Source organism: Thalia democratica, chromosome 7, assembly GCF_965202585.1.
Source record: "Thalia democratica chromosome 7, ktThaDemo2.hap1.1, whole genome shotgun sequence".
Classification (NCBI taxonomy): domain Eukaryota; kingdom Metazoa; phylum Chordata; class Thaliacea; order Salpida; family Salpidae; genus Thalia; species Thalia democratica.
In genome coordinates, this window is record NC_139171.1 from 36,058,180 (window position 1) to 36,110,808 (window position 52,629).

The 52,629-nt window shown below is 25.6% G+C and overlaps 2 protein-coding genes across 2 annotated transcripts; both read left to right on the forward strand.

Moving 5' to 3' along the window:
* Positions 1–27,689: 27,689 nt before the first annotated feature.
* Positions 27,690–28,040, forward strand: LOC145841330 (histone H4-like). Its single transcript, XM_082948691.1, has one exon. It carries the CDS (start codon positions 27,690–27,692, stop codon positions 28,038–28,040), a length of 351 nt encoding a protein of 116 aa, XP_082804817.1.
* A 1,704-nt stretch (positions 28,041–29,744) lies between these two features.
* On the forward strand, positions 29,745–31,414 carry LOC145841074 (uncharacterized). Its single transcript, XM_082948442.1, has 7 exons — positions 29,745–29,795; positions 30,024–30,086; positions 30,144–30,185; positions 30,335–30,479; positions 30,592–30,776; positions 30,874–31,024; positions 31,207–31,414. Exons 1-7 carry the CDS (start codon positions 29,783–29,785, stop codon positions 31,328–31,330), a joined length of 723 nt encoding a protein of 240 aa, XP_082804568.1. The 5' UTR covers positions 29,745–29,782; the 3' UTR covers positions 31,331–31,414.
* The last annotated feature ends 21,215 nt before the right edge of the window (positions 31,415–52,629 follow it).

Here is a 52,629-nt window from a genome sequence, read left to right on the forward strand (position 1 = left end):
CTCATTATCAGGTAGACGACGGCGGAGGAGTCGAAGGCGCCGCACAGGACCGCCACCGCCGTCGACTTGATCTTGTCGTACAAGTTGGGCAGGCCCAGGTTGGTGTTGGCAACGCTGTACCCTCCCACGTAGATCAGCGGGAAGGAGACGTACAGGAGGTATGAGGTTTGCGGGCTGCTGACCGCGTTCAGCAGGTTTCCCAGCATGACCACCAGAACCATGGCGGTCCGGGTCACCCAGCCGCCCTTCTTGTCGTACAAGCGCCCGGACAGCAGGCAGAGAATGGGCGCCGTGGACGAGGTTATGGTGAAGACCAGGTTCAGCTTCTCGGTCTGGTCCGTGCACTCCAGGTCGGTTGAGGCGGTGGTAGTCGAGTTGCAATCTGGGAGAAGTAGCCTTCCTTCACCAGCACCGTGTAGATTTCCGCCCAGCCCATGAACACGCCGCAGAAGGTCAGAGTTTCGAAGACCATCATGAAGAGTGTCAGGGCGTGTTGGGTCTTCATTTTGAAGTGTGCTGCTTTTAAAGCTAGTAAATTGTAAAAAAATATTGTAAAATTTATGTTTAGCTCAATTATTAGTTATGTTTGTTAAATTTAAGAAATTGGTTTAATCAATAATCTTTAAGACAAATTTTAGCTTTGTATATAAATTTTTAACTGTAAAGTAAAAGCTTTAAAGTAATTTGAAACTCTTGTTGAAGACTAGTAGTTTAAAAACTAAAACCATAAGTTGTTTTTTCTAACAATGTTAATTTGAATTAAGTCACAAAGAATTAAGTGTTATAGCTCAAATGTATGCTTAAAAATGTAAGTTAAACAAAAAATAAAAAAATTTGTAAAAGTAACCATTTTAAACCGATATTTTTTTCCTTAATAAGCAGAACTAAATAATTACATTTTTTATTAAGATAAAATTATATAGTTTAAAAAATTTAAAGTTTTATATATTTTTGTTTTTAAATATAGTTATATATTTTTAGTTCATAAACTTAACATATTCTACAAAAACATTTTAATTATAGCAATAGTTAATTATCGTACAAATAAAAAAAATAAATTGATAGAATTTTTTTTTTAATATAGCTTTGTACTAAACACCTTTTTTAGCTGTAAACGATTATTTAGAAAAATAAAACAAAAACTTAAACTTAATGTAAACTATAAAAAATTCAACTTCATACTAAATATAAACAATGAGGTATTTCTTTAGTTTTAAACTCATAATAACTAATTAACTTCAAAATTTTTCGTATTGAAATTATTTTTAAACTAAAATTAAGGTGCAGTTTCACGTTCAACTACCTGAATCACTTGTCTATAATAAAGTAGCTAATAGCTAAAAAATCTGAATCTTTTAATACTAAATTATTTTATTAGCATTAAGTTCTGTATTCTTTTACGTGTTAGTTGCTTTGTTTTACCTTAACAGATACAAAGTACTTGTGTACAGTAACCTCTCGCATCTTTACGCACTCGTGACGTTACGCACTCTCATTTAGTTACGCATTTTAGAATTCTAAAAAAGTCTTCTTTTTTTTTTTTAATTTCAAAAATTAGGTTTATTGTATATTTTTGCATTTTTAGTTTATCCCTTCCATAATGAGCCTATTGTACTTTATGGCTTTGACCTTTATAGTTTAGATGTCTTAACACCCCTCCTTTTATACCTTTAAATAAATGAAAATTTTCAATTCCTTAAATTCTTATAGCATGCAATTTCATTCCTACTCAAAAAATCCATTAACATATCTTTAATACAATGCAAGACAAGTTTATCCTTATGTGGGCAAAGGTCAAATTAGAAAAAGTTGTAGTAACATAAACAATTTTAATTAAACATTTTTCTTATATTTCATATATTTTTGTTCAAAAGAACAAATACATTACAGCACCGAATGCATATTTTTGTATAAGGCTATAGAAACAAATTTTAATATAGACACCACACCATTTTTTAATTGTAAACAAATGCTTAATTATTAATTTAATTTGCTAAGTAGAACAGAATATAAATCTTAAGTATCAATTAAGTCACACATAAATAAAGATAAAAATAAAATCTACTTTTTATTAAAAATAGTAAAGTTTTTCTATAAGTATTAATGTTTTATATAAATTTAAATCCTTTTTTTTAATATATGTATAGTTTTATCTTTAGTTTTCATAATCATAAATAAAGTAAACAAATTTGTAAAATTGGAAAAGTCCCCAGTCTGCTTTAAACTAGAAGCAATCTAAAAAAACAGCCATTATAGTAAGTATACTTGGTGTACCTCTCGTATCTTTACGATCTCTCATATCTTTACGCACTTTATCTGTGGACACAATGTGCGTAAATAAGCGAGAGGTTACTGTATTTTAAAATATTTTTTTTAGTTGCAAACGTGTTTTTGTTTACATTCTTTAGAAAAAATAAACTGTCACAATTTTTGTAAATACTTTTATGCTAAAATTTATTAACGTCTTTATGTATCATTTTAAAACCTGTGATTTGTTTCTTTTGTTACACTTAAAACTACACAAAATTAAACTTGAACTTGAAATGAAAATCACTTTAACAAATTAATACAAAAATAAACAAAGATGTTGTTTAATACAAAATTAAAGTAGCTCTAAAGTGTTTTTCTTTTTTAAATTTTTATAGGTGTATAACTGAAAGTTCACATATCACAATTCTTAACTTAGTGAACAAAATTTTAAAATAATGGTTCAAAATAAACTAATATTTACTTTTTTTATAACTTGCATTATATAATATTTGCTTTAGCATTGATTAAGTTTGCTGCATCATTTTTCAAACAAAAAAGTCTGAATAAAACACTGCTAAGTAAACATAATTTATTTGTTTATATATTGATGCAACAAAAGTAAATTGATATAAAGTCTTCAAATTCAAACAAGTTAAAGTTTTATTAGTCATAGAATAGTTCTAAGCATGTTATTTTTAAATTATGTGTAAATTAAAAAGGGTAAACATTAATCTAATCAACTTGAGTATTTAAAGAATTTTTAGTATATAATTGTTACCAAGTCTAAGTTAGCTGCAGTATTTGTTATTTGAAATGCACAAGTAAAGTTCATAAAAACTAAAAATGTTCAATAAACAATTATATTATTAACTTAATAATATACTGTAAACAAAATATCTAAAAACTCATTTCTAATACTTATAAATAGTGAATACTGTAATACTTTTTTTTAACTTTGGATTAATGATGTATCGAAACTTTTTTTTTAAATAAATAGTGGATAAGAATCTGCTTTTACTTGTTTAGTCCGGAAAGTTCTTATGTTTAAGAACATAAGTATGCTTAATGAATTTTCAATTTTTGTAACACTTATTTAAGATTTACAACCTTTACATTCAAATAATTTTATTATTAATGAACTTTTTATTCGCTTTTAGAATATTTCCATCTAAGGTCTACATTTTGATTTATACTATGTTTAAATTGACTAAATGTACGTAAAAACTGAGTTGTTTAAAGAAAATTACGAATGATTGCATAAGCTTCGTAGTTTACTGTATATTTGTTTAAGAAAAAAAAGTTTAACCTAATCTTTTTTAAAGTTTATGAAAACATTTTGCATTTTTGCGGATTATAATTATGCTATATAACTTATTAAAGTATCAAGTTGAGAAAAACATTCGGCAGATTTTAAGTTTACTAAATAAAAAGTATATTGCTTATTGAACGATAAAAGAAACGCTCAAAAAGTTTGGTCTAAGGACTTGAAGTACAACGGAAACTTTTAGTTATCGAGTCGTACACCACATGCTTATAAAATTTCTTAAGAGCTGTTACACAAAATTTTTTATCATCTAGTATTTAAATCTTTAGTATAAAACGATCAATTAAACGAAATGAAAAATAAAATACTTATACGAAAATTAACCGAATTTGTGTTGAAAATGTACTTAAAAACTTTTTATACAACATAAGAACTAAAAAAGTGTGTATAACTTAAAATTAACTTATAAAAGGAGATTAACAATACTAGTAGCAAACATGTGAATACTTTGTTAGTAGGTCACAACTTATTTAAAGAAAGTAAAAGTGTGATACGGTGAAATGTTTTTACTTTTAATTTTATCAGTATTTTGTGCTGTTATTTTTATTTTAATTAATAATTTTAATAGTAGTAGTAAAAGTAGTTTTACATTCGAATACATAAAAAAACTATTGTGTAATTTTTTGATAATTTTAAAGAAGTGAATTCTACCATAATTGATCTTAACTTTTATAAATGAAAATATAAAGATAATAACATTTGCAAACACCAAAAAAAAGGAAAAAAAGTTTTTAAGTATTCAGAACTTTATTTAAAATAGTAATCGTAAAAATAATCTAAATATTAACCAAATAGAAAATGCTGCAATCTAGACTAAACCACTGTTATTGTGTACCAAACAAATCAACCTTTGAACAAAAAATATGGGTATTAGATGAAAAATGCTATCAACTTCTTAAACAAAAGTAAATAGACGAGTAGAATCATCAGACTAGATCTTTTTTTAGAAAAAAATTAGGTCAATAAAAACTACAAACATTATGAAATTTTAAGGTCACTTATTAAAAAATAATTTTTACTGGACAAAACCAAAGCATGGCTTACTTTAACAATAACACAGTTACTACAAATTTTTTTAAAAACAGTCTATAATTTTTAGTATTCTTTTAAATCAGGGCCATGACAGATATTCAGTGGGCCATGAGCAGCAAAGGGGTCAAAGGGGGCATAAGCAGTAAAGGAGACACAGGGGGCCATGAGGTCATAACATGAAACTTATACTAGATTAGTTGAGGTTGAACAGCAAAAAATAAACTTCTGGAGTTGCTCATGAAAAGCAAAATAAAAGGTTTTAGGTGTTTTCAATGGGATTTTTTGAGTAATCTTGTTGGAAGGGGTCACAGCTTTTTAATTTCTTTAAAGGGGCCTTTTCAAAAAATAATTGGTCAGCCCTGTTTTAAATAGTTTTAGTTCAAGAAAAGTTTGTTTTAAACAGTCAATTGTTATTAATAAAAATCGATAAAACTTAAACACATATAAACATAAAAACATTTTAAAAGTATACCGTAAATTTACTTACGTTAAGAAAACATTTTTAGATAAAACTTGAAAATACATTGTTTATATTTTTAGATATTTTCTACTAAAATATAACAAGGATATTGTTTTACACAATTAGCTGCTTTTAAAACAAAAGAACAAAGAAACGGCTGGTACAATTTTATACATTATATATAAACTACAAAAACATTAAATACATATGCTGTTAGAAATCTTAAAAAAATTAGTACCAAACGGGTAGTTAATGTTTTACAATACAAAATTCTTGAGATAAACCAAGTGGCTTAAATATTGAAATTTTTGGTGAAACATATACCACCTAAGTTTTAAGAATAACTTTAACACTCGAGTTACTTTACTTTACTTTAAAGCTAACATTGTAAAAGTAAAAATAATTAACAAAGAAGTTTTAAGTATTTTATATATTAAGTTTTAAATTACTGTGTTCAAATTAAAAGTTTTTTTGGCATCGAAATTAATTAGAAACTGTTAATTTTTTTTTTTGGTCTATGAGTAGCATAGATTCAACAACTCCAAATAGAGTTGTCCTATAGTATTAGTCTACTCTACTACAAGAGTCAAATCATTTTGTGACAGTTAATATGGATATAAAGTTAAACTTACGGTCAAATTTTTTACCATTAACAAAGCTGGTTTTTGCTTTATAATTTTTGAACACTGGGCTTCAAGTAAAAATTGGTGAACACAAACAGAAAAACCTAAAACTAATCTAGTAGATTTCTCTATAGAAGTCAAAATTCTTATAATCTTTTATCACGTCACTTATGTTAAAATTTATACACATGTTAAAAAAACTGATCACGTTTATGTAATTTCTAAGAAATCTTGCAAAAAATATTCTGGTCATAATCTATTAAACAAGTCAGTGGTAAACTCGTTTATGATAAAAGACAAAACTTAATGAAAAAAGGGATCAGTTAAAAAAAAATTAAGCAAAGAATTTAAGTTTTTAGAAATTAACGTTAATGGTTAATTAATTTAGGACCACAGTTTACCTTATACTATGGTATGAGCTGGTATAAATTATTATTAATTTAGCTAACTATGTACGTATCAAAAGTTATGGCTACTCGTTTTTAGAATCAAGAAATCGGTAGTATTTTTTTATTTTTAAGATGCAGTTCTTTTGAATTTAAATAGGTTATAATGTATTTACAACCTTTAAAAAGTTGACTTTAAGAATTTAAACTTAGAAATATATTTTTTTTTAAACACCAAATAGTTTGAATCTAAAATTTTTTAGTTGCAATGCATATTTTAGACATAAAAAAATAAGATAAATCTAATAATGAATATTTCAAAGTGTTTTTTTTTTTCATATTTGAAAATGTAGATTTAAAAAAGATAAGTCAAAAGTTTTAGTAAACTACAAAAAAATTGAGATAAATAGCTTTTATTTACTGACATACTTATTTTTTCAGTTTTTTAAAATAGTCTAAAAACAGTATTAACAAGACTTTTTGAAACATTGTAACAATAATTAAACGAACTTTAATTTTAAATGTAGCTGTATTAGTATAATATTTAATGATTAAATTAAAGTTTCTATGAACTAAGTGACCTACATAGCGGCAATTTAGGTTAAAGTTTATATATTAGCTGCTGCAAACAACATTGCTGCTTCCTTCCCTTAGCACGTGATGTCTGGATGATCCCTTGTTCAAATAAGTTAACAGTAAACTTCAAAATAAGAAACACAATACTTTCCTTGATAAATGAAACTGTGTTACAAAAATGTGTGTTAGGTTTCAGCGTTTCTATTTTTCAATTAGTATTCAGCTTATAAGTAGCGAAAATTTTGTTCGAGTTTTGTTTTAATCATACTTATATTGTTAACCTCTTATCAACTTAATTGTGTTTAGTTTTAAGTTTCAAATTGTTTTGTTAGTATTTTAGAATACAGGTCAGTGTTTCAAAAACTAGTTAATCTTGAGAAAAAAAATAGAAGCCTTAGTGTTTTTTATAAAAGTTTTGAATCTTTTATATTACGATATAAAGTAGGATATCCCGAATTAATTTTTATCAGCGCCCCTTTGGCAGAGATATTGGAAAAATTATTGCCTTTCTACTAGTTAATTACTCATTTATTTTGTTCGTGTTCGTATTTTTGGTTTTCGATCACAATCAAGTGCTAATTAATTAAAAAACGAAAAATGTTATGAGTACATAGCAGGGAGTGGTTTTAGAAAATTACTAAAGTTTGTTTTACAAACATAAAAAAATTTTCTAGTTAATTTTGTTCCAAAGCAATTAATTAAGAGTTTTAGCTTAGTATTTAATAAAATGTTTAGCAACGGTTTAAGGGTATTTGAATAAGTGTGTAAAAAAGTTTAAGACTCTACAGAAAAATTCAAATCTAAAACTAGAAGACATGTCTATAAAAAGAGTTTTATAAAAACTTCAAGGTCCCAAAGGTTTGTGTTACTTTTTAATCAACTTGAAATAATTTCTATTGTACCACCCTCTTTTGGAACGTTTGTGATTTTTCGTATTATAAAACTAATTTCTCTAAATAAATTTTTAAAGTTATAAATATTAGCAGTGTAAAAAATCCAAGTTTTAGACAATATATTTATTAAAAGAAGTACAAAATGTTTAATATATCTTTATCGAACGAATAAATAAGAACTGTATATCTAAGAAGCACATTTAAAACTTTCACTATATTCTCCATTGTGTTTAGCAGAAGTAGATAGAATTCTGAGCCTGATTATTCCATTTGCTGAAGCCTTATCGCATTTTAATTCAAATTTATTGTGAGATTTTCTAACTACGTCTAATTGTGTTCGATCATCAACAGTAAATTGAGGCTTCTAAAAATAATATAAGGTGTGTTTAGGTTTTGATTTTTAGCTTTCTTTATTTGATATGTAGTTGTTGCTTTTCTCAAACTATTTAAAAAAACGTATCTACGTTGTACGATATAACAGCGAAAATAAGGTTTTACTTTTTCGTGAAGTGAAAAGTTGAACTCAATAACAATTTTAAAAGAAAAAAAAGAGTTTGTTTAAAACAAATACTATTTGTAAAGCATAAGAATATTCTTCTTATTTAAGTAACTTGTTTTTCTTTATTAATATTCAAAACTTTTCACTGACTATTTAAATTTAAAAAGTTGTATTAACATCATTTTAATAAAGCTAAGTGGTGATGAAATTTTTTAAAATGTTTCAAAAAACTTACAAAGTAGTGGTAAGTGTCAGAAACATCAATATTTGATGGAAATTGAACAGTGACTTTGCAAATGTTTTCACTTATATAAGTCGCCTTTTTAATGGAAGGTACCCCGGGTTTTAACGAGGAGGTCTGAACTTCAAGTACGTAATCCGTATACGTTGTATAACTTATAGAGGGTTGCCAGTAAGTTGGTTGAACTAACTTTATCTATACAATAAAATAAACAGTAATAATCAAAAAAAAAACTTTATTTACTAAAATACTTTAGATAAATGTTTGAATTATAAAAGTTGAACGATAAACCTTAAAAAAATAAGTTTAATGTGTTATCTTAATTTAGTTGTTTCAGACACCTTAAAGTTATTTGTAGATAGTTTTTTTTCAAAAAAAAAAAGGTGTAAATTTAATTATTTTCTTTTATCACAGGTTTTAATAAAATTTAGCAAATGTTTTTATAGTTTCAATAAAAGTATAACAACAAATAAAAAATAATTTTAAAAGCTTTAAATCTTTAAACAACATGACTATTCTTTATTGATAAGATTTTTTACTAATATACTTTTTAATTCAACAATTATTGAAAAAAACAATTTTACTTTTTTTTTTTAAACACTCGGATAAAGTAAATTAGTTGTTAAGCTTATTAAGTTTTAAACTCTGCTTATCAAAAAGCTTTCGCATATGCATCGTTCATAACCAAGTCCACATAAAAATTTACCATTGCTTTGTACTTAGTATCTGGCTCTAAAACAGTGTGCATGTAATAAGGATCTTGTTGAGTGTTATCCACCGCAAAACTTGATTTTTTTATGTTTGTTACATGCAGAGAAGCATCATTAGTGTCACCATCGCGAGTTGTAATGTGTGCTTCGTATACACTTTCTTCTGGCAGTGTCAAGTTGTTTAACATTTTTATTCCAACAAATGGTGTTGGTTTAATAGGGTAAGATTTTGTTATATCAATTGCTTTCAGACCTGTATAGTTTAAAATAGATTTAATTTATAAAGACAAAAACCTAGCCTAAGTTTTTATCTAAAAACTTGCTGTATCAATATTGTTTCAGTTACAAACATTTGCACAAAGAAAACAGGATACCATAAAGTTTTAACTACAAATTTCAGCAAAAGTTTTAAGCTATAGTTTTCAAGCTAAAACGCTTGTTACGAACATACTTTGAAATAAAAAGAATTTAAGCTACAAAAACTTATAAAATATAAATAACACTAGATTATTTTAGAAAATATGTTACTTTTATTGTAATTGAACAAGTTACTGTTGAAATATTGAAACTTTTAAGGACACAAACTTACCATAAAATATGCATCCACATTCAAGATCTAAAAAAATTAAGTGTTAATTGTCACAGTTTTGTAAGTTATGATATGGTATTTGTGTTTGAAAAAAGTTAGGTTGCTAATAATAAAATAACATTTATATAGTATTTTTATTTTTTCTTGAGTAACGTTTCTTTAGAAATAAGACTAATGCGAACAAAGTTTAATAGAGTTAGATAAGAATAATACTTATAACACTTAACTTTTTAAAATTTACGTTGTATGTTTATTAAAACAGTACTTCGGAGTTTTAAAAAGTAAAGGAGTAGATTATAAACGAAAAGGTCGAGTATTAACATGTGCTTTATAACAATGAATAAAAACTAAAGTAAACTCTATATAAACAGTAATATGTAAAGAAGAATTGATTTTATCTAGTTGTTGAATATCTTTTTTTTTGTATTTCTATATGTTTGCTATGGTAGTTATAAAATAAATATTTAGTTATAACCTTTTCATTTACATTCTACTCATTCGAATACTTACACTTTTTCAGCCTCTGTAATACAGTTTTATTAAACTTTCACAGGAAAATGCGGTAGGTTTAATAAGTTAGGTATTTTGGTAACTCTACTTAATTAGATAACTAATTTAAATTAAAAATTACTATTTAAAATAGAACATTGCTATACTTATAGCTTGCGTTTTGAGAGAAATTCTAATACTATGTTTTTATTCTTAATGAAAACTTAAAAGATATCTAAGCAAACAGCTAAAACTAAAAATCTTGTAGAAAGATTTAGATATGTAGCAATCACAGGTTTGAGTTGATAGAAAATGATAGCCTGTCGTGAAAATAAATATTAGACATAACTTAACTTATTAAAAAAGGTTAGAGACCTATACTTTGTACAAAAAAGACTTCGATTATACTGTATATTTGTTTATAAAACTTTTTTTGAATTTGATTCTTTTTTTTTTCTTTTAAGGCTTTTATGCTCAGTGAACAGTTTCACTGCTCTAATGTAATAAAAAAATTTTGTACTATTAATTAATGTTAGCCTATGAAACGAAATGAGATTAATTTATTTTATGTTATATAACTACTAATGAAAACTACTAAATAGATCTAGTCTAGCCTTACTACAATATATAGTAAAAAGAATTTCACAAGTCTTAATATGATGTAATAATAGATTTAAAACAATTTTAATCTTGAAACTTAAGAAAATAGCTTATTTGTGGATAGCTTCTATGAAAAAGGTTAGTTATTTCTGTATTGTTATCTTATTTGTTTTATATTTTAAGCAAAGAAGATGCGTTTATAAATATTATAATTAACTGAAGTAAGAATTATGAAAAAAGCTGTTTGACCGGAATTTAATCTAGTATTAATGAAAATAAATTTTAAAACTTTTGAAATTTATTATCATATCAAAAGTCAATCTATTTTATTATGTATAAATAACTGTTACACAAACTAAAAAAAGAATAATGTAGTTAAATTACTCAGCAAAGTAATTTAATAAAAATATATACCCCAATGTTTTTTAAACTTTTTTCTAAATAAAGTTAATTAGGATGCTATAGAAAGTATACACTGACAACTTTTATTTACTTCCTAATTATAATAATGACCTATATTGTAAACTATACCTAATAAAAGTTTAACTATTTTTTAGTAAAATTTGACAGTGCATAAATTTTTGAGTTTTCTAAGGTAAAGCTTAGTTTAATAATTGAAGCACAATAGTATTTCTGTTTAGTACGCACTTCCTGTTGAGTACGTACTTGTGTGCTGTGTTCAAAGTGCTTACTCAAAAACTAATTATTTTATTAGGCACTAACAGCCATTGACTGTAATCAATAGCCGAACAAAATTTACCATTTTTCTCGCATCCAAAGTAAGTGAGGTTCCAATTTTTACAAATCAATTTCACGTCCTCATATTTATGTGTACCTCTTCTGTACTTGGCGTAATGTATTTTGTATATACCTTTAGTATCTGATTCCATCATACCTAAAGTATTTACTTTTATATAAAATTGATTTTTTTTATGTACTATAAAACTTTCTTATCAAAAAAACAAGTATGTTTTATAGTCTATAATCGTTTACCAGTCAAGTTACACTCACCCATAAATCTGTGGAAGTCTTGAGACTTGCCATCCAAAATGCAATATAAAACGTTTCCTTCATATATTACTCTCGGATTGACAATTTCCATTGTACTTATAAGTAACTTTTTATTAGCTTTGTACTTATGAGTTATTTTAAATGCATCGTAGTTGGGGTCAACGTCCTTAAAATTTAAACTCCATGTGACGTTTTTTGCTTTATCAGTTCTAAACTTGCAAACGAATTTCAGCTGTTTCTGTGCATACACACGTCTCCCGACAATCTCAGTTTCACTGCTGACTGTGAAGTTTCATTAAAAATAGCAAATTTATTTAAGTCATTGTGAAGAGTTCACGGGAAAAATAATTATTACAAACTTAAAATAAAAACACTAAGTATTTCAATAAAAGCAAAAAAAATCTAACCTGCCATAAACAGTGAGCATAGAAAAAAAGATGTGTACAAAACCCACATAATACGTTTGCTTTGTACCGTTATATATAGTTCTGAAATAGAAAATTTATGTTTTGTTTAGTAAAATTACATAATTTTTAAGTTATTCTTTAGCCACTGAGCTGCTAAATTTCACATTTAACAAAAGTGATATCAATAGCATATAACTAACGCATCAATAAAGCATTCTAAAATATGATAAATGTTCACTCTATAATTTTTTTCTTAATTTTTTTAATTTTGTATCTTAAATTATCTTTTTGTTTTGTTCAAGCATATTTTTTTTAAGTATACTTATTCTAAGTTCAATGAAATTTTCAATAAGTTAGTTCAATAACTAGTTGTATTTGCCTGAAAAAGCCTCTTTTAAATTAGATACTGTGCTAAACAACTAAATAATATAATCTGTATGCAGTGTTTTTAATTCGTGTCTTTTGTTGTAAACAATCATTTTACTGAAACATTACAAACTTTGTCCATACAAACTACTGTTTAAATACAATAGCTTTGTTAAAGTTGATTAGTTGTATAATATGAAAAAATAACGTATAGTTAAGTGTAATCAGAAAAGATTAAAATAAGATTTAAGTAAATATAACTTACAATGCATAATAAAGTTTTATTAACTTGATAAATAATATTACAATAAATAGTATTATGGTTAGTTTTCAAACTGTTTCTAATTTTTCAGACTAAAATTTAAGTGAGTTAAAATATATAAAAAAAACAGATAAAAGTGTGTGGTCGTCCACTTATAAAGACTTCTAATTGATTTTATCCAATTACAAAAGGACGAAATTTCATAACACTATAACAAGAAACCAAACTAAATATTTTTAAAAGTACTTATCTTTTGCCAAATAACAAATCCCAACTTTTTTTGATATAACTTTTTTTAATTTTTTTCAGATGAAAATAAAAACAAAATCAGTTATTATTACTCTTATTGTAGCCCTAATCATTGAGGAAAGTAAGTTTTATTGAAATATATTTTAAGTACAAAAATAAAACATAATTATTAGTTAGTTTTCAATATTTGTATATCATTTTCAATATATTAAGATTTAGTTGTAAAACAATAATTTTAATATTTCATATAATATCATATTTTAATATGTTTAACCTTATACTTATTAACACTAGCCGTTTAAAATTAAAGTACTAAAATAGATTATTCAAATTAAATAAATTAATTTTACTTTAAGTAGTAAAAATTGAGTATTTTGTATATGTATTCCGAAGTCTTCTTTTACCTTTTTAATGATGTTAACGTTTTATACATCTCAAACTTTAAGAGAAATTTAATCATTGTTTAGGTATACTTTTTGTTAATTTGTAGATCTCCTCGACAAAAGTGTACTGTATATGCGTGGAAGCAAAGCTACTGTTATTCAAGAAATTATTTTAGATGATTTTAATAAATTTATGATTTTTAACTAAAAACTTAAATTAGGAATTAAATTTAGTCCGTTAAAAAAGTTGATAAAACTGTTTCAATACTTAAAGTTTTAGGTTATTTAGGATAAGCATAAACTAAGAAGTATGGAAAAAGTTGTTTTGAAAATAATTTATTTTGCAAGAAAATAGCTATTACTACATTTAATAGTATATATTATTTAAGTGTAAGGTAAATTCTTACGAAATACTAACATTAAACTACGAAAAAATTATATGCAAACTAAAAACTTTTTCAGAGTATTATTCAATATGTGCTCAATAATGCACACTAAAAAAGTTTTTTGCTTACTAATCTGGGCAAACTACCATTTTGAGAAACAATTTTTCAAATGTAAAACATAAAAATTTTCGTAGAAACAATTTTTACAAGCTTAAAAATTACCTACAAACTCTTCTATTACTTTTAGAATTGTCAGCAAATTATTCTAGTGTAGTTTTATAGTATTAATATCAGTCACATAATTAAAATTTTGTTTTGTAAAACAAACGAAATAAAATGTTTTATACTTTTTTTTATTCTAATGTAATTACAATTCCTTAGTGACTTACTTAAAGTATTTGTATTAAAATAAGTAAAAAATTAAAATGAAATCAAATCGAACACTTTTACTGACTTTAAATAAATGTTTTAATGGCTGATTACAATAACAATTTGTTTTTGTAAAATATATTAATATATAGTAGTATGCCGTGATGAATTTCATTAAAATTAACGTACTTAAGTTGCATTAATAAAATTTTGAGTTTACTTAAATTAACTATTGTATATTTTATATTATACGTGTAGTCCAAAATTGAGCAATAATAGTTCTTAACTTATGTAGACACGAAGATATAAGTTTTTAAAATTAATTTTAAATTCTAAAAAAAATAGTTTTATAAAATTAATAGTAGCGTTATACTTATGTATTATTTATATTTGGTAATTATAATTCAGTTTGATTAAATGTTATATACAAAGGAGTCATATTAAATTTCAAACAATCGTTTTTTAAACTGTTTAAATTTTATGATAAGTTAAACAAATACCTTTTTTTCAAGATTTAGGTAATGTGTTAGAAGAAATAAAAAGTCGTTTCCCTGAGATTACAAGTTAGTTTTGATTTAGTTTTTTCGTAGTATCAAGTTATTAATAATTTATTTTTAAACAGTTTTTTTTTAATTAAACGAAAAATTGACAACATAATAAAAAGCTACTTTAAAGAAAGTTTTATTTATTTTTAAACACCATTTAAAATTTAATGCAGTTAGTATACTTTTTATTTTTTGCTGTTAATTGAATAAAAAATCTTAATGGTGGTTAAATGTTTATTAAAGTATTTTAATTAATACTGTGTTATGTTTTGGGTAAAACTGTTGAGTACGTTGACGGTTAGTTTTTATTCTTTGAAATGTGTCTCTTTTCAGTACGGCCTTTCGTAAAGCCTGACAAGTATGGTATGAAAATTGTATATCCGATAAAAATAACTCAAGAACAATGTGACTACTACGAAGGAGTTTATCAGAATAAAACTCATATAAGTAAGCCTTTTACAGTTATTCGAACTTTAATGTAAATTTTTTTTTTAGTTCTTAAAATAGTAGAGGAAGCTATACGACAAACTTTTTTTTGTACATTTTTTTATACTTGAAAACCAAAATGTAAATCGAAAGGAAGTAAAAAAAAAGTATTCATTGCTATTTATAAACCAAAGTTTATTCAAAATTCTATAAAAAATTATAATTACTTTTTTATTTTTTATAGTAATATATATTTATTTTTAAACGAAAGCTAAAACTGTTTAAGTTGGTATTTATTGCTACTTTGTGTTTAAAAGATTGAATTAAAGTTTGTTTTTATCTTTAATTTTTAGCAATTGGAGATATTTTACTTCTTAGAAAAAAAAACTTTTTGATATCTTTTATTTAACAAAATTCTTAAATTTTTAAGCTAACGAAGTTTAAAATGCATTTATTTTTTATCTTTTTGTATAGTAATTGACTAAACCTATATATTCTAAATTTTTGATTGCCCAATTGATTAAAGTAATATTCGTGTAAATATAAACATGTTTTTTCAAATTGTACTATTTAAATAAAGATAAAAAATTTCAACATTACCTTTACTTATAGTTTTAAAATAAAAATCTGAAAAAACAACTTAATTTTTAAAACGCTCTTAAAGTTTAAATAATTTATAATAATCATTTACCTTTGCCTTTAGTTTGTACTTTAAAATGTTTTTAAGTTTACAAGTATTTGTCTATCTTTGTTAAATCTTCTAAGTAAAGTTTATTAATTATTATTTATAATTATTACATTTCATTTATTTAGATTTTTTATGCCTACTTAATACGCGTCATTTAAATTAAACATATTGATTGACTATTTTTACAGTTGCTTACATAAAAACTGTCACAAAATACTTTACTGTAATTGAAGTTTAAAGATATTATCATAGCTTATACTTTTATTTTTAAGTAGATCTCAACATATATGTAAACATCAAGACTATATAGCTTCACGTCAATACAAAAATTAGTTTTAATATTTTTCAAAGGTAATCAACCTGGAAAAGAATGCATTTACCCAAGTTAGTTTTATATTTTTATAATAAATTAAAAATTAATGTAATTTTAATTAACTACATTATAACTGTTTAGACTTTTTCAAACTTTACTGTATCATATAATTTTTAAAAATAACCTTTTTTAATATTTTCTTTATAGATAATTTCACAATGTTTTTGTAAACATCTGATTCTTTCGTGGTAATTCTTTAAAAAAACTTTAGCAATATACAAGTTTTAAAAAATGCTTTGCTGAGAACATAGATTTTGATATTAGTTAATTACTGGAATGCAAAACTTATCATTGTTATAGCTTTAGACCAGGGTTTCCCAAACTTTTTTGCAAATGGCCCCCTTTAAAGAGTTTGGAAAAGCAATGGCCCCCTTCAACATATAGGTTACTCATAAACTACAATAAAATACACATAAGACCTTTTTTTTTAGCTCTTCATCTGCAACTCAAGCATATCTAGTGTAAGTTTCAAGTTATGGCCTCATGGCCCCCCCTGTGGCTCCTTTACTGCTCATGGCCCCCTAGGGGGCCACTTGGTCACTTTGGGAAACCCTGCTTTAGATCAATTACTTGATCTTAGTTTTGTTTTCTTAAGATAGACAAAAGTTATTGATCTCAGTTTTAAATTTAGAAAGTTGTTTTGAAGTATAAAAGTAAGATATTTATCTTCATCTAATTTAAATAATTTACTTTTTACCAATCCGTTAACTATTTTTGTCATCCTATTATTACAAACAAAAAAATCTTTTTTTTTATAATTTTTGTCTAAAGTTTTTCACCATTGTTACTAAGTTTAAAAGTAATCTAGAAAAGTTATTATCGTTTAGTTTAACAATTTTTTAAAACAGTGGTAACCTTAAAGGCAGAGCAAATAGATAACACAGTAAAATCAGAAGTTATTTCTAATTCATTAAAAAGTGTTCCTACAATTATTATTAACATAAACAATCAAACTTATATAACCGCCGTAAAACGATCATTTATACTCGATGAAATTGAAAACAATGCAATTGTAAAAGTAAAGGTTTGAGTTAGTTATGTTTATACAATGAATTCATTATATAACAATTAATCAATTTTTATCTAAAGTTTTTAATTTCTGCAAAAATAAGATATTCTATGCATAAGTCAGTTTTTATATCAATATTGGCTGTAACAGGCTTGACATTGTTATAACATAAATGCTGTAAAAAACTTTATGTATGAAGGTTTTACATCTTAGTTAAATTTATAAAATATCTTGGTTTTTTGTAGAACACTTTCCATTGATACTATTATTTAGAAACAGCAAACAAATACTAAACTTTGTTAAAATTTAAAAATATTAAAAATAATCTTTTTCAAAGTGTAAGTAGTGTGCATGAATGTTTTATATACTAAGCAAAGAATCTTTTGTAAGAAATTAAGATTTTAAAAAAACTAGTTATTACTTCTAATTGAATTTGAATTTAAACTTTTTTTACCAAGTTAAACGCTTTTTTCAACATAATTAACTACAATTTAGAAGTTATGCATTATATTTAGTCTTAATAAAGTACTAATAATAGGTCTTTAGAGCTTTTATAATATTTTAATTGCTAACTTTATTATCGTATATTAAGTTTTTGTATTTAAATTTGATTGTCGTTCACATAAAAAAAACAACTATACAAATAATAAATAGTTACTGTACTAAGTTCTTTTTAAACATTTTTATTATACTAAAAATTATATTACATTTTAGTTGTTTGATATAGATTGTAGAGTAATAAAAATACTCTTTTTGTTTAATTACTACTTTTGTTTATAGGGTTAGTTAGTTCAAAATACAGTAATTATTGTAACACTTTTTCTTAATATTTATTAGGAATTGTAAGTTGTACACATTGAATTTTAAGTAATTTATTGTTTTTATTTTAAAGAAAATTTAATTAAATTTAAAGTACATAACAGTTTTTTTAGATTTTTAGTTGTACTAATTTAATACTCAAATAATTATTATCTAATAAAGTTATTATGTTTTAACTTAGGTGTTTTAAACAGAGACGTTTTTCTTTTATATTTATGCAACGCTTTATTTATGTTTACCCCTTTATCTCGTGTACTAGTTTTACGAAAAAATAAATACGACACAAAAAAAAAAAAAAAATTTTATATAGTTTACTAACCATGTTGTAGTAGAATCTGTAGTTTTGATATTTTTTTTTAATAATGGTTTGTTTTAGGCTAAAGTTACGATGGAAATTCATCAACTTATTAATTTTGAACTTCATTCACAGTTATATTTCGTTCGAAACACAAATAATCTAGATGAAAATAAAAGTAAGTTTCAGAGATATATCTATTCAAAATTATACTTTAAACTTAAATTTTAAAATATTTATTACTTTTATGCTTTTTAGAAGTTTTGTGATAACTATTTTCGTTAAGGTAGCGCTATATGGTTGTTATTCGGAATCCTAATAGCAGTTGTGTTCTGTTTGTTCATTCTTACCGTTTTCTTTTGGAAGTAACTTTTTGTTATATTAGTATTTTCAAGAACTTTTATTTATTATTGTACACATAAGCAGTTGGTAATCTGTAACATAGTTTTAAAGTTTAGATTTGTATTTTTTTAATTTTGTAGTTTTAAACAAAAAATTCTAAGTTTTTTTTTGTGGAACACAAGTTTACGTGTTTTATTTTATTTAACAACGAAGTAAAATAACTAATTTACTATAACTAAATTGAAATTAGAAATTTCAAGAAAAAGCCTGATGATTCTGTGTTTGGTGTTCCTCTGGAAACTCATGTCCACTCCACAAATGAGGCTGTTGCCATGCCAATAAAAGCTTGTGTTGACTTTCTTCTCAAACATGGACTTTGTCAGCCAGTGAGTTATTCTGAAATAATTAGTTTTCTTACTTATATATATATATATATATATATATATTAAAGGTTTTATACAAAGTTCTGATCGATAGTGCTCGACAAATCAAATTGGAGCTTAATATTTATTTATTTAATTATATAAAAACTATAATTCAAACAGCTGTTTCACACATTGAAATGTAAAATTTCATGTGATCTTCAGTGAGTTGTAGTTTATTATGATAGTAAACAGAAATTTCGATTTTAGAATTTTTTATGGTAATTATGACGTAGTAATGGTACAGTTTATTGTACGATTAGTTGAATTTGAAATACGCTGTAAATGTTATTCTATGCTTTTTAGGGAAGTTTAAAAAGGTTATTTTGGAAAAAATGTTTTAAGCTATTAGAAAAATTTTTTAGGCTGTTGGGAAAAATGTTATAAAATGCTATAAAATACTCGTGTTTGCCGCTTCGATTTTATTTTGTTTTAATATTTAGTTGGTTTTAATTTTGTTAAAAAAGTATTTTTGATAATGGATGCATATGTTTTGTCTTTCGCTTTTCTTGTTTAGTGTTACGTTCTTATCTGATTTTTCGATTTCTATTTTTTCTAAGTTACAAAGTTTGCAGCCGAATTTAGTATTGAATTTTAATTTTGTCCTGTTTAATATTTCCCATTTAATTTTGTAGTTTGTATTGTTGTCTTTTAAGCTCCATATGTAATTCGCTAGTTCTGTTGTGTGTCTTTTGTTAATATTGTTGAATGATGATTTGTGGTTTCTGTATCTTTGTTTAAAGGTATTTCCTGTCGACCCTATATACTGCTTTGTTGTTTTATTTGATGTTACTGTTGCTTTATAAATTATATTTGACACTAGGCATTCGTTATTTAAAGGGCAAGGTTCTTTACGGCAATTACAAAGTTTATCTTTTATGGTGCTTTTATTGTCTATATTGCTTTTGTTTAATATTTTGTTGTTGTGAGCTATTATTTTACTTCTGAAATTATTTGTGCAACTGTAAGATATTTTGATTGTGTTTTGGTTGAATATTTTATGGAATGGGTGGTTTTCGTCAAATGATGTAGTAATCAGGTTTAAGAATTGTTTGCCTATTTTTGAACTTATATTTAGACTGAATGGTGGGTTGAAATATATTATGTCTCTTTTTCTTTGTTTTTTATTTCTTTCTGGTAAAGTGGTTTTATCGTATTTTAAGGTGTTTTTATAATTGGCCGAATTTAATGCTTTTTGGTATTCATTTTTTACATTGTTGAAGGATTCTTCGTTATTAGATAGTTTTATTAGTCTTCTGTTTATTGTTTCGGGTAGTTGTTTTAGTATTTGTCGGGGGTGGTTGGAGTTGTAGTTTACCACCCCCGACAAATACTAAAACAACTACCCGAAACAATAAACAGAAGACTAATAAAACTATCTAATAACGAAGAATCCTTCAACAATGTAAAAAATGAATACCAAAAAGCATTAAATTCGGCCAATTATAAAAACACCTTAAAATACGATAAAACCACTTTACCAGAAAGAAATAAAAAACAAAGAAAAAGAGACATAATATATTTCAACCCACCATTCAGTCTAAATATAAGTTCAAAAATAGGCAAACAATTCTTAAACCTGATTACTACATCATTTGACGAAAACCACCCATTCCATAAAATATTCAACCAAAACACAATCAAAATATCTTACAGTTGCACAAATAATTTCAGAAGTAAAATAATAGCTCACAACAACAAAATATTAAACAAAAGCAATATAGACAATAAAAGCACCATAAAAGATAAACTTTGTAATTGCCGTAAAGAACCTTGCCCTTTAAATAACGAATGCCTAGTGTCAAATATAATTTATAAAGCAACAGTAACATCAAATAAAACAACAAAGCAGTATATAGGGTCGACAGGAAATACCTTTAAACAAAGATACAGAAACCACAAATCATCATTCAACAATATTAACAAAAGACACACAACAGAACTAGCGAATTACATATGGAGCTTAAAAGACAACAATACAAACTACAAAATTAAATGGGAAATATTAAACAGGACAAAATTAAAATTCAATACTAAATTCGGCTGCAAACTTTGTAACTTAGAAAAAATAGAAATCGAAAAATCAGATAAGAACGTAACACTAAACAAGAAAAGCGAAAGACAAAACATATGCATCCATTATCAAAAATACTTTTTTAACAAAATTAAAACCAACTAAATATTAAAACAAAATAAAATCGAAGCGGCAAACACGAGTATTTTATAGCATTTTATAACATTTTTCCCAACAGCCTAAAAAATTTTTCTAATAGCTTAAAACATTTTTTCCAAAATAACCTTTTTAAACTTTCCTAAAAAGCATAGAATAACATTTACAGCGTATTTCAAATTCAACTAATCGTACAATAAACTGTACCATTACTACGTCATAATTACCATAAAAAATTCTAAAATCGAAATTTCTGTTTACTATTATAATAAACTACAACTCACTGAAGATCACATGAAATTTTACATTTCAATGTGTGAAACAGCTGTTTGAATTATAGTTTTTATATAATTAAATAAATAAATAAATAAATATATATATATATATATATATATATTGTTTATTGAACAACAAAAATAAAAGCGCTCAAAATGTTTGGTCCTAAGACCTGGTGCACAAAAAAACCTTTTGGTTATCGTACACCACTTGGATATCTTATAACATCTTGTCCAGGACAATGTTAGACCAGTCTCATAAAATTTTATTATTTGTGTTATTTTCAAACGCCTTTTTGTTTTTGTTTATAGACCAATTATTAAGCAATAAAGTGTTTAAATTGCATTTAAAAGCTTTATTTTATCATTGGATTTTTTTGTCTCAGCTATTTGGAAGCAAGAGCAGTTCAGCTAGCAGAAAGCTGGTAAATGTACTCCGGAGCGGAATCAGCGTAATACCAGAAGAATATAAAAAGAAGAAGAATCTTCCTGCAGTGTTGGCCGCAATGAGGCAGTACTTGTCGGAGGTTCCTGAACCCCTCTGTGGAGTTGACAATTTCGATAAATGGTTGGAAGCCGGAAAGTGAGTGAATTAGTAAAATACTACAAACATGTCTAACAAAGTTTTAAATATATTTTTTTTTTTTTTCCACCGTAACTTTGAATTTGTGAAGTGTACAGTTTTTTTGGCAGCAAGTAAATTAGGTTTGTTTTTTTTCTTGTGTTTTGTGTATATATTTTTTAATTCAAACATTTCTAAATAAATCTTATTCGTACAGAATTACTCGTGGAAGTTATGAAAGTTGTGTGGAAAAAGTAAACTTAATTATAAAGAGCTTGTCTAGTGAAAAGTATACAAATCTAAAGTAAGTTTTTTAATTAATGCATAATATGATTTGTTGAGATTTATTTGACTCGAAATAAGTAAGTTGTAATGGAGTCGAGCAAATTACTTTTTTAAAAACAGAAAACAAAATCAGTTATTTCATTGTTTAAGTGACAAATATCTAAAAATTGTAGTAGTGTTAATACTTAACATCTCAAAAGAAAAAACTAAACTTAACAGGTATATAATTTCTTTCTTTGTGAAATATAAAGATGAATATTTATTCCACCGAATAAATGTTACCAAAATGTCATACTACTTCTACGACTGTTTGATCAGAAGAAAAGGCTATTTTCTTGATTGCTGGTGCTTTAAACTATTAATTCTAATTAAAATGTTATGCTTTCATATTATGTTTATTAATTTTAAACCTACATTATACTTTAAAGTAACAAAGTTGTTCTGCATTTTGTAAAAATTGTCTAGAAGGTTGCAAAACTTTTAACTTTTAAGTAAAAAAAAACTGTGTCAGAGTTACATGAAGTTATTTAGATATATTTTTAAAAAGCCAACAAAATGTATTATAGCTGATTGTGAAGCGAACATTAAAATAAACCAGACTTTTTGTAAACTCAAAGTATTTTTCTTTTTAATATACATTTAAGCTATAGTCTTCCTAAATTAATTTACAGTAAAACCGTATTAAAATACAACTGAGGTATTTATATTTGTAGTACTAAGTAAATGAAATTGATTTAAATGTATATTTTATGTCTAACAATTTAATCTATTATAATTTGTTTAATTTAAAAAAATGTTTGTTAATTAAACTTGTATAAGTGTTTTAGAAATTTTCAATACTAGTTAAAAAAAAAAAGGTACCGAAAGCGTATTGGACCCCGAGTGAATGCCATTTACATTATGGTTTTCGAGTACAATGACCTTTTTAAAGGTTGATTTTTTTACTTACTTTTCTCAAAAATAACAACTTAGTCAAAAGTTTTTTAGAGTTTGTATTAACAAGCATATATTAAAAATGTAAACAACTTTTTCAGATAGTCTTCAGATAGATCGGCAGTTAGAAGATAAAGTAGAAATAGAAGATGAAGTAGAAATAGGAGATGAAGAATCAGATTATGACGAAATATATCAAATCATGAAGAATTATGACGAAATACTTGAATCACCTCCTCCTTATTTCAATGATTTAGATCTGGATTGAGAGTCTCGAAACATGTATAAAATAGTGTAAATAGTTAAATAAAAAAAAAGTTAAATGCCCAAAACTAATTCACTGATTTGTTTAACAGCCGAGTTAAAGTTTTTCCGTTGTTCTTTTTTTCGTTACAAAAGAATTATTTTACTTTTGTTTAATTCCTTTATATCTGTCTTATGTTTTATTTAAGTAGTATAAACATTTTGGTATTATATCTATTCAAGATTTAAAGTATATTTGTGTGACAATGTAAGTTTAATAGTTTAGTTATTTATTTGTTTTAGATTAATTACTTGCGTTAACAATCAGGTCATAACTTTAAAAGTAGGTTTTTCCTTTTTTTTTTATTTTATTTGATATTAATTTTAGGTAAAATAGTCATTTATAAAATAATTACTGTTTGTTCAGATTAATTCATTTAATCTTTAAAACAATGTTTTTTAGTTATAATTATTCGTTAATATTTTGCATTTCGTTTACATATTTGTTAATCATTTTAATACGTTAACAATTTCGTTTTTATGTGCTTTTCATTAAAGCATATCTTGATAAAAAAGTTAATAGTAATTTTAAACTCGACAATAAACAGCTGTAAATAACATTCCTAAAAAGAAGTGTCTCAATACTACTTAAAGTTGTTGTTAAATTTTCATTTCAGTGTTGTAAGCTAATTTTTACAGCACAGCTTTGAAAAACTTAGGCATACAAGTTTTATGTGCATAAAGTTTTTACTGCACAGAAGATTGAATGACTATTTTAAAAATCTTTACTTATACTATTTATTTGTGCTCTAAATGGTATTATTTTTTGAATTATTAAGTACAAGTGATCTTTAAACTAAGCTCATTTAGTCCTAAGAGTATAAAATTCAAAACGAAAAACAGTTGTATGTCAAAACTTTAAAAAGCGCTTTAAAACCATTGATATCGTAAATTTTTCATTAGTACCTTCCATTAAATTAGTATATAATAAGTAGAATTACAAAAATGGTACACTTTTATATTATAAAACTTAAGTTTTTTTGAAAAATAAAAACATAAACATACAAAATTTTGCAACAAATTCATTGTATTTCTTTTATAATTAAAATAATAAGTTCTAAAAATGGCTTTTGGTTATATAAGTTAGCGTAGAAAACATATTTTATTGAAGTAAGAAAATGATCATGAGGTAATTAGTATGTCGAACATCTTTGACTGTAGTTGAATGAAAAATAGTTTTGTGTTTACTTCTAAAAAGCATAGCTTCTTGTTAAAAGTAAATTTAGGATTAAATTTGTGTAGTTATGCGCACAGTTTCAATCAAAGTTTTATAAACCTATTTGAGCAAAAGAAAGACTTCTATTAATTTTAAAGTACTTGAGTAAAAACATATACATATAAACGGTTACTTTTTATTTTACGTCCTATACATCAACCATTTAACAAACAAGGGATTTTGAGCTTATACACTTAATTCAGAAAAATAAAAGACATCTAATTAAGTGTAGTTTAAAAAGAAAAGACGATGAGAAAATATAGAAATTTTTAGGAAAAAAGCAACTTATTTTTACAAAAAAAAACAGCGTTTAGTAGTTGATGTAAAAATTTTTAAGTAATTACCATATACTAGCTTTTGTAAAATGGTCAAATATTAGTATATCAGTATAAAAACGTTCTGTAAGACCAGTTAGTTTGTACAAAATAATTAAGCTTTATTAACTAATTGTAAACTACGTCATCACAACGAAATTATTGTTTTTAACAAACATGTTTAACCACTAAAAACTTTTAGAGGATTGTATTCGAATAACTTATAAAAGTAACTTATTATAGTAGTCGTAAATTTAAAAAGTTTGTTATAAGCTAGTATGTAAAATAAGATAAAGTAAGTTTTGAAAATTGTTAAAACTTTGTGTCTGTAAATTTATTTAGAAAGTTAATGAAATAAAAAAATAATTAACAGTTTTTCAATGTTAAAGAGTTTTTATACTGTATTATAAATATCCTAAAATTAAGCTATAAACAATGATAACACAAAACTTTAGGTGAACTACATTTTTTTTTTAACTTTGATAATACTTTACTTATTTTAATTACTTAGTCACTCACATTCAAAATTAAAAGCTCAATACATTGACGTTTTACAAGAGTATGTAATCTAACCTTTTAATTAAAAGTTGACACTCAAAGTAATCTCAAATTAAGATATTTATATATAAATCAAACACAATAAAGAACTGACTTCCGCGAATAACTTCACGAGTATGTTGTTTTTCATAATGAATTTGAATTTACATTACTTTTTCAGTAAAATAGTTAAATAATATACAAACTTATAATCAAAACAATATTTGTTTAGTTTTAGTATTCAAGGATACACCTTTTTTTTTAAATAAAGGCAATCATTTTAATAGAGTGCAACTATAATTAAATTTCTTTAAAACAAGCTGTTCTATCGTCGCATAAGAAAGAGACTAAAACCCAAAGTTGTTTATGGAAGTTAGTACAAAAAACATTTAATAACCTATACATACAGAAAAACCTTATACTGTTTAAATTACAACTTCTTTTTTTAAGTACACTGTATCTAATGAGAATTTTTTCAAGTAAAATTATTACCACAAGTGTTAATGTAATACTATTTTCTTTAGTTTGATGTTCTATTTATTAACAAATTGTGCTTGTTCAGAAATTTTTACCTTTACTTCTAGATTTTGTAATAAGCTAGTTTTTCAAATTTTTTATCAAATAAGTTCTAGTTATAAGTTTTAGAGTATAACAACTTAGTGAAAGTTTGTTCAGTAAATAGTAGTTAGAATTTATTACCTTTCATAAGTGTTAATAAGTAGTTACAACAAGCGTGTGTAAATTACAAAAGTAAAATTATATTTATTTAAATAGTATACTTGAAGTAAATCAAAAAATAAAATGTATTATAAGACAAAGAAAATGAATATTTCTATTTGCAAATATTAGCCACAACTAATGAAGAATAAATTTTAGTAGCTAGTAGTTACAACATGATTAATCTCTACTAGTTAATAATTTATAATAATTGTGGCTTATATTTAATAAATGCACATATTCACCTACTTCATCTTCTATTCTACTATCTAAAAATTTTTTTTACAAGATCTTCGTTAAACATTGTTTATTGTTTAACATAGAAAAACGTGCTTCAGTAAAATACATATAGGTATTTTTTATTAGCTTTAGCTTTCTTACTACAAAATTTTTATCATTTTAGTTTAATAAGTACAACAAAACCTTATCTATTTGTACGTGAAGTTTTTCACCATGTCATTTAGAACAATATTTCAATCTGTCATCAGTGAAGTTGAGATTTGAAAACTAACACTAGATTGCACCGTACAATCATAAGTAGTTAGAGCCGCAGTCTACGACCCTAATTTGTTTTTAGTAAATAAATCAGTTATTTGTTACTATGACTACCTAATAAGTAACAAAGAGAAAGACTGCTACTGATGCTCGTGCAGTTTAGTGTTAACTGTGTTTAAAATGCCCATAAAAACTACAACAATTATCAAACGATAAGTTTAAAAGTAAAATGCGAAATTTATTACGAAAACGTCAACTGGATCATGTCATTGACAAAAAAAACTAATATTAAATTTATTAAACAATACTTATATTCATATATATATATATATATATGTAGAGTATGCTTCTAGTTGAGTTACTAGAACTAATATTCCTAAAAATGCAAACTTATTCAAAAATTGTATGGTTGTCGCCAGCGGCCGTAATAAAAAACAGTTTAATAGATCGAAACTTTTTGATAGTGCAATAACTACAAATCCCGAATTATGTTTACGTACAACATCCAAAAAGTTGTTTTGAGAGAAATCAAGTGCTCATACAATTAGACTAATCTATTTTTAAACAATTATTATTTACAGTGTTTGGAGTTTTAGATTTGTCTCGACTTCAAAACTTCCTTGTTGTTTCAAACAAATACTTAATTTTTATAAAGCGAGTGAGACGTAATAATTTCCTTGTTGATTCTTTATAAATTACCAAGCACAACAATCTAAAAGTTTTATTTCTTTTTAGCCTCTGTAGTTACATTAGGTACCAGTAAACTGCAACAACATAAAATTTTTTTTTTGATTATGCAAATTAGCTTACTACACAAGTCGCCACAGTTAGTAACTTGTGGAAATGCGTATAAATACGATGAAGTTACCTCGTTTTACATCACTTCAACATGAACGCAACCCGGACTGCACACAACGAAGAAGGTTTCGGAAAGCGTCCGATGTGGCATCCGATCGAATGGTCATCCGCCAATCCATCTGCGGCATCACAAAGCCAGCAATCCGTCGTTTGGCTCGCCGAGGCGGAGTGAAGCGGGTGTCGCCACTGATGTATGAAGAAGCGAGAGGCGTGTTGAAAGTTTTCTTGGAAAACGTCATCAGTGATGCAATGACTTTCACAGAGCACGCCAAGCGCAGGACAGTCACAGCTATCGACGTCGTGTACGCACTCAAGCGTCAAGGAAGAACCTTGTACGGCTTTGGTGGTTAAAAACTATTTAAAACCTAGCAATCCCGGTCCTTTTCAGGACCACAAGTTTCAGTAAGAAGTTTTACAATAAATTAACAGGATTCAAAGAGTCGCTAAAACTTTGCAAACTATTTTTTGTAATCGCTGAAGTCAGTTATGGATAATATGATGACTTGTACTGACTACCAACACAATTTTATCAAAAAGTAGAGCTAATAGGTAAGGTAAATCAATACCTAAAAAAACATCTGTTTATAAAAATGAGCCTTGGCATTAAACAATTTTACTGTGCACAAAAAGTTTGATGAACAAAAAAAAAATATGTTTATCTTTATTTTAAATTTACTAAAGTTAAAGCTTTACGATATTTAAACAAATTACAGCATACTTAGCGCAAGTATGAACATTATATTTTAGGATATGCTTAAGTTTAGATAAAAATTAAAGAACTTTTGTTCGTCTTATTTAATAGAACTATTCTATTTTGTATAATAAAATACACTTTGTATAAAATTATTTTAAGTTTAGGAACAACTTGAAAAAAAAGTTAAGTGTTTACCTGTACTATTACCTAATAAGAATATCGCTAATTCAATTCAATTTTGTTACCTCAGTTAAAAAAGTACTTAACTAAGTTGAAACAGGATTCTAACTAGGATAAAAAATAAAAGCTTATGTAGAAACTTCAAGCCGCAAAAGTCGCTTCTGATTGGTAAAAATATGATTTTGTTTTTTATAAATTTTAATTGCTTATTTTATTTGTTAGATTTTTAGGTAAGGTCGGTTAGGGATAACAGTTAAGATCTAAAATTTTGGATTGAATAGGTTCGGGATAAGAATTTTAATACTATTTATATACAGCTGTGTCATTAACTTATCTAAACTGCTTACTATTAAGAATTTAAAAATTTACTTTTGAATCAATTAACTTTACTAATGTCTAATGCAGCCGACCCGTGTACAAAATAGTTAATCAAGCTTCTAAATATAATTATTGTTATTTGTTTATTTGTTATCATTTTTATTATATATTTTAGTGAACTTGTTTCGCTCGGAAGTTTGTTAACAAACGCCCAAACTTATAATTTTGAATAGCTTCTAATTATAGTAATTGCAAATTGTATATTAGATATTAACTTTTGAAATGCGCTTTGATCCTATTTTTACTTGTAGTTTGTATTTTGATAAAATAACAATTGTATTAAATCTAATTTTAGCTACCTCTACGTACAAAAAATTAATTATTTTAACGTTACTACAAAAAAAAAGTTGACAACATCAATAAAATTAACAGCATTATTAATAAAATTAATGTAAAACTTGGGTTTAGTTTTTAAGATGATAACAACTGTCTTTATAAGAGCTGAAAAGAAAAAAACTGTAAATCAAATTTATGAGACTTGTAACAGCAAAAGAACAATTATTTGAAAAGTTATATTTTTAAAATTCTTATGCCACATTGCATTTAAAATTTATTATATAAGTATATGCCACTGACGAAGGAAGCTTTGAAACTAATTTTTAGTTTAAAAGAACGTTGTAGACAATTTCCTTAGTTACCCGGAAGGTTTAATTTAAAATAAGCGCAATTTTATTTTCTCATTTTATTTTACTCACGTTTTCCCTAACTTTCGACAAAGTTTTCCAGTTACATCAGTTTAGAACAAAGTATCAACAAGGAAATTAAAAAAAAAACAATAAATAAAAGCCTGTGGATTCTCAGTGAATTTACTTTTTTCTTTGCAAATTTAATTCACAAAAGAATGGCTGGAAAAAGTAAGTTGTTTTTGTTAAAGTTAAAGACAAGTTATAAACTTAAATTATACAACTGGAAAAAAACTATGATTCCTAAAATTAATTAAAAATCAAAAAAAAAATAGAAATAACACAACAACAAAAAAACTTTAGCGTTTTAATTATTTATTTAAAGTTTAAAAAATATAATTAAGCTTTTCAAAAATTGTATCTTGATATTGAAACAGATAACAATTATATATTTTACAGATTTGATGAAGTGTTTTGCAGTTTTCGTCTTGTTTAGCCTTGCACGCTCAGAAAGTGCTTATGGTAATATATTTTAAAGATAATTTAAAGATAAAATAATAAACTTAAATTTATGAACAGGTACTTTAGAAGACTCTGCGATTGAAGATGATATGTACAACGGTACGTATAAATCTATTATATAAAATCAATTTACAAATAAGTAGTTGTGTGTAATATTTTTTTACACGTAGAATTGAGTATGTGATACAAAAAACTGCTGTAAGTCTGTTTAGAGTTGTTTAACTTTATTTTATATTGTTTATAAAAAGATTGGATTAGTTTCTCTGATGATATGCCTGCCGCTCAAGTTCAAAATAGAATTATTTGTGAACATAGAAGGCTACCAATAAGCTGTCCTAAAGATAAGGAAATATTAATCAAGTCTGCATCATATGGAAGAACTAACCCTTACATGTAAGTTTAAGTTTTCATTTTATTAACCTTGTTTATGTGAAAAGTCACAATCTGTTGAATAAGCTAACTATTTGAATTTAAGAAACTTTTTGGCAAAAAAAATCTTAAACAGTTGTGGAAAATGGAGCGTACCGCCAAGAGGGTGTAGCGCGTTGGGAGCACAGAAAAAGATCGAGACTTCGTGCAATGGAAAACAGTCTTGTCTTATTTATGCATCTAATAGAGTGTTTGGTGATCCTTGCCGCGGTACCTACAAATATGTTAACGTGTCTTGGACTTGCGTCGATAAGATGAAAAGTTTGTTTTCAAACTGTATTTAATGATTTTTTTTGTATTAGACTGAGTTTTAAAAGTTTTATAAAACTTAGTTCTTAACAAACTGAAAATTTTGAAGAAAAATGCAACCTAACTTGGACGAGATTCTTCAACAGAGATAGGCCGGGTGGTGATGGAGATTATGAAGTGTTAAAATATTTGAGACTTGAAAACCCAGGACAAATTTGTCAAAATCCTGTTGCAATTGAAGCCCAACTTGCTGATGGAAGGTAATATTTTATGATTTAAATTTATTTTTAGTTATGCAAACTAATTTGTTCAATAAATACTGTTTTTGTTAGTTTAATCTTTTAGGTTAAGAAAAAAAATAGATGTTGTAGTTACATGAATCTAAAAACTAATCAGATTTTTTTCGTAAACTAAATACATGTAAAAATTTTTTTTACTCTAGGCCAGCGGCAGCATCCGGCAACAATATTTCAATAAGTCCTTCAAGCGGTTTGTATTGCACAAATAATCGACAACCTAATAAAAGATGCAACGACTTCAAAGTCAGATTTCTCTGCGTTGATTAAAACTCTGCAGTTTAGCTGAATCACTTCTGTGTTTATAAAGTAAACGACAAAGCTTAATTTGTAAAATAAAATATTTTATGAAAACTGTTGTCTATTATTATTATTATTATTATTATTATTATTATTATTATTATTATTATTATTATTATTATTATTATTATTATTATTATTATTATTATTATTATTATTATTATTATTATTATTATTATTATTATTATTATTATTATTATTATTATTATTATTATTATTATTATTATTATTATTATTATTATTATTATTATTATTATTATTATTATTATTATTATTATTATTATTTTATATATTTAGTTATCGTTAATATGACAAACTTGTTAATGTTTATTAAAAATTGTGATTTTATTACTCGACGTGATGTTTTAAAACACAAGAATATAATTAACTGGATAGTTGGTTGTCACAGTAAAATATTACAAAAAATATAAAGCTTGACCTTATTCCTTACGTATATTTTACATTAGAGTATATAAAAGCACAATTTTTAAAAACTTTATAGTCACCGCAGTAGAAACATAGTAATTAAACACTTGTAAAAAATATTAAACAAAATAACTTTGTAAAATAATGATAGTATCTTTAAAACTATTCAGATAATTAGTAAACAGTTTTTGGTTAAAATTAAAAAAAAAATATATTTGAATAAGTTGAAAGAAACAGTAAATTTTAAGAAAGTTACTAATATATATATACTAGTTATAATTAAATTTTCTTGCGGTAAAAAAAATATTTGAATAAAACTTGTTTAAACAACCTAAAAAGCACAACAGTTTATGAAGGAATTTATATTTAATAAAATAGAAAAGAGTTACAACGTAGTTAAAGTTAATTTTTTTTTTCATTCAAGCTTTATAAACTCATACTAATATTTGTTGATTTTATTATTTACAATTTACTAAGTTTGTATGTTTAGATACCATATCATCGTGTTGTCAAGCAATTTCCTTGTAAAAGCTTAATAAAAGATTCACTATTGCATTTTATTAGAAAGTGTATATAATGTTACGTCAAAAATTAGAATACTACGTACAAACTATTCTCTTTATTTTAAATAAACAAGAGTTAATCCAAAAATTTATTCAAAATATTGTTTAAACCCATGTTAAGTTTCATTCGTGTAAATGTATGATACTCATAACAATGAAAAAAAAAATAATTAAATAACAGTTGTAACAAAAATAAAATCCACTGGAGATTTATTTCTACAAACACAGTTCTAAAATAAAATTATCATTTAAAAGATTACACAAAACATAGTTTATATTCAAAAAATAATTAACTTACATAAAAAATTTGAATATGTTGTTTCTGAAAACGACGCTTTAAAAAGTACATACTTTGCTAAAAATTATATTCAATTTTAGATACAACAATTGCAAACAAATGTCTTTTTTTATATTTTAAATTAACATTTTAGTATGATAGAGTATGATGTTTTAGAAAAAAAAAATTAGTGTAATAAAATGGTTCGTACTTTAATACAAAATTGTTTGCTTAACAGCTAATAAAGTAAAACATTCAAGCTTCAGTAATACAATCAGATAAAAAGTTCTTATCAAAAATTAAAATTATTTAGTAAGTTTAGTAACTTCTTCGAACTAAAATTATTAAGGAACACGCTCAAAAATATTTTGGTGAAAGGAAATGGGTGCACGAAAAGACCTCTCGGTTATTGTATTAGCATTTTAACATTTACATTAAAGCTTAAAATTTACGTCAACATGAAAGAAAGTAATTATAACTAATAAAGAGAAAAATAATTAAAACAAAACAAAAGAAAAAACACTTTCCAATGTTTTATTTTAAGTACATTAAACGAGCTGCTTGGTGTCGTAGTTGAAGTTTTAGTTGAAGTATCTAAAAAATAAATTTTATGTTATAATATACAGTTTTATAAGCTAGTATAGAACATTATAAAAAAATATAGCACAATTTACCTATAAAAGTTGTTTTTACACGAGTTTTGATTAATACGATAATTACGATAACTTTTTTTTTTTCAAAAAGTGAAATTTTAGCAAACTGGTTTATAATAATGCTTTAATTTAAGAGTTGTTGCATGAAAATTATAAACTTTAGAATATATCCCAATAGTTAACTTTTCGTATTTTAACAAAAAAAAATTGTAATACTTTTTATCAAAATTATATAATAATATTGATATTTTTTTATTACTAAATGATAAAGTATTAAATTCAATTAGAAAAAAACATAGTTTAGTTAGCGAATAATTTCAGGTCTTATTATAAAAATCAAAGTAATTCCCAAATTTATATAGTTATGAACAAACTCTGACAATACTACAAGTTTAAATTTTAAATTGTATTTTAAATTGTTTTGAAATATAAACTTATAAGTTTAAAAAATGTTTTAAAAGTACAAACTTAAATTTTAAAGATATTTTATTATTTAAAAAAACAGGTATTTAAATGCGGTAGATTTATATATTTTTATAACTTTTAATTAGTAAAGCTTTAATTTTTTAGTTTTAACTAGAGCAAAAAAATTAATCATGAAACTTCTTAAGTAAATTGTTAATATTTACTCAACAGTATACATGGCACAAACCTGGTAAAAACGTTGTTGTTTCAGTTACATTACAAACTTCTTCTATTCCAATTGAGTTCAGTAATATACCTACCATATAAGTGTTTTAAAGCTTTTTTTTTGAAAATTTGTTTATTTATTTAAAAAAAAGGTATTAATAAGAAAAAGGTAGACAAATAATAAAATAAAAATACTTATGAAAATGCTGAATATTTGTTTTAAACTATTATGATTAACCAATCGAAACAACATTTTCTATAATTTACAGAAAAAAAAAACTATATAATAGGTTTTAATAACTTTTAACTAAATAACCACCAGTTCTATCAAAAAAATCTCGAACGCAAGTGTAAAGTTTAAAATATTATTAAAGAAATTTGTAGTTATAATATCTATTTTACTGCAACATAGATTTTTAAACTTTTTCTTTATTTATAGTTTTCGCAGGGTTTTCTGTAGTATTAAAATCTTTAAAACATGTTAAACGTTAATAAAAAAAATTACAAATTCCAATTATAAAATAGGATACAACAAAAGTAAATAAAAAACCATACCTAAACACTTAGTTCTAGCTTTCGATTGTTCGAAAAGATTTATTGTATAAGTTAGACTTACGTCTATTGCACAAAAAAATACTAATTAATGATAAAATAAAATAAAAAACTTTATTTTTTGTTTAAACTATAAGAACAATACATATAGTTTAACTAACTTTTCACAAACAGCTAAATTTAATTTTTAGCTAAAGTAAAAAATGCAAACAGTTTAAACGTATTTTTCCATTTTTAATCTAATGATTAACATTTTATATACAATAATACACAATAATTTGTAAAACCTTCAAACTCAATCGGCTGCTTGCATTCAATTTGCGAGGGTGTTTTTTCATGAAAGTCAAAACAGCTGTTTCTAATCCACTTCTCGTACTCGTACGCATCGCAGTCGCACAACCACGGGTTTCCCGCCAAATCGACCGTGGCACTGACGTCACAATCTAACGAGTCGAACCAGTAGCGAGACGGGGTCTTCAAGTTGTTGTTTGAAATGTCCAGACTCGTGAATGACGGTCCGTAAAAAGCGCGAGGCTGGACGTTTGAGAAGTTTTGGCAGCCGCTCAACTCAAGAGCTTCCAAACTCGGAAAGACGGAAAAAGTGTAGTTATTCACCTGGAGTTGAAATAAAAAGTTATCGACTAGTTTTTTAAACATACACTAAAGATTTAAGAATGAGTTACTATAAAAGAGATTCACTAGGAGGTTTTAAAAGATTTTCTAGGAAACACACAAATTATTTTTTTTTACCTAACAAAAAAAATAATAGTACAATGTAAAATACTTTTACTTCTTATTAAGTTTTCTGTGCACACTTAGAGATCTGACGTTGAAAAACGATTAACAATATCTTAGTTAAAATAACTTCATAAGTATTTAAAGTTTTAATAGTTTTTTAAACTTCATGTGTTTATAAAATTAAGAAAAACAGATTTTGACCAAATAAATGATTCTTTTTCTTTTATTTTTAAGAAGTGTTTTAGTACTATTCTAGATAGTACATTTAATTTAACAAAAAATATCTCTGTCAATTTTTTCGTATATTGTGTTTCTTTTAACAGCTTGAATTTTTTTTAATAACACTAAAAGTTAATAAAATCATTAAAGTACATAAAAAAACTTAACAACACTTTGTACATTATTTATTACTTTAGCTAATCTACATTTACGAAAAGCAGCTTACCTCGTTTAATAAGTCCAAATACTTTAGGCTTAAACGTTTTAATCTTTTCCCGAAACTGATGTCAAAGACATCGTTCAGGTTACTGAAGTCGTTTTGATCAAGATACAAGTTTTGAACCCTTGATTTCGAACTAAATAATCCAGCAGGAAACTTGGAAAGCTCACAGTTGCTTAAAACTACCGTTGTCGCTTGAGAAATTACATCAAGCAATGTAACGTTTTCATTTTCTAACAAAAGCGGGTTTCCTGACAAGTCAATATAATTAAGAGAGTTTTCTGTTGTATCCTCTTCAGAAAACTTTACAAAGTCTGTTATTCCATTCGTGTTTAAAAGAACACTCGTAACCTTAAATAAATCTTGTGGTAAGTAAACTTCATCCTTAAAAGAATTAAAACAAAGGTCTACAGACTTCAGTGCACTTGGAACCATCAGATCAACTGGCAAAGTAGCAACAAAATTGTGGGCCATTCTTAGTGTTTTTAACGATGGCAGACTTTTAAAAGCCAATGATGAGATTGATTTAACTTGACAGTATATTAAGTTTAAAATTTCCAATGAGTCTGAAATTAAAAAGTTGTCGCTTAAGTACTCAAAGTAATTTAAATCTAAATATAAAAGCGTGAGCATAGAATTGTTCTGTATTAGCGATGAGGAAAAATTAGTAATGTAGTTGTCGCTGAGAAAAATTCTTTTCAACTGCAAATTTTCCGCAAAAGTGTTTTCATCAATCGAGTCAATCGCGTTATTTATAATCACAATTTCTTCAACTTGTTTAACTTCTTTGAAATAGCTTTCTTCCAGCGTTGTTAAGAAGTTGTTTGACAGATCAATTGATTTCAAACTCGTACTTTTTCCGAAACTCTGAAAGTTGTTCTTTTCTTAAACGTGTTTTTTTATTGAGCTTAGTGAAGTAAAAATGAAGTGTTAATCATAAGTAGGAATAACAAGTATTTTATTGAGTTCCGAAATAGTTTAACAAATAGTTTCTATTAGTAATTTATTTTTTTTTATAAAAAAAGTTTAATTAAGTTTGTTTTTGTTATAAAATATTAAATACTAACAACCAAATCGCTTATAAGATTGCTTCTTAAACTTATAGTTTTTGAAATAGTATTCTTTTCACCACTCAAATCTAGCTTTGTTAATTTGTTTTCATTTAAGTTTAAGCTTTCAACATCGTATGAAAGAACTTCTGAGAAATCAACTAAATTTTCAGTGACACATTGGATAGTTTTAATCAAGGACATATCTTCTAACCTTTAAAAGCGATTATAAAGTTAAGATACATAATCACACTTTATTAACGCCTTAATTTGAATTATTTTTATAATAAAAACGTTTGAAGTCTTGTGTCATGTTATTGTTTTTAACCTATGTATAAATACTATCATAATTTCTTATGATTAGTTTATAAAAGAATTTTGAATTATAAAAAGTAACACCTTTGAATAGTTTTTTAAACGTGCAACTTGCAACATAAGGTTAGTACATTTCTTGAAAAAACATTGAAAATAGAGATTCTCATAAAAAAGCTTTAGTCCAAGGATCTGGATGCACGAAAAAATCTGTTTGCCATCGAGTCGCACACCCAAGGTATTATAAAAGCATAACTAATGAAAATTTTACGTACATTTATTCTTATTAAAACTTACTTTATAATCAAAACAAGCTTAAGGTTGATGTGTTCATCATTAATGGGTCATTACTTTTACTACAAATAGTTACATGTATGTTTTTTAGTAGTACACTAGTTTCAGCTAAAACACCTTTTTTATCAATTAAAACTTATAATCTATTTAGCATTTCTTAAAAGTTTATTAACCACACTTTTTTTTTTCAAAAATAATAAATCAAATACTAGAGAAAAGCTTTACTTTGGATCAATCAAGACAGTGTCCTTGTCGAAGCACAAGCAATGTTTTGGGCAGGCTCGATCGCATTTGAACTCTCGCACGGCTACAATGTCAACATTTCTCAATATTTTCGGGTAATAGCAAACTGGTTGATGTGACAAAATGCTGTCCCCGCCTCGCAGCACATTTATACTAAATTCTTCCATCTGGCAATCACAAACCCATTTGTTTCCGTCAAGGTTTAAATTTGCAATGGATTTATCTTTACGAAATGTTGAGGTAAAAGAGATTGAAAAATTAAAGTTGTTTAGAGTTAAAAATAAAAACTGTTGTTTTGGTTTTTCAATTTAAAAAATATTAGTTGAACTGTTTTAGAACTTTTTAAGTTTTCATAAAAGTCTTATGTATTTAATTTACTTTTTACTTTGTTAATTTAAGCAATAAGGACTGAATATAAATTAAATCATCTTTAAAATTATTTATTGTGGTTTATAATTTTGACTTTTTTTTGTCATTAGTTTAGTTTGTTTAATGAATCTAACCGAATGTCCATCGAGAATACGCATTTTTCAAAGCATTGTCGGAAATATCGAACTCTTTAAGCTCCTGTAACCCTTCAAAAGCAAGCTCAAAAATGTTGTCAAGCAAATAATTTGAGCTTAAAATCAACTTGTTGAGTTTGTTGAGACCTAAGAACGCGTAATCCTCCACAGTTGATAAGGAGTTGCTGCTTTTTATGTTAACAGTCTGCAAATTTTGTAGAGATGAAAATGCTGAACTGCTTATCCTGCATAATAGAAATTAAAATTCTTAAGATAATATTCTAACATTGATTTTATAAATGATAACATGTTGTTTTATTATGCATGATATTTAAAAAGTTTTGAAAAAATCTACTAAAAATTTACTGCTATTTTTTATATAAAAAAGTTAAAAACTAAACTTACATTTTAATTGGGTTTCCATTAAACTCTAACAACTCCAACGAAGTCAGGTTACCCAACTGTAATGGAATACTTGAAAGTCTGGTGTTAGACAATTTTAGCGTTTTCAAATTTTTTAGGTATTTGAATAACGAACCATCTGATATGTTTTCTATAGGGCATTGGACTAAACTCAGATGGAGTAGGTTACCCATGAAATTTGTGTCAAAACTTTCCCGAAAACTATGAATTACACTGACTGGCAAGTTGTCGGCAACAAGTTCCTCTAAAGTTGGGCTCACTGGTTGCAGCGATCTGTAAGGAATTAGAGACAGGTTGTTACCAGATATATTAAGATACTTTAACGTTTCAAGTCCTCGCAAAGAAAATTTAGCTAGTAGGGTCAGTTTAGAGAAGCTTAAATCTAAAAACTCAACATTTGGTGCTCCTACAAACGTATCGTCTCCAATAACTCTTAGTTTACATGATGAAAGCTTTAACGTTCTCAGAGCTGAAAAATTCATAGGACTTATTATTTTGAGCCTTAAGTTTTTAAAAAACGAAAGATACTCCAAACTGTCACGAACTTTGCTGAAAGCTGAACTTGACGGAGTAGCACGAAATAGGTTGTACTCAAACGAAAGGTTTTTGAGCGCAGAAAGTCCGTTTAAGGAAGACCCGTCTTCTTCCAAACTTCTAAGCGGACTGCGATTAAGGTTTAACGTCTCCAAGCTCTCTAACCCACTGAACGAGTTGCTTTTTATTCTTATCAAGGCGTTAAACTCCATGTTGAGATGCTTGAGCTTTACCATTCTCACGTCGAAATTCGCTCGCACGATGGCGTTGTAGCTTATATCCAAGATCTCAAGCGTCGAGCTCAACTCTACAAGTGAGCTGGTCGGAAATATTTCAAGACTGTTGAAAGTCATGTTTAAAACTTTCAACGACTTCAAGTATGAAAAAACACCAACTTCTATTTTCGAAATAAAGTTGCTGTTTAACTGCAAATCAACTACGTTTTCGAGAGTTTTAGATTTTAGATCGGTCGCCGAAATTGTGTAAATTGAGTTTTCACTGAGAAGCAGCGTGGAAGCCTGGAAAGGGACAAGGTCAAAATTTGGCAATTCATCGAGCTGCTGCTTTGAACAGTCGACTGTGGTTGTTATGACGTCACACAAACATACTTCTGTGCAAGCAGCTGTTATTTAAATTATTTAAACAGAATTACTTTTTACTTAAAAAAATGTTAACTTAGGTCATTAAAATATACTAACTAAGCTTATTAAAAAGATTAAATTAGCTAGTAAAATGTTCCTAGCTAGTAAAATGTATTTATTGTTATGTTGTTTATTATGCAATGTTGAACTCAGGCATCAAAACCTGAGCCACTTAAACAGGACACAAAAGAAAAAAAAACATTTATACTCAACAAAAAACAAACATACACAAAATATTAATCAAAGTTAAAACTATAAAGAACTCATTTTTAAAGTTTGAACTTTTTGCTTGATATAAAAGGCGATAACTTAGTACATACAAGCACATTTGTACTAGACTAATAAAAGTTATTTAGTTTGGTTTAGTTAATTTGTTACCTTATTGATGTTACTTTAATTTTTTAAGTTGTAGTCGATACTGTTAGTCTAATGCATGTTTTAAATATTAAAAACACTAAAAAAACTAAACTAGTGTATATATTGTACTTTTAAACTAATTTTTCAATCAAATCAAAAAAATATTAATTTAACTGCCTTTCAAAAGTTAAAACTACACAAAAGAAAAACACTTAATATAATTTAAACAAACTTTTTTTCTCTTGTTTTAAGCCAAAAGATGATACAACTACAAAAGCTAGTATCAATTCTAAGCAATAAAACCTCATGTTTTACAATCAAAAAGAGTTAAAACAATTAATTTTAACAAATGAGGTTGTTGAAATGTTAATATTTAACTTTGTATTGATTTAGCACCTAATCAAAGTTATTTTCAGATAAATACTATTTGCTTACATCTCAACCCGTGTCGAAATAATTAAAAAACTAATAAATTAGAAGTGTTTATGAACCACTTTAATAAAAAGTTATAAGTAGTTACATGTTAGCGACTGAAATTGTTCTAAAATCTAGGTTACCTTAAAAAATGTAACCATTAAAAAGAAAAAAAGCTTTTAGTATGTATAAAGTTAATATAGTTTGATTTGATAGAAAATTACAAGAACTTAAAACTAAAGAAACTTAAGTTTGATACATGTAAAAAATCTTATAAAATGTTTAATTTATTACTAATTGATAAAAAAATTACAAAACAAAAATTACACGTATGTTTATAAAATCTTAATATGTTTTGTCGAAGTAAACGTTACCGAGAAAAATAGCTTAAACATACATATAGACGTTATTACTTGTAGTTCATAAGAGATAGATTTAGCTAAAGTTTCCAAAGTTTAATAGATAACTTATTAGACAATTCATAAGTAACAAACAAGCATAGACGATAAGAGTAAATTTATTATTTCATCTAATTATTTGTAATGATTAACAGCAACACTTTTTTTGCAAGTTTGATTTATTATTCATTTACTTAGTATCTCATAAGTCTGATTTTGAGTAAGATTTTAAATACTTAACCAACTAGTTTGAAATCAAATATTTTAAGTTTTAAACATATATATGAAAATTTAATAATTATGTACAATAATATTTTTTTGTAGTTTTCTTTTGTTGACATTTTTTTAACAATTACCATTTCAAACTGAGTTTGTATCCCTTTAAATACTAATGTTTTTAGTCAGTTTAATATAGCCTGTATGAAAAATTGCTAACAGTCAGCTTTTAAAAAGTTAACTTTTGATTTATTTTTTTGGTTTTGCTCCACACTTAGATGTTAAACCTTATTGAAGAAAATTTTTTTATTAAGTTACTTTCAGACATTTCAAAATTTATAAAATTTTAACAAAACAAATTCAAATTATAAATTTGTTTTTTATTTTTGTTTTTATGTTAACAATGTTGGTGTAAAATTATTAATAACTAAAAAATTTTTAAATAATCTTTTGACAAAAACTAAAGTACAAGTTCCAAATTTAACACACTTTTTATTAGTTTTAGTAAGTGTAAAACAAAACATGCATTGAATTAAAACTTCATTATATACTGAGTCAAAAGAATACTTAAAGCTTCAAAACTTGTTTCAAACATTAAAACTTTTTTATCAAAAACTTTTAAACTTGTAACAATTAAAATTGACTGAAAAACTTTTAAAACAACTTTATAATAAAATTCATAGGTCAAGGTGTAAAATTTGCACTATTAAAACATCTGACTCTTAAAAAAATAGTAATTTATTTAACTTAAATTTTTATCAAAAGTGGTGTATAGTTTTTTACGTGTTCAATCTTTATAAAAACCATAACTAGATAGTTTAAAGATAACACAATAAACTTATTTTTTTTAACAGATACTGTAGAAGAGTCTATGAATGAAGATAATATGTATAACGGTACGTAAAAATTTATTATACAAAAACAATTTACGAATAAGAAATTATTTATAATAGATTTTTACACGTTGAATTGAGTATGTGACACTAACTACTACTTTAAGTTTGATTAAAGTTGCTTGTCACTGTTTTATAATGTTATTGAAAAGATTGGTTTCGTTACTCTGATGGTATGGCTGCCGCTCAAGTTCAAAATAAAACCATCTGTAAACATAGAAGGCTGCCAATAAGCTGTCCTAAAGTCAAGGAAAAATTAATCAGATCTGCATCATGTATCGTTTATTGATCAATAAAAAAAGCGCTCAAAAATTTTGATGTACAAAATAACTTTTTGGTTATCGAGTCGTACACCACATGCTTATAAAGCTTCTTACGAGGTATTAGATTTAATTTTTTATCATTTAAATATTTAAATCTTTAGTAATAAAACAATCAGTTAAACGAAATGAGAGAAAAAAAAAATAAACATAAATTAACTGAATTTTGTGTATAAAAGTTTACTTAAAAACTTATTTAGTAAGATAAGAACTAAATAAAAAGATATAATTTAAATCAACTTATAAAAGTCGATAAACAATACTTCACAGTGGGCTGAAAACGGGGATCAAGCGGCCATTGACATAAAACTGTCATAAAAAGCACTATAATACAATTTATAGTTACACTTAGTGTTACAATAAGAATAATTTTTGTTTTTATTTAAAAAATAGTTAAAATTTTAATTTCTAATGAAACTTAAAAGAAAGAAACTTAAAAAAAAAGAAAAGAATAATTGGCTATCTCAAGAGAGTAACATTTACTCCTATTTTAGTTTATATATGAATGAATTTTCAATATCAAGCCGGGTGAAACTATACTCTAAACACAGTGTATTTTTAATTTAAGGCTGATCTTTGTATATCAAAGTTTGTATTATTACTAACGTTACATTTGTACAAGTTTATCAAAAGAAAAAAACCGTAAACATTTTGAACAATAAAAACATTTATTCGTTGCAAAACAGTGCAAAAAATAAAATAATTTAGCCTGTTATTAAAAAAAAAGCACTTTAAATCTATTAGAAAATATAAGTCAAACAGTAAGTTCTTAAAACTTATTTGAAATTAAGTTTCTAAAATAAATAAAACACTCTGACAGTAGCACAAAGCATATGTAACAACGTTTCCCATTCTGAACTACATGATGAATTTTTTTTCAATTAGCTGCAAACAACTTCGCGCAGTATGTCCAACTTCTTTACAATAAGTGCAATTCAGTCTATCTAAAGTGTTGGTAACATCGTAGTCACTCTTGTCTCATAATCGATTTAAACAGTCTGTTAAATTTTCATATTGAAAAGTTTTCCTTGAAAAGTTCATTCTGTATTGTCTTAGAAACTTGTTGTTAGCTTTAAATCCACTTTCGGTGTAATTTAGCAAACCTCTACCGTTGTTTTGCTCAATTAGTTCAGCACTATGTGCAAGAACAGTATGCGCAGTTGGTGTAAAGCGAATTCATTTAACCGACATGACAAGCATCATTGTTTTTTGACATAAATTCTGAGTATTTCTCTACATTAATCTTTCTGTTAGAATTTATGAGGCATAAAATAATGGAAATATACAAAAAAATTTTGTCAATAGTTTCTTTTAAACTAACATCAGAAATATGCTTCGTCAGCAGAGTCCTATTATTGGTGTTTAGCAAAGTTTTGACTACGTTACCTGTTGTAAAATGGCCTGTTGTAAAATGTATACCACCATGGCCTGTGGGATACGGTTTTTCAAGAAAACCTTTAATTTGCTAAAATAGTAAAAAAAAAAAATTCAATAACTAAAACATATGCTACCATGTTTTGACCAATACTAACTGTTCTCATCATTTTTGGAGCTTAAATGATCTATAAACAAAAGTAAGTAAATCTATACACATTAAGAACCTTCTAGAACATACAAAATGGTCTTTTTTGTCACAGTGAAAAACTAGGGATAGGATACTATATCAATTTTTTTAACAGAAATATCGCTTGTCGAAACCTAAAAAAATAGTTATATTCCACATGATAGATTTGTCTGTAAATTTGTATATAGATTCTTTGTCATTTTTACTAAGTTATTTAAAAAAAAAATTATGTTGGTTCTAAGGTGGCAAATTGAGAAAATTAACCCTGAAGAATACCCTAAACTGCTAGATAATCATCAACGAATTTTCGGCGAGAATAGAAGATTTTTTAAATGAGAAATGATATACTTTTACATATTAATATTCAAAGAATTTTGACTTTTTTCAATTAACACTAAACTAAAGAAATGAAAATACTTAAAAAAAAGTATTTGTATAAAAGCTTTTAAGGTGTTTTTTAACAGTAGATGTAGACGTTAAATTTGACAAAAACTTAAGCATTTTTCGAGGCTTTTTTAAACATAAAAAAACAAACTTTGGCTACATTTAAGCTTACACAACTTATAGTATACTTTAAGCAGAACAGAAACAAACCCAGTTTTTAAAAGACGAAACCCCGCTCTAAATAATTATATAAAAATCTTGCTTTAACTGTTTAGTCGCGAAAATAGTCAATGGCCACTTGCCTGCCCACTGTGTACTTATAGCAAACATTTGAATACTGAATGAAAAGTTAGATATGGAAGAACTAACTCTAACATGTAAGTTTAAGTTTTCATTTTATTAACCTTATTTCTGCAAAAAGATACAATCTGATGAATTTAAGAAACTTTTTGGCAAAAAAAAAAAAACTTTAACAGTTGTGGAAAATGGAAAGTACCGCCAAGAGGGTGTAGCGCGTTTGGAGCACAAAAAAAGATCGGGACTTCGTGCAATAAAACAATCTTGTTTTATCTATGCATCTAATAGAGTGTTTGGTGATCCTTGCCGCGGTACCTACAAATATGTTAACGTGTCTTGGACTTGCGTCGATAAGATGGAAGGTTTGTTATAAAAGAAAAGTTCTTGTTTTATAAATTAGTTTTGAATATTATTTATGAAGGTAAAACATCAATTTTTATAAAAATTCGAAAACAGTTCTTAGAAAAAACTAATAGAATTTTGGAGAAAAATGCAATCTAACTTGGACGAGATTTTTCAATAGAGATAGGCCGAGTGGTGTTGGGGATTGGGAACTCTTAAAAGGCTTGAGACTTGAAAATCCAGGCCAAATTTGTCAAAACCCTGTTGCAATTGAAGCCCAACTTGCTGATGGAAGGTTAGATTTTATATGTTTGCTTTATTTGCTTGGTAAATATTTCAATAAATACACTTTTTACTAATTTTAGACATTTAAATACTTTATACTTAAAAAAATTTAAATTTTTATTTCCTAACTTAAAGATTAATTAAGTTTTTTTAGTAAACTAAATTTATGTAAAAATTCTATGTTTATTACAGGCCAGCAGCAGCATCCGGCAACAATATTTCAATAAGTCCATCAAATGGCTTGTACTGCAGAAATGATCGACAATCTAATAAAAGATGCAACGACTTCAAAGTCAGATTTCTCTGCGTTGATTAAAACTCTGCAGTTTAGTTGATACACTTTTGTGTTTATAAAGTAAACGACAAAGCTTAATTTTTAATATAAAATGTTCTATGAAAACTGTAGTTTATTATTTTTTAAACTTTATACATCTAGTTAGTGATTATTTACTGGCTAAAATAATTTTAAAAAAGTGTATTACTCTACAAAAAAAGACGTATTTTTTTTAAGCACATGAGTTTAGTTAAATGGATGTTAAGTTTTTACAGTAACAGGATTATTCAGTAATACAAAATTTTGAAATCAGTGTTTATGCATTTCTTTCCATTATTGCTTATAAAAGCACAACTTTTAATGCTTAATAGTAACCGCAATAAAAACATGGTAATTAAGTACTTGTAAAATTTTTCATTTAATGCTTTCGAAAAATATTCTTAATACTCATTAAACTAACAAAACAGTTTTTCAAATGTTGTAAAAATGATATACTTTAATAAGTTGAAAGAAGTAGTAATCCTTAAGAATATAAATGCTATATACATATACATGTTATAATAGAAGTGTATTGCGAAAAAAGGTAAAAATTTTGAATAAAATTAATTTAAACAATCTAAAAAGCACTATGGTTAATGGAGAAGTTTATAATAATAATAACAATAAAACTAAATCATAATTGAATTTAAACGTACTTTTTTAGTATTTTATTGCTAAAGTTTTGACACTATTTTTTTATTCGTTTTTGACTATAAGAGCTATATTAGTTTACACTTTTTTTTTTCTTCATTGAACTATTTACAAAATATTAAGTTTGTCAAAAAAAAGTTTAATTAAAACCTCATTATTCCTTTTTTTTTTTTGAAATCATCATTAAACTAAGGTCAAGTTATTAGAATATTTTGTACGAACTGAGCTTTATATAATTCAATAAGTGTTTATTTCTAATAGTATTAGAAACAAAATAAAATCTATTTTAAGTTTTATTCATTAAAATGTATGATACTCCTGTAAACAATTGAAAAAAGTAGCAAAATAAAACAAAAATTTTAATAAAATAAATAGTGATATAAATTCTAATAAAATAAACAAGTTTTTTTTTTTTACAAACACAATTGTAAAATAATATAATCATGTTAAGCAATATATAAACAACATTTTACATGCAAAAAAAAAATTAGCTAAAACAAAAAGTTTAGAATATGTTGCTTTTGAAAAAGATGCTTGGATAAGTAAATACTCTAAAAAAAATACAATCATTATTATATAAAATAACTGCAAGCTAATCTTATTTCTAAGATTTTAAAAACATATTTTAGTATGATACTATCATGAATATAGAAAAAAAGTTCAAACAAAACGGTTTAAACTTTAATACAAAATAGTTTACTTAGCAGTTAATAGCATCCAAGTTTCAGTAACACGAACAAATAAAATGACCTTAACTGAATTTAAAACTGCTTAGCATTTACAATAAAGCTTAAATTAAGATCAGCAGTACAAAAAAGATACTAACAAAAACTAATTATTATGACAAATAGTAAAAAAAAACATAATAATAAAAACTTTCCAATGTTTTATTTTAAGTACATTAAACGAGCTGCTTGGTGTCGTGGTTGAAGTTTTAGTTGAAGTATCTAAAAAATAAATTTTATATTATAATATGCAGTTTTATAAACTATCATAGAACGTTATAAAAAAATATAGATACAATTTACCTATAAATGTTGTTTTTACACGAGTTTTGATTAATACGATAATTACATTAACTTTTTTATCTTTTTTTTTTTTAACTGAAATTTTAGTAAACTGGTTTAAATTAATCTTCTAAGTGTTGTTGCGTGAAAACTATAAATTTTAGAACATAATTCAATAGTTGAAATTTTTGTTCCAGTAAGAAAAAAATATAGCAATTTTTATTAAATGATATAATAATGTTGATACGTTTTTAATATTAAATGATAAATTATTAAATAAATTAGAAAAAAATCCATAGTTTAGTTAGCAAATAAGTATAGCTCTTAATATGAAAACCAAATCTAATAATGAAAACCTAGTTCTTACCTAATTTTGAATAGTTATGAACAAACTCTGACAATACTACTAGTTTTAAATTGTATTGAAGTATAAACTTAGAAGTATAAAAACATTCTAGAAGTACAAATTTTTAATTCAAAAACATTTTAGAATTGTAGAAAAAAGGTTTTTAAATGCGGTCGATTTATATATTTTTATAACTTTTAAGTAGTAAAGCTTTTATTTTTTAGTTTTAACTGCAGCAACAGAATTAATTATGAATCACCTTAAGTAAATTATTGATTTACTCAACAATATACATGACACAAACCTGGTAAGAACGTTGTTGTTTCAGTTACATTACAATCTTCTTCTATTCCAATTGAGTTCAGTAATAAGCCTAAAAAAGTTTTAAAAGTTTCGTTAAGCTTTTTTTTTTTGAAACTTTATTTAGTATTTTGAAAAAAAGGTATTAATAAGAAAAATGTAAACAAAAAATAGAATAAAAGTGCTTATGAAGATGCTGAATATTTGTTTTATACTATTATGATTAGTCTATCAAACAACATTTTCTAGAATTTAGTAATACAAAACTATAAAGTAAGTTTTAATATTTTTAAACTAAAAAGCCACCAGTCCTATGAAAAAACTGTACGCAAGTGTAAAATTTAAAATATTCTTGAAGAAATTTCAAGTAGTTATAGCATCTATTCTACTGTAAAATATATTTTTTTATTTTAATTTTTACTTTATAGTGTCAGCAGGGTTTTCTGTAGTATTAAAACCTTTAGAAAATGTTACATGTCAATAAAAAAAATTTCAAATGCTAATTGTAAAATAGGATACAATAAAACTAAATAAGAGTTTTAAATTAATTATTTTAGTCTACCTTTCAATTATTTGAAAAAATTTATCATCTTAGTTAAAGTAACTGCTATTGCAAAAAAAATCACTACTTAAAGATGATAATAAAACGAAAAAATTATCTTTAGTTTAAAGTATAAAAATAATACGTATAGTATAACTAACTTTAATAGCAAAATTAAAAAATGCAAATAGTTTAAACGTAATTTCCATTTTTAATCTAATAACCACCATTTTACTGTACAAAACGCACTACTTTGTAAAACCTTCAAACTCAATCGGCTGCTTGCATTCAATTTGCGAGGGTGTTTTTTCATGAAAGTCAAAACAGCTGTTTCTCAACCACTTCTCGTACTCGTACGCATCGCAGTCGCACAACCACGGGTTTCCCGCCAAATCGACCGTGACACTGACGTCACAATCTAACGAATCGAACCAGTAGCGAGACGGGGTCTTCAAGTTGTTGTTCGAAATGTCCAGACTAGTGAGTGACGGTCCGTAAAAAGCGCGGGGCTGGACGTTTGAGAGGATTTGGCAGCCGCTTAACTCTAGAGCTTCCAAACTTGGAAAGACGGAAAAAGTGTAATCGCTTACCTTGAGTTAAATAAAAAGTTATCTACTGGTGCTTATGAAAATTTTTGAAAGCTTGGCAAAATTAATAAAATTCTATTAACACAAGTTAGTTGAAAAACTTTGTCAGTTGAAACTACTACAGTTTAATTTTGTTTTTTTGAATTACTACAAACTATATTAAAATTTGTTAAAATTTTTCAAAGTTTTCAAGTTTTTATTGCACACTCAGAGACCTACTGCCTAAAAATAAATAACAATATCTTACTTAAAAAAACTTTTTGATGTTCTAATTTTATACAACTTTTAAACATTAAAAACATTTTTCAGCTAATAAACGATTTTTTTTGTAATTAAAGATTAATTTCAGTACATTTTTAAAACTATAAACTTAAGTTATGCAGTTTTATCTTTTTCTTTTATCAAACTATGTACATTTTTGTTTTCTTTAAGTTTTTAACAAAAAAAAAAAGCAATATTAAAATTAATAAGACTACAAAAGTACATTATAAAAATCAACAAAACCTTGTGCACAAGTTAAAGCACTAGCTAAAATAGGTTTACCAAAATAGCTTACCTCGTTTAATAAGTCCAAATACTTTAAGCTTAAACGTTTTAATCTTTTCCCGAAATAAATGTCAAAAACATCATTCAGGTTAATGAAGTTGTTTTGATCAAGGTACAAGTTTTGAACCCTTGATTTCGAACTGAATAAACCACTAGGAAACTTGGAAAGTTGACAGTTACTCAAAACCACCGTTGTCGCGTGAGAAATTATATCAAGCAATGTAACATTTTCATTTTCTAACAAAAGCGGATTTCCTGACAAGTCAATATAGTTAAGAGAATTTTCTGTTGTATCCTCTTCAGATAACTTTACAAAGTATGTTATTTTATTCGAGTTTAGAAGAACACTCGTAACCTTAAATAAATCTTGTGGTAAGTAAACTTCATCCTTAAAAGAATTAAAACTGAGGTCTACAGACTTCAGTGAGCTTGGAACCATCAGATCAACTGGCAAAGTAGCGACAAAATTGTGGGCCATTCTTAGTGTCTTTAACGATGGCAGACTTTTAAAAGCCAATGATGAGATTGTTTTAACTTGACAGTTTTTTAAGTTTAGAATCTCCAATGAGTCTGAAATTAAAAAGCTGTCGCTTAAGTACTCAACGTAGTTGTAATCTAAATTCAAAAGCGTGAGCATAGAATTGTTCTGTATCAGCGATGAGAAAAAAACAGAAATGTAGTTATTGCTGAGAAAAATTCTTTTCAACTGCAAATTTTCCGCAAAAGTGTTTTCATCAATCGAGTTAATCGCGTTATTTATAATCACAATTTCTTCAATTTGTTTAACTTCTTTAAAATTGCTTTCTTCCAGTGTTGTTAAAAAGTTGTTTGACAGATCAACTGATTTCAAACTCGTGCTTTTTCCAAAACTCTGAAAGTTGTTTTTTTTTCTAAGTTTGTTTAGATCTTTTAATTCAAGTACTAATAAAGTGTTGAATAAGCAAGTGTTACAAGTATCTCACTGAGTTTCGTAAAGTTTAACAAAAAATTGTTGTATTTTTCTTTAATTGAATTATATAGTTTATAATTTTTTTAAACATCATTTTAAAATAAAAACCACTAAAGCTTATCATCAAAAACTAACAACTAAGTTGCTAATAAAATTGCTTCTTAAACTTATAGTTTTTGAAACAGTATTGTTTTCACCACTCAAATCTAGCTTTGTTAATTTGTTTTCATTTAAGTTTAAGCTTTCAACATCGTATGAAAGAACTTCTGAAAAATCAACTAAATCTTCAGTGACACATTGGATAGTTTCAATAAAGGACTTTTCATCTAACCTGTTAAAAGTTACTTTTAAAATTAAAAGACATTACTACACCTTATTAACACCTTAGTTTAAATTATTTTTATAATAAAAACGTTTGAAGTCTTTATTCTTTTATTGCTTTAAAACTATCTATGAAAATTATCATTATTTCTTATGATCAATTTATAAATCTGTTTGATCTTTAAAAAGCAATGACTACAGTTAGTAATTTAAAACCTGCGACTTGCAATATAACGTAAGTAAACTTATTAGAAAAAATTAGAAATGAAGATACTACAAAAAATCTTTGGTCCTAGGACCTGGATGCACAAAAGACCGCTCGGTCATCGAGTCGCACACACAAGTTATTATAAAAATATATGAAAAATTGTCGTATATTAACTCTTATTAAAACTTACTTTACTATTTTAACCAGCTTAAGATTGCTATTTTCATCACTAACGGGTTATTTCTTTTATTATAACTACATGTAAATCTTTTAATATTACACAAGTTTAAGCTAGATTACGTTTTTTATTAAAAAACCTTTTTTTTTTATAAAACGTTTTTTATTGGTTTATTAACTACAGTTTTTTCAAAAAAATAAATCAAATACTAGAGAAAAGCTTTACTTTGGATCAATCAAGACGGTGTCCTTGTCGAAACAAAAGCAATTTTTTGGGCAGCCTCGATCGCACGTGAACTCTCCCACGGCAACAATGTCAACGTTTCGCAATATTTTCGGGTAATAGCAAACTGGTTGGTGTGACAAAGTGTTGTCCACGCCTTGCAAAACATTTTTACTAAACTCTTCCATCTGGCAATCACAGTTCCATTTGTTTCCGTCAAGGTTTAAATTTGAAATGGATTTATCTTTGCGAAATATTAAGGTAAAAACGTTTAAGAATAAAGAGATGTTTAGAAATAAAAGTAGAAACTATTGTTTTAGTTTTTGGGTAGGTCTTTTTATGGGTAGTATTTTATGGGCACTATTTTATGGGTAGAATTGCTGCAATCAATTCTGCCCATAATTTGATGTGATGTCATTAAAATTATGTATAGTATTGAGATGTTGCTGCAATTAACTGAAAATAAACTACTGTCTAGGCCTTATATAAATATTATGGATAGTTTTTGTTGTTTTAAATTTATAAACAAACAAATAAAAAATAACTTGAATACACATTGACCAATAGTTTTATTTATTTGTACATTTATTTAAATTATATTTTGTAAACTTAGAGAAGTAGTGACTAGAATTATTAAATGATTATGAATAATTTTTTATTCAAGATTTAATAAAGAAAAATAAACAAAAATTAGTATACACTTAAATCAATTGTTTGATTTTTAATTTTATTTTTAATTTATATTTAGTAAAGTTATAAAAGTATTGGTTTGGCATTATGTGTACTATTTTATGGGCACTATTTTATGTATAGAATTGCTTCAATCAATTCTGCTCATAATTTGATATGATTTCATTTAAATTATGGGTAGTATTGATATGTTGCTCCAAATAAATAAAAAATAAAACAATGTCTATTTACAAATAAACTTATTGTTTGATTTATATGTCCATTTATTTAAATTATATTTTCAAAAATTTAATAAGTAAAAATTTTGTTAAAGTTATAAAATATCGCCTATTAAACAGTATACACAAGGCCAAGCTACTACTTCTATAAGTTTACTGAATATAAATTACATATATACAATTACAAATCAAACAATTGGTTTATGTGTGTTCAAGTTTAACTTTTTAATTTGTTTATAACACCTTAAATACAAAAACTATCCAAAATATTTATAATATGCCAAGCCAACACTTTTGTTAATTTACAAAATATAAATTACAAAAAAATACTTATAAATCAAACAATTGGTTTAAGTGTATACAAGTTTTTTTTTTATTAAATCTTAAATAAAAAACTACTCATAATCTTTTGATAAGTCTAGCCACTACTTTTGTTAGTTTAAAC

Excerpts from the sequence above, each read along its gene's own strand:
- LOC145841074 (XM_082948442.1), top strand. Across the intron at positions 30,087-30,143 it reads ACGCTCAGAAAGTGCTTATG|GTACTTTAGAAGACTCTGCG; the intron begins GTAATATATTTT and ends ATTTATGAACAG. Across the intron at positions 30,777-30,873 it reads TTGCGTCGATAAGATGAAAA|AAAAATGCAACCTAACTTGG; the intron begins GTTTGTTTTCAA and ends AAAATTTTGAAG.
- LOC145841330 (XM_082948691.1), top strand. The coding sequence starts at position 27,690 with ATGAAGTTACCTCGTTTTACATCACTTCAACATGAACGCAACCCGGAC.